This window comes from Leopardus geoffroyi, chromosome D3 (genome assembly GCF_018350155.1).
Source record: "Leopardus geoffroyi isolate Oge1 chromosome D3, O.geoffroyi_Oge1_pat1.0, whole genome shotgun sequence".
Taxonomy (NCBI): Eukaryota; Metazoa; Chordata; class Mammalia; order Carnivora; family Felidae; genus Leopardus; species Leopardus geoffroyi.
In genome coordinates, this window is record NC_059339.1 from 56,589,187 (window position 1) to 56,661,275 (window position 72,089).

At 44.3% G+C, this 72,089-nt stretch overlaps 1 protein-coding gene across 2 annotated transcripts; it reads right to left on the reverse strand.

Moving 5' to 3' along the window:
- Positions 1-24,000: 24,000 nt before the first annotated feature.
- On the reverse strand, positions 24,001-47,094 carry INO80C (INO80 complex subunit C). 2 transcript variants are annotated; one of them, XM_045457327.1, is made up of 5 exons: positions 45,420-47,094; positions 32,949-33,059; positions 31,913-32,024; positions 30,913-30,980; positions 24,001-24,535 (listed from the first exon to the last, which is right to left on the reverse strand). In XM_045457327.1, the coding sequence occupies exons 1-5, from the start codon at positions 45,573-45,575 to the stop codon at positions 24,404-24,406; spliced, it is 579 nt and encodes a 192-aa protein (XP_045313283.1). In that variant the 5' UTR covers positions 45,576-47,094; the 3' UTR covers positions 24,001-24,403. The 2 variants fall into 2 exon arrangements, with proteins under 2 accessions (XP_045313283.1, XP_045313284.1); XM_045457328.1 differs by lacking the exon at positions 45,420-47,094 and adding an exon at positions 36,740-36,932.
- Positions 47,095-72,089: the final 24,995 nt, after the last annotated feature.

Consider the following 72,089-nt stretch of genomic DNA (forward strand, 5'->3'; position numbering starts at 1 on the left):
CTCTTTGTAGAAGGACATTAATCCTATAGGATGAGGGCCCTGCCCTTATGACCTCATGTAACCTTACTTACCTCCTTATAGGCCGCATCTCCACATACAGTCACATGGGGGGTTAGAGAGAGCTGGACCAGAAGGAGGACTAGGCCATGGTACATTGTATATAGCCCACTAGCCTGCCTATGAGAAGGCCAGGTATCCACTCCCCACCTCAGCCATGCAGTGGGGAGAATACAGTGAATGGTGTGCACCTGCAGGGCTGTGTGGCACTTGCATGAGCTCACATATGTGGAGCCCTGAAAGGCGGAGGGACAAGCTCTCGGGAGGCACAGGCAGGAGGAGATTAGTGTCACTTTTTCCTGGTGCCACTGGAAGCTAGCCCCTGAGGTGGCAGGCAGCTAGGGCTGGCTCTCTGACACTATGCCTCTCTAGTATCTCTTTCTAAACCTAGACTCTGAAGGGACCTGCTGCCCTTGCAGCACAGTAAATTTCACTGTGTACCAGAGGTCACATGGATGCCACAGAAAAAGAAAAGCCAGAAAAATAAAGAGAGGTGGGCAGTGACAGGGCAGGCCGAACAGGTTACAACTGTGGTCAGAGAAAGGCCTCCGGGGAAGGGGACATTTGAGAAAAGAGGGAAGAGCAGAAGTGAGCCAAGTGGATATGTGCAGGAAGAGCCTTTCAACCAGAAGGAAGAGCCAGTGCAAAGGCCCTCAGGCAAATGAGTTAAGGGGAGTTCACAGCCAAGCTTTACATGGGGCCAATAAGGAAGGCTGGAAAGAGGATGGATGTCCACATAAATCAGGGGCGCCTCCATGTGAAGTTCAAGTAGTCCCCTCACCTCCTGATTCCCTGAGCCACAGGCCTTCCTAGGCTGTGAGGCTAGCACCTCCTGACGACAGACTGTATCTCACTGGGCACATGCCACTCAGTCACTAGACTTGATTCCAGATTTCTAATTTTAGTTGTTAGGACTCTTTCCCAGAGGCTCCTTGCCTCACCTTCTGTGGTGAGTGTGCTTTCCTCGTGTCTGCTTTACCTTTTGCTCCCTTGGTCACGGTTCACACTCTTCCAGGTACACCCTGCTTGGCTGCCTCCAGCCCCACCCTAGGAAGGGTCTCCTGACTCAGTCCAGCTCCTGAAATATTTTACTTCAGAATCTAGAAAACACATTCCCACTCCCAGGTTTTCCTGGACCCAGAGCGGGTCAGGACCAGTTAGCCCTCGCAGGGCGTTAGATGAAATGATTCATTAGATCTTCCTTTGATCCTAAGGGAAATCTTGAAAAATGTCATACTCTCCTGACTGCCTTAGAAGCCAGTGCATCGGACACATTTTACCCTTTCTGCGAAAGCAAAGACATAATTACGATACCATAAAATCTTAGCACAGTTGGATTGCTCTTTGAGAGCATCTACTGCCCTCTTCTACAGAGAAGTAAGGAGATAGAAAACCCAGGAAAAGCCCCTGAAACGTACCTGTCTGTAGAAGCATGTGCTTTCAGCTTGTTTTTCATTTTTGCTTTTGTCATTTGACGTGTTCTTACTAAAGTAGAATGAAGACCTCAGCTCCAACCCTTTGAGCAGCAACATCCGGCAAAATTCATTTCTGGTTGAGAGATGCTGTTTTCTCTCTGCGAGTTTCTCTCTCCCCCATAGTAACTCGTCTTCACCACCACCAAAGCCCTCTGAGGTACACTTAAATCTACACTTATGTGTCACCTGGGCTTCCTGCCTGTGCAGACTCTCCCTCTTATTAGACTGCACTCCCCCTGAGAGAAGGAACAGAACATCATAAACCTTGGTACCGAGGAGCTATAACATACCCGACCCTCAACAGACATGCTCAAGCAGCTCTAAACTGCCCTTCAGCTTCCTGTCAGACAGAATAGCCCAGATATTTCATCACTTCTAGAGGCCTGAACTCTCAGGCCCTGTGGAGAAGTGTCTTCATGTCCCACAGCCAAGTTGTACAGAGTATGGTACACCTGGGTGGCTCAGTCAGTTAAGCATCCGACTTCGGCTCAGGTCGTGATCTCTTGGTTTATGAGTTCAAGCCCTGCATCAGGCTCTGCACTGGTGGTGTGGAGCCTGCTTGAGATTCTCTCTCTCTCCTCTCTTTCTGCTCCTTCCCCACTTGCTCTCTCCCATTCTCTCTCTCTCTTTCTCAAAATAAATAAACTTAAAAATAGTTATACAGAGTAAAATTCTTTATGTGGGATTTGTACTGACATATAGCTATGTTATAAGCAAATACCTGCAAAATCTCCATGGCTTAAAAGGACACTGTTTTATTTCTTACTCCTACTCCAAGCATGTCATGGTCAGCTGGGGACTCTGCTTTGCTCTGTGTCACTCAAGAATGCAGGCTGACAGGGGCGCCTGGGTGGCGCAGTCAGTTAAGCGTCCAACTTCAGCCAGGTCACGATCTCGCGGTCCGTGAGTTCGAGCCCCACGTTGGGCTCTGGGCTGATGGCTCAGAGCCTGGAGCCTGTTTCCGATTCTGTGTCTCCCTCTCCCTCTGCCCCTCCCCCCGTTCATGCTCTGTCTCTCTCTGTCCCAAAAATAAATAAACGTTGAAAAAAAAATTAAAAAAAAAAAAAAAAGAATGCAGGCTGACAGTCTCCCCAATGGGGATCATTGCCGTTGTTGTGATGGAGTGTATTAGTTTCTTTTAAGATTTTTTTTAAGTTTATTTTTGGTGGGGGGGGAGGGAGAGAGAGCGAGAGAGAGCAAGGGAGGACAGAGAGCGAGGGAGACACAGGATCCCAAGCAGGCTCCACATTTTCAGCACAGAGCCCAATGTGGGGCTGGAACCCACAGAACTGTGAGATCATGACCTGATCATGACCTAATCTAGAGTTAGAGGCTGAACCAACTGAGCCATCCAGGCGCCCCAAGTTTCTTATTGCTCCTATAACAAATTACCACAAATTTAAGTGGCTTAAAACAACACAGATTTACTGTCTTAGTTATGGGTGCCAAAGTCTGAAATAGACTAAAAACAAGGTGTTGGTAGAGCTGCTTTTCTCTTGGAGGCTTTAGGTGAGAATCTATTTCCTTCCTTTTCTACCTTCTAGAGGCCACCTGCATACCTTTTTCCATCTTCCATCAGAGCAATCAGTGTAGCATTTTCAAATCTCTTTCTTACTCTCTGTTACCTCTGCTACCATTGGCACATCTTCTCTCACTCTAACTCTTCTGCCTACCTCTTATGAGGATCCTTGTGATTACACTGGACCCACCTGGAGAAACCAGGATAATCTCTTTACCTCAAGACCTTCAACTTAATCACATCTGCAGTATGTTGTCTCTCCTATGAAGTAATATATTCACAGGTTCCAAGGATTAAGAGGTGGACATCTTTGGGGGCTATTACTCAGTTTACCACACAGAGTGACAGTGTCCAACCATACACAAGGATATATGCCCAGAAGCATTCACACTTCACGCATTTCATTGGTCAATCAAGTCACATGGCCACATGTAACTTTTATGAAGCACGAAGTATGATTTCTCGTATATAGAGAATGAAGAGAATAAGAAGAAACGCCTTCAGTTCTTCTTCAGGATTAGGATGAAGAAGAATACAAAGGGCCTTCAGTACCAGGATAGCAACAAAATGAATCTAGATGAACTAAGAATCCAACACTTCTATTTAGTGAATGAGTTGTAGATACAGGGAAGCCCTGATTAACTGAATTTAGGTGGAGATTGTTAAGCCAGAGCCCCAGCTGAGGCAAGCACCTGGCCTGGTGCAGATAGGTGTAAGAGCAGGCCTGCTATAGAAGAAGGCATTGTGGGTGGGAGGCAGCCAAGCTTTAAATGACAGGGTATCATTAAACAAAAGAAAACAAACATAAACCCATAAACCCAAGAAGCTGAGCAAGCCCAAAACAGAATAGATATAAAGAAAATCACAGTCACTTTGTAGTCAAAATGCTGACAACAAAGTTAAAGAAAAATCTTAAAAGAAGCAAGAGGAAAAGGGCACATTATATACATACAAAATTAAAGCTGACGTCCCATCAGAAACCATGCAGGTCAGAAGAGAGTGGAACAAAACCTCTTAAGTGCCATAAGAAAAATGCTTGCAAGTTAGGATCAGTAACTTACTGATATCTTATCTTACAAAATTAAGGTAAAATAAGACTTTTTTAGATTTAAAAAAAAGCTGAGAATCATCTCTGTAAAGTTCACACTACAAGAAATGTGAAGGGGCAACTGGGTGGCTCAATCGGTTAAGCATCCAATTCTTGACTTCAGCTCAGGTCATGATCTCGTGGTTCATGGGTTCAAACCCCACACTGGGCTCCATACTAACAGTGTGGAACTTACTTGGGATTCTCTCCCTCTCTCTCTACCTGTCTCTTGCTCGCACTCTCTCTCTCTCAAAATAAATAAATAAACTTAAAAAAAAAAAAAAAGAAATGTAAAGAAGGTCCTTAAGGTTGATAGAAAGTAATACCAGATCGAGTAAATTAACAACAGAGAAAACAAAAATTTCATCAGGAATAAGAGGGGGTTTCACTAGCAATCCTGCAGGCAAAAAGGGTTAATAAAAATAATGAAGAGTTTTGAACAATTTTATGCTAAAAAATACTAACAAGTTAGATAAACAAATTTCTTGAAAAAAAACTTATCAAAACTGACATAGGAAGAAATAGAAAATCTGAAAATTTTCATGATTTTTAAAATTGAGTGTGCAACTAAAATCCTTTTATGATTGAAACCTTTTTTTCAGTCACAGATGGTTACACTGGTAAATTCTATCAAACTTGCAAGGAAAAAATTATACTGATCATACACAGACTGTTTTAGAGAATAGAAGAGGAAACCATGTCCCAATTTTTAAAATTTTTGGCTACCCTAACCCTAATACCAAAAGCATACAAAGACATTACCAGAAGAGAAAACCACAGACCAATATCCCTCATGAACACAGACACAAACATCCTTAACAAAATAATAGCAAATTCAGCCTAGCATTCTTTGTAAAAAGGATAATACAACATGACCAAAATCTGGGAATTTTTCCCAGGAATGTAAGGTTGTTTTAGTTTTTTAATATCAATCAATATAATTCATCACATTCTCAGAATAAAAGAAAAATCATGTGACCATCTCAATAGGTATAGAAAAAGCATTTTACAAAATTTAGTACTTCTTCATGATAAAAAGTCTCAGCATACTAGGAATAACAAAGGAACTTCCTCAACCTGATAGAGGGAACTTCAAAAAACCTACAGTTAACAGCATACATAATGATGAAATATTGGAAATTTCACCTTAAGATGAAGAGCAAGGCAAGGTTGTCTACTCTCACCACTTCTATTCAACGTTGTACTGGAGATCACTATTCACTGGAACAACAGGGCCAAAGAAAACAGGCATAAAGATTGGAAAGTAGAAATTAAAACTATTTAGAACTAATGAGTGAATTTAGCAAGGTCTAGAATACAAAATCAATACACAAATATAAAATATAAATTGTATTTCTATACACTTGCAGCAAACAAATAAAAAATTAAAAATACTATTTCATAAAAAGGGTCAGAGGGAACATGTTGGGGTATTGGAATCATGTTCATGATGGTGGTAATACACAGTCTGAAAATAAAGAAAGCAATTCCATTACAAAAGCATGAAAAGAATAACATACATAGGAATAAATTTAACCAAGTACTCCAAAGACTTGTATGCTGAAAACTACAAAACATTGCTGAAAGAAGTTAAAGTAGACCTCAGTAAGTAGAAAGACATCCCATTTTCATGGATTGTAAGACTTAATATTGTTACACTGACAGTACTATCTGAAAACAATACGTAGAGTCAATGCAATCCCTATACAAATCCCAATAACATTTTTTTTTACAGAAATAGAAAAAAAGCTTAAAATTTAGGTGGAATCTTTTTTTTTTTTTTTTTTTTTAATTTTTTTTTTCAACGTTTATTTATTTTTGGGACAGAGAGAGACAGAGCATGAACGGGGGAGGGGCAGAGAGAGAGGGAGACACAGAATCGGAAACAGGCTCCAGGCTCTGAGCCATCAGCCCAGAGCCTGACGCGGGGCTCGAACTCACGGACCGTGAGATCGTGACCTGGCTGAAGTCGGACGCTTAACCGACTGCGCCACCCAGGCGCCCCATGGAATCTTAAGAGATTCCAAATTGCCAAAATAAACTTGAAAAGAACAAAATTGAAGGACACACTTCTTGATTTCAAATGAAAAGACATTTCCCCCACAAAGATATGCAAATAGCCAACAAGCACATAAAAAGATGCTTAACATCATTAGTCATCAGAGAAATGAAAATCAAAATCACAGTATCACTTCTCACCCACTAAGATAGCTATGATAATTACAAAAAGCAGCAATAGAAAATAAACTCTGTCGGAGAGTATTGAAGAAAAATTGGAATTGTCATGCATGGCTGGTGGGAATTTAAATTATGCAGCCACTGTGGAAAACAGTTTGATGGTTCTTGAAAAAGTTAAACATAGAATTACCAAATGATTCAGCAATTCTCCTTCTAGATATATACCCAAAAGAATTGGGAAAAAAGTATTCAAACAAAAACTTGTACATGAGTGCTCATAGTTGCACTAGATGATGAACTATAGGTCCCTCAGCTGACGAACGGAACACAAAATGTGGTTGATCCGTACATACTATGGGATATTATTCAGCCATAAAAAGATTGAAGCACTGATACTGATACTGTAGATGGATGAACCTCAAAAACATTATGCTAAGTGAAAGGAGCCAGATGCAAAAGGTTACATATTACATGATTCCATTTATGGAAAACATCCAGAATAGGTAAATCCATAGATACAGAAAGTATAGTATAGTATAGTATACAGAAAGTATTGCTAGGGGCTGGGAAGAAGAAGAAATAGATACTGCTAATGGATACGGTTTTAGGTAGGGGATTATGGAAATGTTCTAAAATTACATAGAGGTGATGGTTGCACAACATTGTGAGTATACTAGAAATCACTGAATGGTACAATTTTAAAAGGTCTTTATTGTACATATATTCTATCTCAATTTTTTAAGTTCCATGCAAAATGGAATTTTTTTGCACACCAAAAAAGTGAATACTACCCCTATATTAGAATGGCCGAAATCCAGAATGCTGGCAAAGATGAGGAGTAGCAGGAATTATCATTCACTACTGGTGGGAATGCAAATTGGTACTGTTACTTTGGAAGACAGTTTAACAGTTTCTTACAAAACATGCTACATGATCCAGCAGTCATGCTCTCTGGTATTTACCTAAAGCAGTTAAAAACGTATGTCCACAAAAAACCTGCACATGGATGTTTATATCAGCTTTATTCATAATTGCCCAAACTTGAAAGCAACCAAGATGACCTTCAGTGGGTAAATAGATAAATAAACTGTGGTTCATTCAGACAATGCAATATTATTTATTACTAAAAAGAAATGAGTGGGTTAAAAATGAGCCATGGTAAGAAATGGAAGAAACTTAAATGCATATTACTAAGTGAAAGATGCCAATCTGAAAAGGCTGTGTGTAACTCCAACTATATGACATTCAGAACATGCAAAACTATGGAGACAGTAAAAAGATGAGAGGTTGCCAGGGGTTTGGGGGAGAGTAGAGATGAATGGGCAGAGCACAGAGGATTTTCAGGGCAGTGAAAATACTCTGTACCCACAGTGAAGGATACATGTCATTATATGCATTTATATGAGCCCTAACATCATACTCAAAATAATCAGTTCAAGATGAATAATAAATATAAATAGAGAAGGGAAACTGATGGTTCTAAAAGAGAGCATAGGAGAATATCTTCATGACCTTGAGGAAGGCAAAGGTTTCTTAGAATACAACAAACACTAATTGTACAAGAAAACTCGTGATCAAAAAAGGGCATCGAAATAAAAATTCAGCTCACCTAAAGATACCATTCAGAGAACACAAAGAATGAGCAGCCCTGATGATGACTACAGCCGCAGCAGCTTTTGCTTGCTTCCCAACGTCCCCTTCCAAAGGCTTAGACCACATAAAAGAACTTGTGACTCCTATCTATTTCTTCTCTTACTTAGATTGATAGGTTGACAGTTTGTAAAGGATGTGTCTGGCCCTGACCAGTTCAAGGGCTTTCCTGTCTAACACTGGTTTCAGGAGCACAGCGTAGTGATTCAACAAGTTTGTACATTATGCTGTGCTCACAAGTGTAGCTCCCATCTGTCATCTTGCAATGCTATCACAGTACCGTTGACTACATTCCCTATGCTGTACCTTCTACCCCAGTGACTTCTTCATTCCATAACTGAAAGCCTGTATCCCCCACACCCCTCCATCCATTTTGCCCACCCCCCCACCATCCTCCCCTCTGGCAACCATCAGTTCATTTTCTGTATTTATGGATCTATTTCTGCTACTTTTGTTTTTTAGATTCCACATATAAGTGAAATCATATGGCATTTGTCTTTCTCTCTCTGACTTATTTCACTTAACATAATACTTCTGGGTCCATCCATGTTGTCGCAAATGGCAAAATCTCATCCTTTTTCATGATCAAGTGATAGTCCATCATATATATGCCACATCTTCTTTATTCATTCATCTATGTATGGACACTTGGATAGCTTCTGTACATGGACTATTTAATGTAAATGATAGTGCAATAAACATAGAGGTGCATATATTTTTTCAAATTAATGTTTTTATTTTCTTTGGGTAAATACCCAGTAGTGGAATTACTCGATCATGTGATATTTCTATTGTTAATTTTTTGAGGACCCTCCACACTGTTTTCCACAGTGGCTGTACCAATATACATTCCCACCAGCAGTGTGTGAGGGTTCCTTTTTCTCCACTTCCTCATCCACCCTTGTTATTTCTTGTTTTTTTTTTAATTCTAGCTATTCTCAACCTTCTTTTTAATATTCAGTTGGTAGACAGTGTGCCTGGGTGGCTCAGTAGGTTAAGTGTCCAACTTTGGCTCCAGTCATGATCTCGCAGTCTGTGAGTTCGAGACCCACATCAGGCTCTGTGCTGATAGCTTGGAGCCTGGAGCCTGCTTGAGATTCTGTGTCTCCCTTCCTTTCTGCCCCTCCCCTGCTTGTGTTCTGTCTCTCTGTGTCTCAAAAATAAATAAACATTAAAAAAATTTTTTTTAAATATTCAATTGGTAGCCAAGTTACAGGCGCAAAAGTCCTTCTTAAGAATCACATTTTCAATATCATAATGAAACTGACAGTTCTGAAACTGCCCACATACCTCAGCTTGCTCAAGAAGCATCTTCTGTAAAGTTTTATACTGAGACTACTAAGGCACCTCATACATGTAGCACCTCACAAAATTGTTTTACATGGAATTTCACATAAGCTGCACAATATTCAGGGATTATTACCTTCATTTTCAGATGAGCACATTAAGATTTCTGAACATTCTTGGGACGCCTGGGTGGCTCAGTCGGTTAAGCATCCAACTTTGCCTCAGGTCATGATCTCACAGTCCGTGAGTTCGAGTCCCGCGTTGGGCTCTGGGTTGACAGCTCAGAGCCTGGAGCCTGCTTCGGATTCTGTGTCTCCCTCTCTCTCTGCCCCTCCCCTGCTCACACTCTGTCTTTCTTTCTCTCTCTCTGTCCCTCAAAAATGAATAAACGTTAAAAAAAATAAAAAATAAAAAAGATTTCTGACCATTCTTGAAACCTACCCTAGCAAGTAAAGGCCTGGAGCTTAAACCCAGATCTCAGCCTCCAAATCCAGCACTTCCCACTTCATTGTCAGGCCTGGCTATAAAATGATGTTGAAATTATTATCAGTCAGTAATTCTGCTTTGTCAGCATGGGGATGAGTCCATGTGCAGAGAATGTTTCGCAGAATTTACAGCAGAGTGGCAAAAACAATCGGACATCACAGCATGACCGTGTGCAGTGCGAGTTGCCAACATGGAGCTCACAGGGGCTCTAGGAAACCTCAGATGTTGCTTTATGGGGAAAAGCAGCACTAGACGTCCAAATAGGAGCAGACCAGCCAGGCTTGCTTAAACTGTGGATCACTAGTCACCAGGAGAGCGGAACTGAGCAAACTGTCTAAAGAGAGAATCTCCTCAGGCCACCGCTCTGGGTGGGGGGTTGCTCAGAAATGAGCTTTTAAGATATTGCAGTCACTCATTTGCGCTGCAGCTTTTTGACTGGCTGATTGTTCTGAGCCTTCTAATCCTTGTTTCATTTTGAAATGCCAAAACCATTGCTAACTAAATGAGACAGACTGTGAGGAGCGTTTGACAAAGGATGGGGCGTCCAGAGGACTCATTGAAAGTCATGCTGGCAGCCTTCCTGGTTTTCTGTCCTGACTCCTACACTGGGGAAGAGTACGTGCTGCACAGGGAAGAACAGGAAACCAGGAAGAAGCTGGCAAAGGGTAAAAAATAGGGGGACAGGACTGAGGTGTGAAGAAGCCCAGAAGCAAGAGAGCTGGAGAGATAGATGTTAGTATTTCCGAGGTGGGGCAGGTACACGTGACGGGGCTTGTGGTGTGTCTGTCAGTGTTTCAAAGGCATTTGCCAGCCTGTTTGTTTTCCATCCAACAGAAAGTGTTCCACAACTTAATTCCACGATGGTAGAATGATGTCTTATGTGCCACATAGGCAAATGAAGGCACTAGTATTTGAGATATTTCTACAAAGGACAACAAAAGCTTCTCCCCACTTCCCTTTGATAATCTCTCTCACCTTCTCAAATCCTACCGTTCCCCATAAAACAACAGCACAAGAAACACATGATGGATGAAATCAGAGTAACATGTATTTACAGCCTCTGTTATTTACAGTAACACAAATTACTCCAGGAAACAATGTGCCAGACTTTGCATGTACACAATAAGTTGAGGAATCTGCTTATTTGGTTTTGTTGCATCTAGCTATTCCTGGAAATTAGTGCTTCATTACCACAATTCCTACAAGGTAGAATATGGTGGAGTCGGTGAGCATTTTGGGTCCTTTCCAAAAATGCTTTGTAGGGAAGTTCTGCAAATAATATTATTACTTCAAGGAGAAACAATTTTGGCAAAAATTTCCTTTTTTCAAGTCATACCAAGTAACATATTACTCTTTGTGGTTTCTTTTTTTTAAGTTTATTTATTTTTGAGAGAGAGACAGACTGTGAGCTGGGAAGGGGCAGAGAGAGAGGGGGGGAACACAGAATCCGAAGCAGGCTCCAGGCTCTGAGCTGTTAGCACAGAGCCCGACATGGGGCTCAAGCCCACAAGCTGTGCGATCATGGCCTGAGCCGAAGTCAGACACTTAACCAACTGAGCCAGCCAGGCACCCCAATAACATATTACTCTTTGAATTAGAAACAAATAAAACCATAATTTGTTTTCATCTGCATCTTTTTTTCAAGTTAGTTAACATACATACAGTGTAGTCTTGGCTTCAGGAGTAGAACCCAGTGATTCATCTCTTACATATGACACCCAGTGCTCATCCCAACAAGTGCCCTCCTTAATGCCCATCACCCATTTAACCCACCCCCCCCACCCCCAGAAACCCTCAGTTTGTTCTCATGGTTTACCTCCCTCTATGTTTTTATATTATTTTTCCTTCCCTTCCCCTGTTCATCTGTCGATTTTGTCAAATTCCACATATGAGTGATATCATATGATATCTTTCTCTGGCTGACTTATTTCCTTAGCATCATACCCTCCAGTTCCATCCACATTGTTGCAAATGGCAAGATTTCATTCTTTTTCATCACCGAGTAGCATTCCATTGTATATATAAACCACATCTTCTTTATCCATTCATCACTCGATGGAAATTTGTGCTCTTTCCATAATTTGGCTGTTTCAAACCAGAATTTTTAAAGTAAATTGATCATGGATTATATAGTACACATTTGAAACAGCAGTAAAGAAGACTGAAGTGGATAGGTTTCACTTAGGAACTAGCTGATACTTTCTCATGCCTATAGTTTGAAAGGCAGCATTGAGGATCCATGCATAAAATTGTCTTCAGTGATGTGTGGTCCAGCAGCTGCTGTCCCATTGGGGGTTTTAGGATGACGTTTGTAAAAAGCTTTATTTTTAAAATAAACTTTTAATTCCAGGACAGTTTTACATGTACAGAAAATTGCAAAGATAAAGAGTAGCCACATAAACCTACATGCAGCTTCCTTGATTATTAACTTCTATGTTAACATGGTATATTTCCTAGAATTAATGAACCAATGTTGATACATTATTTTTAATTAAAGCCCATACCTTCTTCAGATTTCCTTAGTTTTTGCTTAATGCCCTTTTTCTGTTTCAGGATCCCACTTAGGATACCATGTTACATTTAGTCATCCTGTCTTCTTAGGCCCCTCTCCACTGTGATGCTTCCTCAGACTTTCCTGGTTTTTGATGACCTGGACCATTGTGAGGAGTGCTGGTAAGTTGTTTTGTAGAACATCACTCAATTGGGATTTGTCTGAGGTTTTTCTCATAAATGGACTGAGCTTGTTAGATTTTGGAAGAAAGACCACAGAGGTGAAGCACTATTCTCATCACGTCTTATCAAGAGCATGTGCCATCACTGTGATTTACCACGGTGGAAGTTAATAGGATGATGTTGCCTCACTGGGGAAGTGGAGAGCTCCCTAAAGGCTAGGCCAGAACCCCAGTCCCCATGTGTGTGTAGAAGAGGTAGTTGGGGAGGGGCCTGAATTCCAGACTCCACGACAGAATTAAGAATTGGAGAAACCTGATGAGGCAGGTACCTATTACCTCCCAGGAATCCCCGGTGATTTACTCTGCTGAGTGACAAAATTGCTTCTAAGGTGGGAGCAGGTGTCTGTGCCCAGCCCCACCTGGATGCCCAGGAAGGGTTTTGACTGTGCTGTAAGGAAGCCTGGTTATTGGGAGAGGGAGGTTCAGGGGATGGGGGTGGGGGTTGGTGGTTCAGGTGGGAGTCTTTTATGAATAAGGATATTTGCTTAGCAGGTAGAGGCTATGTTTAAAATGTGAGCCCACTTAAAGGAGCATCCTAAGTAAATCAAGGCACAAGCATCAAACAGATATGCCACAAATCAGTCTGGTAGGAGAAACGTGCCTGAGGTTTGAGTCCACGGGTGGGGAGCTACAGAGCATGGAGCACCCAGGCTACCCGGAAAAGGAGTCAGCAGAGCTACGGAAGGCAGGGCTCTGGAAGGCAGGAGCTATGTAGTGAAGCTGTCTGTACAAGGCACTGGATGTAGCCATACCTCCTTCCCAATCTCCCCTGTGCCGTTGTGGTGCAGGGTTAGCATTTCCACTCCTGTCTTTGCTGACACCCAAGGACTCTGCTTGGCATGCAGGCCAGAATTCTCTCAGGCTGTGGGTTTCCACATATGCTCCTGCATGGAAAGTCCCCAGTCTGCTCCAGGATGTCCTCTGCAGTGCCCCATCCTGTCTTCCTTATCGCAGCTGCAGGCAGCCCGCGCCACATCCCGCCTGCCTGAGTCACGCTCCAGGCCACAGGCTGCCTTTCCTCCAGCTTGGCCTAGGGACCAGCCACTGTCCATTCCATTTGTGGCTTGTCCCTTTATTCTTCAAAAATACTACAAATTTATTTTTACTGCCTACATGAAATGGCTATTTATTATCCAAAGAAAATTTTCCATACTAAAGTTGTCCCCTTTCCTTTTCTACCCTCCTGCTTAAGATCCAGCCTATCCCATCCCTACTGGGCCTCACTAATTACAACATTATTTTTCTTTTCTATTTAAAAAAAATTTTTTTTAACATTTATTTATTTTTGAGAGACAGAGTGAGACAGAGCACAAGCAGGGGAAGAGGGGCAGAGAGAGAAGGAGACACAGAATCTGAAGCAGGCTCCACGCTCTGAGCAAGTGTTCAGCACAGAGCCCGACACGGGGCTTGAACCCACGAACTGCGAGATCATGACCTGAGCCAAAGTTAGTCACCTAACCGACTGAACCACCCAGATGCCCCAATTACAACATTATTTGTATACTTCTTTTTCCCTAGTTTTCCTTGACAGTTACAACTGTCAAAAGTCTAGTGTGTCCTTTTAGGGTTGGTCCATGCACTTCCTAACCACCAATCAGTGCACTCCTAACCTACTCCTTATCAGTGTCTTACCTCCTTGGCCACCTTACTAACCCTCCTATGACAGCAGGCTTCCATTCATCACATGAATGTGTGAATGCATGAAAACGAACAAGGTTAATAATACCAAGTGTCTAAACCAGGTGATTTTTAACTTGTTGAATTGACCAGAAATTTTGAGACCAGATGGATCTTATTTATCTTAAATTATTGCCAGGCCCCTGGAATCATGTCACATTGTATTTCAAGTTTAAAATAGTTATAGGACATAATCTGGGGCTGAGTTTTGTGCCAATTACTGGATTCTAGAGAGGCAAAAAGAATGCCAATGGTTTTAGAAAGTTTATGGGAGGAAAACTTAAAATTAAAAACATTCTCAAAAATCAGAAAAATATCTCATGAACTATAAAAAAATTTCCTCATGGCCATTGACATTTTACCCAGGAATGACGGTAATACTGCCTCCTCTCCCCACAGCATAGCTTAAGTCAATGTGGATTTATTCCAAGCACTCTTAAGAACTATTCTATAAATATGGAATGCCCATTATGCATCAGACAAGAGTACTAGTAATTTCTAGTCATTCCCCCCCGTGAAAAGGAAATAATCCCTGGTTTATTCACTTTTACTGGCCCTACCGTGGGCCAGACACTGCTCAGCGTCAGACGTCCTGCCCTTGAAGACCTCAGCCTGGTGACTGTGCCAGGCAACAAACACAGAGCCTGTGCACTTTGGATTCTGGGGCAGGGAAGACATGGGGAAGCTTTCTGGCAGAGCTAACTACTAGGCTAAGTGCTGAGGGATAAGAGAGCTCTCCAAGCAATACGAGACAGGGAATGAACTTGCCACGTTGTGGGAAATGAACGTTGTGTTCAATGCAACTTATGTGAAAGGAGACATTAGGCCAGGAGTACTTCTGGGTATGAAAAAGCCCTCCTCCACATCCAGGACGTGGCCCTGTGAAGCTAGATGCAAAGTCTCAGTCCCTTCATCAGGATCTGCTCTCCAGCAAGCAGCAAGGCTTGCTGAATGGGGATTCCAGAGAAGCCAGGCACATTCTCCTAGACACCTTTCTTCTTCCCAGCCGCCTCATGGCCAGCTTGGACCATGACACCTATGCAGCCGTGGGCACACTGTCCAACATCCCTGTGCCTTAGTTTCCTTCCTGGTTAAAGCGGGAGCATGAAGCTGCCCTGTTGGAAGCTGTTTCTTTGGGTTCTTCTGCCAGCTCTTGTAAAATGCAAATACTGCTGGGCAGAGCACCTAACTGAGTTAATGCTGGCCTCAGCATCATGTCTCTCTGGTAGCAAGAGAGCATTTGCCTGTGCTGGTGGGGGGTGCGTGGACGGAATGGGATTGGGCCCCTCCTTATAGAAGGGACCTGCACAGCGAAAGGTGCAGGGCTTCTGGAGAGGGAGGGAGAGGCACTAGAGCCTTTCTTATGGCCCTGCCGGTCCCCATTTACTCTGATTTAAAAGACAAAACAAAAACTATAGTTTCTGGAATGATGATGGGTCACAGCCATAAATAGAAGACATCTTACCACTTATTGCTCCCACCCTCCCTCCCTTAATTTAAGCAATGACTGATAAGGCAACAAAATAAAAGTTTAAATAAAAATCACAGCTGGCAAAGCCAATTGAGCATTTTTTGTCTAGCTGTTGGTTTTCAGTCAAACGTTTATAAAGCATGTAAGATGAACAAGTCTCACTGCTAGGTGTGGTAATACCGACAAAAGCTAGTTTAAATTAAATGTGTCCACCCTTTAGGGAAAGTGCATTAGCCAGGATTCTCTAGAGACAGAGCCAGTAGGACGTGCGTATATATGGAGAGAAAGAGATTTATTTTAAGGAATTTGACTCACATGATTATGGGGCTGGCAAGTCTGAAATTTGAATGGCAGGCCAGCAGGCTAGAGATCTAGGGTAGAGTTGATACTGAGTCCAAAGGCAGCCTTGAGGTAGAATTCTCTCCTCTTGGGTGGTCCTCAGTCTTTTACGGCCTTCAACTGATTAGATGAGGCCCGCTCATGTTATGAGGAATAATATACTTTATCCCAAGTCTACTGGTTTAAATAATAATGTCATCTAAAAAATACCCTCACAGCAAATCTAGACTAGTGTTTGACTGGATGCCTGGGTATGGTGGCCTAGCCAGGTTGCACATAAAATTAACCATCTCGGAATATTAATTACATGAGAATGTACACTTATGTGGTGTTCTCATGTTACATCCAGGCAGGGTCCGTGTGCTCCTTCTTGCTGTCCTCAGGTGGCTCCACACCAACCTTCTCCTGCCAGAGGAAGCAGGGGCTGAAAGGAACCCTGTGTGTGGGTGGAGGGGGCCTATGGGAGCCTGGCTCACTGCCCTCCCTGCCTCCTAGGAGCTGTGCAGTTACGCTCCTTGAATTTCAGGTCCCTCAGGTATGAGGTGGATATGCTGCTGTACCTGCCTCATAGGACTGCCATGGGCATTGAATGAAAATAACAGGGAGTGGGGGGTGTGCTCTATATTCCATTAGGTGTGGTCATTGTGCAGTCAGAAGGAGTTAGCGCACCCCAACATAGAGCAGGATGGAGAGGGTCTCGTGTCCTCATGGGTGGGGGCTCCTGAGGGACTGAGGAAGTCTGGGAAGGAGGGTCCCGCCTCAGGGATGAGCCCGAGTTCCATGGGAAAGTACACACTCCCAACCCGGAGCTCCTAAATTGATTTGATAACTCTTTTAACATTGCTATGTGCTCTTCCCCAAAATTCCAGGATTTCAGAGTAGAAAGTATAAGGGTCCCCTTCTTCATAACTCCTACCCCAAATCCATTCCCTTCTCCAAAGGAGACTATTCACTCCTTGTCATGAATCTTTTCACATCCTTTCTTATTGATGTTTTTGGTTACTACAAAAGTGGGGTGCATCTACGATTTTGTGATTTTTGTATTCACTTAGCAAACTACCATTTTGGTTTTCATATCCAAATCTGACTTTTTGTATATTGTGGGTTTTTTTTCTATTAGAGAAAAAAGATAAAGAAGGAAAATACATAAAAGGCTTCTTGCAGTTAAAGATGAACCTTACCATAGGCCTAGGAAATCAGCTTTCTGACAGAGAACATCCACACTATTCAGCCACCTTCTCTGAGAAGGGCCCTGGCCCAGGTGGTGCTACTATGAGGGCTTGGCCTTGCTGTCCCAGGCCCATCCGTGCACGCATGAGTCCCCATGTGTACATTTCATTCCTAGAGTGTTGTCTTGCCTTTCTCTTATGCTCCTGTGACCACGTTTGCCTCTGAGGCTGAGCCAAAGCTGTTGGCCCCCTGCCACTCCAGAAGCAAAGAGACAGCGGCATCAAATTTGAGGAAAAATGGTAATGAGTGGCACAATACTTAGGTTATGTTTCTTTGCAGAACTTTCCAGACAAGCAAGCAAGGAGTTTGAGGGAATAGTGCTAATGTATACTTTTGGGACACCTCATTTTCAAGGTCTGATATTGTCTCTAAAGGGACTTTTTCTTTGAAAAGACCAGAAACTGTCATCTGGTCTCTAGTTAGCAGTTTCCTCCACAGTTGTTATTAGGGGAGATATCAGTCACCAAGTCCTTGGTAGGATCTCGGGGAAAAAAAGCCCTTGCAGTATTCCGTATCACAAAGCCCCAGGCCATGCCCTTCTGCATCCACACTGGAAAGATCCAAGGCTCTGAGGCCCCCGGGCTGGTGGAGGTGACTCATCTTTCTGACCCTGAGTGGAAGACAGTGGCGTGTTTGGTGCACACGGTGTGCCTGTCAGCAGTCAGCATCCTGTTGGCCAGGAAAACACTACCTCTTCCTGGGAAAGGCTTTGTGTGCAGCTGAGACAGAAGCACCAGTGGACAGAGGCCACTGAGTCATAGAAGAAAACCTGGCTGAATCCAGGGGTTCTGTGTTTGCCGTGGGAAGAAAGCTGCCCCATTTTCACACCCCACCCTGCCACCAAAACAAGTAGACAACTTACCCCTTTTCTGTGTTTAAGGATTTTATGGTCCATTAGTATAGGGAGACTATGGTAGCACACATGTGAATACCAAGGGAGGTGTAAAGCAGTAATTATTCTGAAGAGCCCCAGTGGGTACTTTCTGTCGGCCCCTCTTTTCCCTGTTACTCTGACGGAGCTCGTTCATCAGAGTCCTCTACTATCCACCCCCATGACTCTTCTCTTCCCCTGGCCTCAGTCACAGATGGCTTATTGACTTAGCTAGCTATTTACTCAGTCCCTTGCACCATAAAAAAAATTGAGCCAGCTTATAAAAATACACAGAATAGAAGATGGAATAAATGACCAAGATAAGCAATGAAGAAGACAAGGAAACAGTTGATAGAGCCAGCAGGAATATGAGGACACAGAAGTGTCTATCATATGATGTTCAGTTACTAGAAGTGGGCTGCAAATATGGATCTAAGAGTCTGAGGAGCCAAAGAAAAGAGAAAAAGTAATCAGGCAGAAGGAGTACATCGGTGAGTTAGGAAAAGATCCCCCTTTCTAAAGCAGAGCCGGGAGGGAGGTGAGTGATCACAGTTCACACATGCCAGGCACATGGGCCAGAAACTGAGTTAAATGCTCTTCTGCCATTTTCTCCTTCGATCCTGGCAACTGTGGGGTAGATACTATTGTGATGCTCATTTTACAGATTAGAACATGAAGAATTTGGGAGTAAGTTAGTAATTTGCCCAAAACCAGAGAGTTAGTCAGTTATAGAAAAGAGATTCAAACCCAGGCTGTCAGGCTCTGTGTGTAGGGGCCAAACCAGGAAGTTCACCCTTCAGGGCAGTGGGGGAGCCCCAGGGAGAGATTTCTGTATCAGATGCAGTAGCGATTTTTTTTTTTTTTTAATTTTTTCTTCAACGTTTTTATTTATTTTTGGGACAGAGAGAGTCAGAGCATGAACGGGGGAGGGGCAGAGAGAGAGGGAGACACAGAATCGGAAACAGGCTCCAGGCTCTGAGCCATCAGCCCAGAGCCCGACGCGGGGCTCGAACTCACGGACCGCGAGATCGTGACCTGGCTGAAGTCGGACGCTTAACCGACTGCGCCACCCAGGCGCCCCGGCAGTAGCGATTTTTGTAGGGCTGTGTCTCTTTACCACTTTCATTGCAGTTCCTTAATACAGGCACAAAAACATAAGTGCAATTGAAATTCTGTGAAAGGAATTCCTTGAACCATAGCTGTCCATGTGCTTAGTTCTTTGATGATCTAATTTCTTTATCTGTGTACATGTATAAATATTATAGATTCTATTGGGAAGTAGATCAGTTGCTCTAATGCATCCCAAACCCACTCTAGTACAAATTATTTATACACCAGGAGAAACTTGAAGCTGATGTCTTTGGCCCCACTACTCCCGAGCCTACCTCAGGAGCTGCTCTTCCAGCATGCTGGGACGCCGGAGTGCACTGAAGGGCAACTTCACCTGCCTTGTGGCTCTTTCCTTCCAGCGTGTTCTTCATGGAATGCTTTAGGAATTGGGTATTCACTCTGTTCAGGACCTCATACCACTCAGGCAGCAGTTCTCAAACTTCCAACGGCCACAAGTCACGTCAAGCCAATGCAGACCACCAGTGTTAGGTAAACATTTATTTTAACTTTTAGTTTTAAAAATATCATATTCTTTTAAAAAAGCATTTTATTATAGAGAAATCCAAACACATATGAAAGCAGAATAGTATAATGAACTTCTGTGTACCCATCACTCAGCTTCAACAGTTGTTGACTCCCGGCCAGTCTTGGTTTCAGCACCACCCCCATCCACTTCCTCTCTCCCATACTGTCCTGCAGCCAATCCCAGAGATCATATCACTCCATCCATAAATATTTCAGTATGTGTCTCTAAAAGATACAAATTCTTTCCTTTAACATTATAAGACCATTATTCATAAGAGTTCCCAAATATCATCAAATATCAAATTTCCAATGATCTCAAAAATGTTTTAAGTCTTTCTGTTTGAATCAGTATCTAAATAAGGCCTACACATTCCTATCCGATAGAAGAGGATTAAAAAAAAACTTTTTTTTTACCCAAATGTAGTTATTAGGTCTATAGATTGCCATCGGCCATGTTAGTAAGTTTCAAATGATGTAAACGTAGAAACATATATTTTTAGACTTTTCTCAAAACACAATGGTATAATCTTATATACCAATGACTGACATGTAAAGTAAAACAATCTCTTCCAGCTTCATTTAATTACAAACTATGGACCTGCTTCTTTTTAATAAAGTTAGCTTTCCAGATTTGTACTTAATGCTTTTATGTATTTAATCAATTTGATGTCAAATACCCAAATATTTGGTTTGTACCTATATGGTCTTCGTTTACTGTGTTCTCTATTTATTTGTTTGTTTGTTTGTTTATTTACATGTAGTAAATTTTTTTTTAATATGAAATTATTGTCAAATTGGTTTCCATACAACACCCAGTGCTCATCCCAACAGGTGCCCTCCTCAATGCCCATCACCCACCCTCCCCTCCCCTCCACTCCCCGCCCCCCATCAACCCTCAGTTTGTTCTCAGTTTTTAAGAGTCTCTTATGCTTTGGCTCCCTCCCTCTCTAACCTTTTTCCTTCCCCTCCCCCATGGTCTTCTGTTAAGTTTCTCAGGATCCACATAAGAGTGAAAACATATGGTATCTGTCTTTCTCTGTATGACTTATTTCACTTAGTATAACACTCTCCAGTTCCATCCACGTTGCTACAAAAGGCCAGATTTCATTCTTTCTCATTACCACATAGTATTCCATTGTGTATATAAACCACAATTTCTTTATCCATTCATCAGTTGATGGACATTTAGGCTGTTTCCATAATTTGGCTATTGTTGAATGTTTATTTATTTTTGAGAGACAGAGAGAGAGAAAGAGAGAGTGTAAGTAGGGGAGGGACAGAGAGAAAGGGAGACACAGAATCTGAAGCAGGTTCCAGGCGCTGAGCTGTCAGCACAGAGCCCAACGGGAGGCTCAAACTCACAAACCATGAGATCATGACCTGAGCCGAAGTCGGACACCCAACTGACTGAGCCACCCAGGTGCCCCCCAGTAGAAGAGTATTTTAAATAACACTCATCATCTCATGCATTTGGAAGAGGACATCATTCCCAGTCTCTTTGCAAGGTTCCTGCCCTGTTTGTTCTGTCCTATTTGGTTAGGTTCTTTACTCCCTACTCCACCCATTTCTTTCCTTACCCTTTATTTTTACTAAGTTAGGCACTCCCAACTCAGTTATAGGTCACTGGAAGCAGGATCAAGAGTCTGATGTCTCTTTCCAATGGCCATGGATTCAGAAATGAGATTTCCCACCAAAAACACTTTTGGCCCAATTATAAAACAAAATTCAAAATCCAGACGGATGTATCCTTTAACTTCAGAGATGGGGGCAAAATAGGTCCCTCTCATCCACATGGGCCTTGGAGATTACTTGTCCAACATTACAAGAGGTTCTAATCTATGTGTGATAATAGATTGTTCTCCTCCTCTTAAAGTGAAGACAAGTTATCAGACAGATATTGGGAAAGAGTCAAACTCTACTCTGAGCAGACTGGACCTCAGTTTTGCCTTATGAAAACAATCTGATTTCTCAGCTAATGTTTTTCTTTTTTCTTTTCTTTTTTTTTCTTTTTTTTTTTTTAAGGGGCTGAGTGTATCCTTTCGACATTAGAGGCCAATGACAGAATTGACAAGGTACCTGAGACAAATTGGACAAAGTCAAGTTCTCATCCGAAGTTGAGAAACGGCCCTCTGCTCACAGAGGGGAAAGCAGAGGGGTGGAGATTAGACCATTGGAAAGAGAGTTGGGAGGACAGTGAAAATGCCCAGGCAGGAGGTGATGTATTCCTGAAGTTGGGTAGGAAAAGGACTAGACAGAAGAGGAAGGATCACTGTGAGCAAAGAGGGGACATGGGGACATGGGGACTGATTAAACATGAGAAGAGGGAAGAAGGAGGAATCTCCAATGTGCTGGGATGCTGCATGAAAAGGAATCCTAACCACCCCCCGCCCCCTGCCACACACACATTTCCAAACTGCCCATGGCCCTGTAATGCAAGAAGCAGCTGATCTGTGGATTTGAAAAAATACCCCGTGTGCAATATTCACTTTGTAGTTAGAGCAAAGGTTCTTGACATGGCTGCACATTAGTATCATCTGGGGAGTTTGAAATTCTTGTGCCTAGGCCCCAGCTCAGGCCAGCTGAATCAGAATCCCTGGGTATTTTCATACCTCTCCCCACCTTCCCCTGCAACAGAGGTAAGGCTAACGTGCAGCCAGGGCTGGGAGCCTCTGGGCCGGGGGACACAGCACGCAACTAGCTGCCTGGACTCCTTATTGGAAGTGTCCACAGCTTGAAGCTTAGTTTGGCTCAGCTTGGACCCCTGTTGCTTGGAGTGAGAGAAATGACCTGACCTGTGGGACTCAGCCCTCTGTGCAGAGGCTGGCAGGGAAAGCCTGGAAGGGAAACAGGAAAGGAAGCCAGATGTATGGCACACGTGCTTCCCTCTGCCTGTGGAAAGAGGCAGCTGTCACACTTCTACATGTCACGTTCACCCAGGGACATTTGTCAGATGCAGATGCCTGGGTCTCACTCTCTCCTTGGGTCAGGAGTCTAGGGTTCGGCCCAGGAATCTGCATCTTAATGGGTCCCAGGTGACAGTGACAGAGGGTTCACCGCACACGTGTGCACGTGCACACCCCCCAAAAACCCTGCGAGGCCTGCAGGAGCAATGGTCTATGGGCCCCTGTGATGGACGCGTACAGGCAGAGATTCTCCTTCACCCTGGACCCCGGTCCAGGAGATTCTGAACAGTTGGGACTGAGGTAGTGCCCAGCAATGTAAGTGTTAGAAACGATTAGAACTTCCATTTCTAAAAATGGTTAAAATGTCCACTTGGGGGCCTTCGTGGAAAAGAGGTGGACCTGCCCGAAGTTTTGTTTGTTTACTAGAAGGTGGAAGTGAAACCGGAAGGACCCTTGGCTCACTTACTCCTTATTCCCACCCAAAGGGAAACTGGGGGGCTTTCCGAGGCTGACGCTAGCAGCAAGCGCCAGAGGTAAAGTGGGAGCCCAAGAAGCAGCCTCCGGTCTCAGAGAACTTCAGTTTCAGCAGTGGGTCTCAGGCCGGAGGACCCCTGCCCCAGAGGCTCGGATGTTCAGTGCTTGTGGGCTTAGGAAAGGTTCCCACCTGTCCTGGCCCTCCCTTAGGCCCTCTCCGTGGGAGAGGAGAGCCACACAGCCACCTTGCCACCCTCACCACTGGTCACTGGGAAGGTGCTGAATGACGTAGGGGTTGCTGTACCCGGAGAAAAGGAAGCCAGGTTCTGGGCAGGTGCCACCTGCCCAGCAGGCTGCTCTCCCAGCTTTGTTTTTCCTTTCTCTAAGCCAGGAGAGGGTTGTGGGAGGGGTGTTCCCTCAGGAAGAAAAGGCACCTGGCCTCCTAATCCCCCAAAGCAGAGGCAGCTCAGGCCCAGAGGCCCCAGGGTCTGGTTCCACTGTCCTCCCTAGAGAAATATGGGAGTGGGCTCGGAGAGGCCCAGGAGTGCTTCCGTGTCTCATAGGAAGGGGAAACAAACCCTGCTGTTCCAGAGCAGGCTTCGGTCAGAGGGGCAGCAGCCAGTACCAGGACAAAGGCCCTTTTGGAGGAGGTGTCAGTGTTCACACCCCACACCCCAGAAATGGGGCCTGGGCTGGTGTTTTCGCCAGCTAAGGCAGCTATAACAAAATGCCACAGACTGGGCGGCTTAAGCAACAGACATGTATCTCAGTTCTGGAGGCTGGGAAGAGGCTGGCCCAGTGCAACAGGGCGATTACTCAGCTCTGTCTTCTCCAGTCCCAATTCTGGACCTCCTCCATGCATTCTGATCAAAAAGAAGGACTAATCTGCTCTAAAGTGGGAGTCACCAGGAATAACCCAGCCCTGTTGACAGGATTCATTGTAGAGCTTTAAATGTGTTATAAGACAGTTTACAACGTTGAAGCAAAATCCAGGGATGTACATGGGTTAAGTTAAAAGCACAATTTTATATTTTCTCGTCAAACAAGTTGACTTGAGGCAACAACTGAAGTATAATTTAATTCAACAGGAAACATCCCACTTGGAGGGAAAACAGAAAACAAAAAAAAAAAAACAAAAAAAAAAACAAAAAAACAAAACAAAACAAAAAAAAAACCCAAAAAACCTTAAATTAAAGCCAAACATTCTTTCCAAGGCACAGCACTGACATTTCCAGATTGACAAGCACAATGAGTTTGTTTTCATGAAACAAAATCATGAGTCCAGAGTTTGCCTTTGAAACAGCTTTCCACATCATCTCCATTTCTCAAGGCTCAGGGAACGATGCTCGTAGCCTTCCTCAGGGCCAGGTAGCCAGTGACGACATCAGATGGCAGCCTCCGGATATAGGAAAACTCTTCAATGGTGCTGAACCGCAGCTTGCTCTGGGGGTCAGTGTAGTTGGCCTGGGTGGGAAATAGGCACAGGGAAAGGCGGAAAATTGTTGTTAGTGCTGAACATTTTAAGTTCAAGCTTAAAGTTTTTTTCTATTGTACTTAAAGTAAAATATCTTCATTTTGCCTTCCTCTGTCACCATGAACGCTAAACTGCTCACTTTGGCAAAGACTGGTTAATCTTCCCAGACTTGAGAAATAATTCAGGGTATGGACGAAGGGAAGAGGAGTGACCACATCAGACACTACGATTCTTCTGGTTGGTGTCACAAAGGCTAGAAGAAACAGGTCCAAAGTGGAATTCATGAGGATCATCCCTCCCTGGTCCCTGCCTTCAACCCCCCCCCCCTACTTTGGGGCTCCTGGGTAGGTCAGTCGGTTAAGTGTCTGACTCTTGATTTTGGCTCATGTCATGATCTCACGGTTCGTGAGACTGAGTCCTGCATCAGCCTCTGTACTGACGGTGTGGAGCCTGCTTGGGATTCTCTTTCTCTCTTTCTCTCTCCCCCCACCCCCTGCTTCAAACAGATGTTCTAGCTCCATCCCCCAAGGCAGGGAACAGGGGCTTGCCGTGCACACTCGCCCCTCCCTGTCACACCACGCCTGCCCCATGTGCACTCCACTCCTGCTCCTCCACACCGTCCCCGTGCCACTCTCGTGGCTCCCTGGGCTACACCGCAGAGCTGGAGGGGCCGCCCACACCCACCCTCCCACTGGAAGGGACCACTGCCCTACAACTGCAACCAGAGCCATCTTCACAACTTGTGCTTCTGATCATGTCATTCATTCCTCAGCAGATCTCTCAGTAGCTGCTCTCTTTCCTCAGGACAAAGGGCCACATCCTCAAGCACTGCTCCTCAGAGCCGGCAAGCCCTCCTGGGCCCTCCTCCTTTCCAAGCCTCTTCCGCAGCCACACGTCCCCACTCTGGTTCCAACTGCTCTGGCTCTCAGGCCCTCCCTGCATTCATGCCCCATTCGCCCTTTCCTGAGGAGGGGCCCCCAACTGGGCCACTTTACTCCCTAATTGCCTGCTTGTCCGGCCCCCAGTCATCTCATCAGGGAAGCTTTATCTGCTCCCCCACTCTCCCCACATCTGTCTCTCACTCTTACACTTATTATCTGCATAACTCTTTGACTAAGGTCTAGGCTGAGAGGCTCCATGAGGCAGGAACCCTGTGCTTTGCTTATCACCGCATCTCTGCCCCTAGTGCAATACGGAGTGCACGGTGGGCCTTCAGGTGTGATGACTGAATGAATGGACGAACAAATGGACTATCAGGATGATCACAGAAAACAGAACTCACTTCCCACTGACATATCAAAATTATCTTTTAGTGTGTTTTCCCCACATGCAAAGTGGAGAAAATAAATTCACTCACTGTATTACCTCAAGTCATGTGGCTTCTACAGATTTTGAAACAAAACATGAGGATGAGTCATTTGGAACTCCTTGAAAAAATTATAAAAGATGCCATTAAAGTCTAGACAGATAACGTCCAGTTACTCGAGTGTGGACTGTCTGCTCAGCGCAGATCAGCTCTGTGTGGCCCCCAGACATGCAGCAGTGCTGTTATTTCAGGGGAGAGGGAAGGCTGAAGAAGCAGGAAGCTGAAGGGAGTCAGTGGTAGGTTTCTCACACTCTATAAAAAGTCCTCAATTCAGCCACAGGGGATCTCCCGCAGCTATTTAACATCCAATGTGTCAGGAAAATGAGATTATTCCTAAAGATTCATTAAAGCTCTCCATAAAATAAAACTTCAATCCTTTGGCTTAATCTAGATCTTGCTTTCTGTACCACATTTCCTGTAATGACAGTAATATCAAGGAAGGCTTAAGTAGAGAGAGAACAACAAGTCCCCTTTGAGGGCTCCTGGCCACGCAGAGGCCGGACGAACTGGCTGGCAGGGGAGGCTCTACCGCAGTTGCAAGCAGGGGTGCAGGCCTGTGCGTCTGGCTTTGATCATCTGGCCTCCGTATATGAACCAGCTCTGGCCTGGCTCCACTTCTGTGGCTGCCTCACTCCTACCACCACACTGTGCTGAGCCGGCCCGCCCAAGTTCAGACCTCGGTGCCAAGAAGGCTGAGGAATAAATAACGCAGAATACAGAGATACTCTGGCACCGACAGAAAGGTTACCAACAAAAGCTTGCACAGACCGGACCTGACCTAGTATTCTGAGCAGAAGGGAGGAGGCCAAGTGACACCCCAGAGGTGAACAAGGGAAAAGCTGCACTCCTCCAGTCTGCCCTCCTCGGATTCCATGCCTTGAGCCTGAATACAACAATGACCGCCTTCCCTTGGGGCGCCAGTAAAGACCTGTAAGGCTCCCCTGGCTGCAAGGTGACCGGCAGTGTTCACTGCTCACCCAGAACCACTGTACTTCCCATCGCTTTGTAACGAGGGCTAAACACAGGTGTAACCCTGCACACCTCCCTGCCTGCCCACGCCCAACGGACAGGTGTGGCAGTGTTAACATGAGCTGGGCTTCATTTTTAATTGTGTAACTTTAAAAAAAAAAAATTTTTTTTTTTAATGTTTATTTTTGAGAGACAGAGAGAGGCAGAATGTGAGTAGGGAAGGGGCAGAGAAAGAGAGAGAGAGAGAGAGAGAGAGAGACAGAAAGAATTCAAAGCAGGCTCCAGGCTTTGAGCTGTCAGCACAGAGCCCGACATGGGGCTTGAACCCATGAACCGTGAGATCATGACCTGGGCCGAAGTCAGACGCCCAACCGACTGAGCCACCCAGGCGCCCCTATGTAACTTTAATTTACATAAGCAACAAATGGACATATTCAGAGGAAAGGGAAGAGAAGGGAAAAGGAAAAGAAAGGGAAGGAAGAAAACATTATGAATAAGACTAAAGTCCTCTTTTCCAACCCTCTACCATCCAAAAACCCTTGCCTTTCCCCAAGGAAACCACTGTAAGTGGGCACGCTTCCAGACCTTGTTTGTATATACCCTTACACATATATACAAACACACCAGAGAAATTACCCAGTATATTTTTGTGAGTGGGTGTTAGTTTCTGCATAAGTGGTACAATGCTGCTTCTACTACTTTGCACCCTCAGTAAACGATACAACTTGGAAGTTTATCCATGTTATTGCATACACGTCGGCCTCACAGGACAGTATGAAAACACCCCCAACCCCACACCCCGGTTGACTGACCTTGATTTTGTTTCCAATATTTTGCTCACCATCACATTTTCTCATAATCACTTCTGCATGAAGCTCCTTGTGCACACTGCTTCCCTAGAAGGCAGACTGCTGGGTCCCAGGCTTTAGCTTTTCTGCCTCAATAGGTATTGCCAAATGTCTTCCAAATAACCCAGACCAAAGTATTCCCACCTCAAAAGGGCCATGTGTGAGGATATCCACTTCTCTATGTTGACGTTTATAACCAAACGTTTTCATTTTTTTCTTTTTTTAATTTACATCCAAGTTAGTTAGCATATAGTGCAACAATGATTTCAGCAGTAGATTCCTCAATGCCCCTCACCCATTTAGCCCACCCCCCCCACACAACCCCTTCATTAACCCTGTTTGTTCTCCATATTTAAGAGTCTCTTATGTCTTGTCCCTCTCCCTGTTTTTATTTTTGCTTCCCTTCCCTTATGTTCATCTGTTTTGTCTCTCAAAGTCCTCATGAGTGAAGTCATATGATTTTTGTCTTTCTCTAATTTCGCTTAGCAGAATACCCTCTAGTTCCATCCACGTAGTTGCAAATGGCAAGATTTCATTCTTTTTGATTGCCAAGTAATACTCCACTGTAGATATATATACCACATCTTCTTTATCCATTCATCCATCGATGGATATTTGGGCTCTTTCCATACTTTGGCTATTGTTGATAGCACTGCTATAAACATTGGGGTGCATATGTCCCTTCGAAACAGCACACCTGTATCCCTTGGATAAATACCAGTAGTGCAATTGCTGGGTCGTAGGGTAGTTCTATTTTTTATTTTTTGAGGAACCTCCATACTGTTTTCCAGAGTGGCTGCACCAGTTTGCATTCCCACCAGCAGGGCAAAGGAGATCCCCTTCCTCCGCATCCTCACCAACATCTGTTGTTGCCTGAGTTGTTAATGTTAGCCATTCTGACAGGTGTGAGGTGGTATCTCATTGTGGTTTTGATTTGTATTTCCCTGATGATGAGCATTTTTTCATGTGTCGGTTGGCCATCTGGATGTCTTCTTTGGAGAAGTGTCTATTCATGTCTTTTGCCCATTTCTTCAAAGGATTATTTGCTTTTTGGGTGTTGAGTTTGATAAGTTCTTTATAGATTTTGGATACTAACCCTTCACCTGATATGTTGTTTGCAAATATCTTCTCCCACTCCATCAGCTGCCTTTTAGTTTTGCTGATTGTTTCCTTCGCTGTGCAGAAGCTTTTTATTTTGATGAGGTCCCAATAGTTCATTTTTGCTTTTGTTTCCCTTGCCTCTGGAGAAAACATTTTCATTTCTTCCCTACTGATGATTTTTTTTTTAAGTTTATTTATTTTGAGAGAGACAGAGACAGTGCGAGTAGGGAGGAGCAGAGAGACAGAGGGGGAGAGAGAGAATCCCAAGCAGACCCTTGCTGTCAGCACAGAGCCCAACGTGGGGCTTGAACTCACAAAACCATGAGATCAAGACCTCAGCTAAAACTAAGAGTAGGACTCTTACCTGCCTGAGCTACCCAGGCACCCCTCTTTTCTAGTGAGGAGGCTTTTCCCTTATTATCAGTGAGACTGAATATCTACTTACTGGTCATCTGCATTTCTTCCTTGTAACTGTATTCATATCCTTTTAGCCAGCCCTTCTATGGGATTGTCTTTGAATGATTTGGTAGAATTCTTTGTATATTCAAATTTTCTTAATTCTTACATACAGTGCGGCAAGAAGTTTTAGGTTAGGTATGACATGACAAGTCCTTGTCCATTACACAAAGGGACCTGGAACAGTGCTTCTCAAAACGATTCTCATGCCTCCTGATGTGTGCAAACCAGTGCAGTAGCCCATGAGCTGCCTAGTGGTGAGGATAAAGCTACCTGCCCATAAACCCCTAGCTTCTCCAAGGAGAAATGTCCATTTGGAACCGTAAGAGAATAACTGCTGCCAGACTAGCTCTCCTGCTCTGAACAACTATTAAAAAAAAGGGTCAAATACATAAGGTGACTATTTTCAGGCAGGAGACAAATCAGCGTAGGACTACAACATTGCTCACAAGTTGAACTCCCCTCCAAGGTTAGAAGGGGATATGTACTCTGAATGGAGGGCAAAAGAATGCACCACACACACACACATACACACACACACACACACACACACACACACACATAGGCATGTGCACACACACACACACGCTGTGTTACAGCACTTCTACTCTCCCTGTTGTTTTTTGTGATCACTGTTTAAGGGTCTATGTTAGAAAGTTTGTAGTGCACCGAGGAGTGTGTGCTTTCCGGAGGAAAAGCTATAATACACAACTGATTCAGAAAGTATAACTAATATTATTTTCAAAAATATAAAAAAACCTCAAATCTTCCCCAGTGTAAAATGTAGCCCATTAGTTCAGTCAGTTTGTTACAGATGTTTGGAGTCCTACATTTTTATAAAAATGTAAAGCATTTAAATGATGTCTATGAGTTTTGAAAAGTGAAGTGTGCCTCATTATTTCTACAGTTATGAGAAAAGGCCCATCTTCCAAACATAAGAGTGGTGAAAAGGACGGGGAAGCGGGGCTGAAGGAGATGAGGTTCTCTGAGGTTCCCAAATTCAGCAAGTTGCCCAAGTCAATTACTTGTCCAACAACGTTGCTGGTGTTGGAACTGTGTTCCCCAGAAGCACTTTAGGGGTCACAGAAGTGGGGAGGACAGAGGACCAGATCCACATGGGACCACACTGGGTCAGTGGGCTCCCAGGGATTCTGTCAGAGATTTCACTTGGAAAAGCGATGCATAAAATGTTTCCAATGCTTACAAATAAGTTTGAAAATCACTGCCTTTACCATAGTGTGTCTTTAGTCTTTGGAGAAGTTTAAATTTGTTTTTTAGAGTACGATCATTTCTAAGATGCGAGAAATTTTTTAAACCTCAGCAGTTAAAAAAGAAATTATTGTTTCATTCATGTTATCTCATATATTAATGAGAAAAGGAAGGGGAAGTGAAACTCGTGTCTCCCACCTTCTGGAGCAATCTTCCCTCCAGCCTGCCCACACGGATGCCCCAGGCTGCAGCCACTCTAAGATAAGCCTGCGAGTGCTTCAGCACAAACCCATTACCTATTCAAAGTATGCAGGCTCCAGGAAGGGTCAGGGCTGGTTGATATCAACACTGTCTAAATAGTATTGTGAAATCTCCTCTTCAACTCAGTGCTAGGAGACAGAGATGTAATTATACTCACAAGAAGACCTGAAACATCAGAATACTTCTTAGCTGGTTTGAAGGATGGAGGAGCATCAATACTGAAGTCTATGGGAGGAAAAAAAGAAAAAAGAAAAGGAAAGAAGATAACTAGGCTGGCTTTAAAATATTCAGATCCCTTTCCTTTTCTCTCCTAAAATGCTGTTGGATAATATTTCTGAAATTAATATTCTGCGATCAAGTGCTCCCAAAACTCCCCAGGGGGCTAATGCATTACGTCACAGACCAAGTGCAGGCTCTGGATGCAGCCCTGCCCTGTCCCCAGGGAGCCTGTGCTCCAGCAGAACCACCGGAAAAGCTCATCTGCCCACAAGCCACTCTCACTGTCAGAGGCTACATGGGCTGAGGGCGATGCCAAACAACCCCCTAATTGGGTCTGTGCACCCGGACACCGGAATGTCCACACCCGGACTGCTGACTAATTCACTTGTCACCCATCTGAGTCACCCCCGTGAAAGATGTGCCATGGGACAGGACGCAGACAGAGATTTGACCTCTACTTTCCGATGAAGTTGAACAGAACTTACAACAGTGCTTTATACAGATTGGAAAATACTGCAGCATAAAGCATTTACTCTGAAAAACAACAGCCCAGAAAGCAAAACAGAGTTAGCCTCTAAGCTAGTTGTTAGAAACCCTCCTAAATCTTGGGCAGCCTTGGAAAATACATTTTAAGGGGAGACTCTTGAGTAAGAAGTTTGCCTGACAGAAACGCCAGTACGACCATATCAGGACCTATTCCTCCAGATGGAAATGTTAACGGTGACACCAAAAACCACACACGCATGACGACACAAACAGGTTCAACACAGATACAGTTATGAGGAAATACGTACAGTATCTCCCTATAGTGAGGCAACTATAGAATTCTTAGGCTAAAAGTCGTTTCCTGCATTAATGAGGACACAGCCAAATCATGTAGGTTTGCTAGAAGTTGCTAGTCTGAACATTATAAACATGAAAGGCTCCAGACAGCTCACAGTTAGGGTCGTTCAGTTGCCACGGCAATGCCCTTTCCGAAGCGAGGATCTGTTTCAGGTTCTTCCAGGTTCTGTTCTTCTTGCCAGCTACCGCGCCACCGTGGCCAGAGTGCTTGAGTTAAAGACGTGGATCAGAAGAAACAAAACTCAGTGGAGGCTACCATTTCAGAATCTGAATCATGCTCATTCATAACTGTAACACAGCCCTCATTCTGTCAGCTCTCTTGTGCCCCAAGGGCTGTTTTTTTAATTTTTAAGTATGACACTGTACACTTTAATCTTACTTATAAAAACACAACTTTTGGATTATCAAAACCCATGAGTTAGTTGGTGATAGAATAGAAATAAAAGGTGGTTTGTTTGTTTTAACATGCTTATAGAAAATTACATCCTTTGTTAGGACTAACTTTATAGAATTCACTCATGAATTTCCCATTACTTTAAAAGAAATGCATTACAAAATTAGATTTAAACTCATGATACATCTCTAAACTCCCTTCTGAGGGCAGGTCACTGCCTCATAAATTACTGGAGATCCTGGAAAACCCAAGTAAGCCTCCCATCATGGCATGGCAAACCTTCTGGAAATTTCTTTTTTGTTGTCATTCTATAAAAATGACAAAGTAAAATGGAAAAGAATAAAGTCTGTTGCAGGCACTGGTAATATTGTATTTTCAAAACTAATTAATGAAAAACTTCTAATGATGTAATATGAGTCTCTATAATAATATAATTATTATATCCTTTAAGAATGAAAAGAAGAGTAGCCTATTTCTACTTTAGAGCAACATAAGTTAGATTTACTTATGCTAAGGAGGAGCGCTCCTCCTTCAGTTAATTATTTTAAGCCTCACCTAAAACTTCTGTAAAACCAATGAAAAGGGATGGTGAAGAATCATGGAAATGACCCACCCTCAAAACAGTATCTTTAACCAGTTCCACAAAAGACACCCAAATCCTTGGGAACCAGCACACTGGGAGATCAGTGGGAAGGGCCCTCCTTCTGCCCCCACCCATCTCCTAGCAGCCTCCTTACCACAAAGTTTGGATCCTTAAATGGCAATGGCTTGGCAGCTTTTTCCATAGGTCCTGTACTATAATCAGAGGGCACCATTTTATTCTCACTCATGGCTTCCATGCTGATACCCTTAAAATATAATAAGGATAGTCTGAGGTCAGGTTCTTCTAGTTGAGTTCCCTAACTCGGCTCCCAGCAAGACACAAGATGATACCACAGGACATGTGAAGAAAGACAGTGTCCCAGAGCCCTAGCAGGTGGCCTGCACCAGAGAAGGCCATTCCAGACTGGGAGCAGCCCCTGTTGTGCAGAAGCCACAGCAGAGACAGCCAGGACCCCAGTTCCCGGTTCCCTCAATGTGCCAAGCATTAGAGATGGGTGTCCTACCTGAGCCAGCTCATTTAACTCGGACAACTGCTCTTATCCCCAGTTTCCGGAAGAGAAAATAGAGGCTCAGGGGTATGGCTTCAAGGCCACACAGTGATTGCCTCTGGATTCAAACCTGCTGATCTTTCTTGTCAAACTGTGTCTCAAAACATTGAGACAAAAAACGCTCCAGCCCTTGTAAGGGTGTCGTCAGCCAGAAAACCCAGGCTACAGCTCTTATGCTTAAGGGGAGCAGCAGGATAGAGGCATTCGGAGGAAGGAACAGAGAGAGGGAGAGGAGGCTGAATGTCCACAGGTCAGCTGGCTAGAGCCAGAGCATCCTGACAAGCAGGCTAAATACTTTAAAACAAAAAACATTTTAATTTTTTAATGTTTGTTTATTTTTGAGAGGGAGAAAGACAGCTGTCAGCTATGTGCTGACAGCAGACAGCAGCGATGCAGGACTCGAACCCACAAACTGTGAGATCATGACCTGAGCCGAAACCCAGAGTCTGACGCCTAACCAACTGGGTTACCCAGGCATCCCAAACAAAAAACCTTTTAAGTCAACCATCACCTAGAAAAAAAACAAGCCAAACTAAGAACCACTTCTGATTTTTAATGTGATTTCCAGACTACCATATTGGTTTTTTTTTTTTTAATGATACATAATTTACATACAATGAAATGCACAGATCTTAAGTGTAGGTTTCAGGAAATTTGCCAAATATTTACACTTGTTTCATCTATGTCCCTATCGAGATACAGAACATTTGTATCATCCCAGAAAGTTCCCTCAGGCCTCTTCCTAGTCAATACCTTCCACCCTCAGGTGGTATCTCCCAGAGATGGGATCTGACAGCGGGTACTCTTGTGTTGGCTTCCTTAGTTCTGCACAGAGCATCTGAGACCTGCAGTGTTGCTGCAGAGGTCAGTAATCTGTTTCCCTGTATTTGTGGCCACTCAGCAGAGGAACGCCACTACAGTTTGTTTATCTACTCTCTGCTGATGAACATTTGGGGCAGTTTTAGTCTTTGGCTATTATAAATAACGCTGCTGTGAACATTCTGCACCAACCTTTGTGCGGACCTGTGTTTTCACTTCTCTTGGGTAAATACCTAGGAGCGGAATGGTTGGGTAATAGGGAAACTGCCAACTCATTTTCCTAAGTGGCTGCCCTCTTTTACACTCCCAGCAGCAGTGTAGGAGAGTGCTGGTTGTGTGTGTGTGTGTGTAAATTCCATCACCACTGCCCTCACCCCCTCAGGGACATCCATGTGGGGGCCACGGGGCCACTCGCTCTGCTGCAGTGGTTCTCTGAACAGTCTCCTCTCAAAGACCATCCCAGACTCTCTGCCAAGGTCTCTGCATGTGGGCCTGTGCTCCTCCTCTGTCCATACCACCTCTTTTGTCAGGCATGCCCCTCAACTCATTCCCCCTTCACGATCTTTCCTAACTCTTCTCTATTCCAAAGCCCAGCTCGGTGTCAACTCTGTAGGAGCTAAGAGGCTTCCAACTTCTCAACCTTTTCCCACCATCTGTAGCCACGAATGTTCTATCTCTTCTCTCTCCCTCCCTGTCCCATGAGTCCTTCCCTCGGCCCTCCGCCTGTATCTGCACCGTCCTCAGCTCTTGGCCTGAGGACAGGCCATGTGGTGCACACCTTGCCCACTCCCTTCTCTCCAGCACAGTCAGTGACACACTCTTAAATGCAAGCCCGATGTGACTCCGCAATTTACAGCGGGCCAGTGGGCCCCACTGACCTTCAGATTAGAAACACACCCTGGCCTCTTCTCCTGCCTCAGCGTTCACTCCCCTATCTTCCTGTATTTTTGTATTTTCTGGTACAAAATCCATTGAGTCATTTTCTATATGGCACAAACAGTTTCCAATTTTCCCGTGCTCATTTGTGCTTTACTAAGATTATTTTCATTGGGATTACTCCATGTCAGTTTTAATTTTGTAACAAAGATTAGATTTAGCATTTTGTACATAACTTTTATTGCCCTTCTACTTTTTCCTTCATGGTCATGACATTTCTGCCAGGTATGTGTATCCTAGGAGACCCAATGTGATGAGGAAAATTTGATTTTCCCATCACATTTAATCAATAATCAATGTTACCTTGTATAGGTTTAGCCAGTTGTCAATGTTATTTATTTTGTGTTGACTATTTGTAAGACTAATATCTATTATAAATTAGATAAATGATGGATAGTTCGTGTTTATGTCTTAGTCGATGAAAAAAAAGCAGCTTTATGAAACAGGGAACAACAGACCAGAAGAAGGAGAGACCAAGAGACAGGTGAGCAGGCGAGAGACGAGACTCAGAGAGTAAGAAGGCAGAGCAGGGACACACCCTGCCTGCTTCACTGTGTGGCTCAGTGTTCCGTCCCCTGCATCTAACCCAGTGCCTGGCACAGAGTAGGTTCCAAATAACAGCTAACTGATTACCTAGTTGGCTAGAGTTAAGGAACAAGACAGCACAGAGTAACTCAGTGCCAGCATCCGTATCTTAAGATGCACATGCTCAGGAGTTTATTGTAAGGAATCCTCTCTGGGGGGAATGCAGTGGCCGAACACAAGGAAACACAGGAAGGATGACTCAGAAATGACAGGGCCAGGTTACCTATGGGGCATGGGGAACCGGGTGGAAAGGACAAGGAGATGGGAAGGGCAGACAGGAGTAAAACTTCTCTGAGTACAGCTTTGTGTAGAGTTTTGACCTTCTGAACCATGTTAAAGTTTCACATACTAAAAACAAAAAGTAATAATAATAATAAAACCAACAAGGATGGGCAGCAGGTAGGGAAAATGGACTACAAACGAAAACAAATCAACCTAACTGTATTTTGAATGACAAACATAACCACACTGAAGGGGAGGAAGGGAGAGAGAATTCCAGTGACCTCTGAACACAGTATTTTAGCAATATAACCTAAGGCTAAAGGCAAAAATGACCATAAACAATTGGTAGGTTTTTTTCTCACAAGGGTACAGGTTAAGAATTCCGAAACTACGATATACGTATTCTAAGAAGGAGGAGATGAGGAATGACGGAAGGCTAGAATGAAGCCTGTGCTACGGGGCTGAAATCAGAGGTTAGCAATGTGGACTCATGGTTTTAACACAGCATAGATTGAGAAAGAGATACAGAGAGTAAGGGGGAGGAACACACAAACACACCAATACTTGCTAGCTCTCTCCACTGAGAGGGCTGGAAAACAACAGGCACACCTGTGTTCAGATCCTGGTTTTTGAAAGTTATTCTCCAAGAACTACTGATCCTTAAAAAAATAGCTGGTTCTAGGGCTGGGGCAGAAAAGTACAAGATGAGCCTGTGGTTCGAGAAAGTAAGAAAAGAGCTGTATCAGTTTGCTAGGGCTGCCATAACAAAATGCCACAGATTGGGTGGGTTAAACAACAGAAATTTATTTCCTCACAGTCTGGAAACTACAAGTCCAGGGCAAGATGTCTGCAGGGTTCTCCTGAGGCTGCGCTCCTTGGCTTGTAGATGGCTGTCTTCTTGCTGTGTCCTCACATGGCCTTTCCTCTGTACACTCCCCTCCTTGGTGTCTCTTCCTCCCATAGGGACAATGGTCGTAAGGGATTAGGGCTCCACCTTTATGACTTCATTTAACCTTAGTTACCTCTGTGATGTCCCTATCTCCAAATACAGTTACATTCTGAGGTGTACTAGGGTTAGAACTCCCTATAAATCTTGAAGGGAGGGGCACCTGAGTGGGTCAGTCAGTTAAGCATCTGACTTTTGATTTCAAAGAAGGTCATGATCCCACAGTTTTGTGAGTTCAAACCCCATATCGGGCTCTGCACTGACAGTACAGAGCCTGCTTGAGACTATCCTCCTCTCTCTACCCCTCTCCTGCTTGTGCTGTCTCTGTCGCTCTCTCTTGAAAAAAAAAAAAAAAATCTTAAAGGGACATAAATTCAGTCCATAACAGCACTCAAAAACTGATGGGGGTATATTAAAGGACACAGAAGCCAATTTGAAGAGGTCCCTACTAGCTAAGGACACTTTGAGCAAAAAAACAAATAACACTGATCTAGAATATATAAAGAATTGTTATCACTCAACAACAAAAAGACAATTCCATTTTAAAATGGGTCAAGGATTTCAATAAACATTTCTTTGAAGAAGACCTACAAATGGTCAACATCATTGGTGATTAGGGAAATGTAAATCAAAACCACAATGAGATACCGCTTCACACTCACATGGCAACATACAGGATGGCCACAATCAAAGACATAACGTGCTGGCGAGGATGTGGAGACACCGTAACCCTCATATGCTGCTTATGAGAATGTAAAAGGGTATGGCCACTTTGAAACATAGTTTGGTATTTCCTCAAAATGGTGAAGAGGATTATCCTATGACCCAGTAATTCAACTATTAAGTGTATACCCAAGAGAATTAAAAAAAAAAAAAAAAAAAGTCTGTGCAAAAACGTGCATGTTCATAGAAGCATTTTTCATAATAGCCAAGAAGTGCAAACAACCTATCTGTCCATCAATGGAGTGTTATTCGACCATAGAAAGGAATGAAGTACTGATATATCCTACACCACAGATAAGCCTTGAAAATATTATGGTGACTGAAAGAAACACACACAAAAGGCTGCATATCGTATGATTCCATTTACATGAAGGGACTAAGATCAGAGATGGTCAGGGGCTGGGAGGATGGGGGAATGGGGAGAGACAGCTAAGAGGAAGAAGGTTTCTTTTCAGGGTCATGGAAATATTCTAAAATTAGATGGTGGCAAAACTCAGTGAATATCCTATAAACCACTGATGAGTACACTTAAGAGGGTGACTTTTATGGTATGTGGATTATAACTCAATAAAGCAATTAACAAACATGGATGAATGAGTAAAGCTAGTCTCAAAAAAAAAAAAAAAAAGCTAGTCTCGAAGTATCTCCCCACGGGATACCTTAATACAAACAGTGGAGAAACCCCGCAGACACCATCTGACTAAGTGCTCCAAGCTAACACTGTCAGTAACAGAACATGTGGCCATCGTGTGCCAGGATGTGATGCACTGAGAAGAGGACAGTGTCACTTCTGTACTCCTGCCAAAAATGTATTACGCATATCTAATCACGAGGAAATATCAGACAAGCCCAAACTGAGGAATATGCTATAAAATAAGTGACCAGTACGCATCAACAGTGTCAGGTCGTGAAAGATAAAGACCGAAGAACTGCTCTACATAAAAGGAGGCTAACAACATATGACAACTAAACACAATGTGTGATCCTAGACTGGACCCTGGACCAGATCAAAGACAAGCGTACGTTCTATGTATCGGTGTCAGTGTTGCTTCATTGTGAATGCCCTAAATTGGATGGCTGTACTATTGTTATGTGTCGGAGAATGCCTTTGGTTTTAGGACATCCACACTGAAATATTTAGAGCAGTAAAACAAAACAAAACAAAACAAAACAAAACAAGGGTACCTGGGTGGCTCAGTCAGTTACACATCTGACTCTTGATTTCAGCTCAGGTCATATCTCACAGCTCGTGAGTTCAAGCCCTGCATGGGGCTCTGCACTGACAGCTCAGAGTCTGCTTGGAATTTTCTCTTTCCCTCTCTCTCCGCACTTCCCCCACTTGCACTCCTCAAGCGCACACACTCTCTCTCTCAAAATAAATGAATAAATATTAAAAATAATAATAATAAATAAAATTTTTAAAAAGTACAGTGGCCAAGAGAGATCTCTCCCCTGGGGTACAGCCAGCTGCTAACCTGAAGGCGAATGAGCCAGGGGCTCCACGGACCTCGAGAGGAAGCTATAGCTGGCATGCAGGTCAGGAAAAGTGACAGTCACCTGCTCTTTAAAAAGGCAAAGGAGGAAGCCTAGCCCACTGGCTGGAAGACACATGAGATGAACAGGTCTAAGAAAACCCACTGCTGTCAGAAGAAGCAAAGGGGTCCTTTTCTCAAGAAGCTTAGAACCAGGGTGGCTACGGGACTACTCCATGAGGAGCAGGCTGATGGGCATGGACTTTCAGGAGGCTGGGCCTACAGGATGGCCTAAAGTACGAGAGAGACAGGAAAACAGCCCCAAGAACCATGCAGGGAGCATCACATCAAAACAGAAAAGCATACTGTTGGGGTTTTTCATTAAGAAAATGACTACTTATGTAATGTCTCCACCTGGGAGAGAATAAACAAACGGAGCTGCTAAAGCAGCAAGGAGAGATCCCAGAGGGACATGGAAAAGCAGGCCCCAAGCCCCGCCCCCCCCCCCCCCCCCAATGATTACAGAACCATCCACAGAACACGCTCAGCTGGCAGCCACCAGCCTCAAGCTATAGCCTTAAGGCTTTCCTCCCCTGCAGGAACTGCAGAAAGACTGCATCTCCCCCTTTCTCTGCATGCCTCTTTCCTGATTCCTAGTGGAATCAGGTGCTGTGTGCACAGTGAAATCCTGGGAAGGAATACGGAGCGCTCTTTGATGCAGGCTGTTCCCAGGCCCCAGGGAGAGACGGGAATGCTGGCGGGCAGAGAGGCCTCGCTGAGATTGGGGAGGCCACCGAGAAAAGCAGGTACCTCAGCAAGTGTGTGCGGGTGGGAAGGTCTGGGAGCTCTGCCAGGGGAGCGGAGGCACCGTCAGACAGGTGCATCTGCTTGGGGGGGGAAGGGTGGGCGAGATGGCCAGAAGTCTGCATCGCCGCCGTTCCAGGCGGCACCACAGAGAAGGGGCAACAAGGGACCGGAGGTGCTGTGCTCAGGCCCTGATTTTCAAAGCGGACCCCACCTGCTCATTTGGTCCCTCCATCCTCTGTCCTTCCCTTGTCAGCAGGGCCAGTGAGGAGCCAGGCTGAGGAAGGCGCAGAGAAAGGAAGCCATCCCAGCGAGACCCGAGCCACATGGCTCCAGAGCTGCCTCCTGCCTGGCAAACTCATGGCTCTCCTCCCTCTCACACCAGGCTCCAAGAGAACACCCCCACTCCGGGCCCACAACTGGGTGTTCTGCCCTTCTCTCCTCCCTCACCCCAACCTCCCCGGGACTGCGCCCTCATTCTTCCCTCCCCAGGGCTTCATCCATGCCCAGAGCCTGATGCCTATTAGTGACGCGATCAGAGGGAGCGGCCTGCAGTCAAAGGGAGGATCAAGTCTGTGAGGCTGGAACACAATCAAATAACATTTTGAGTGATGTGCAGTTTCCACATTACTAAACCACGTTAACACCAAGAGACTTCATGAGATGAACCGTCCCATCCCTGAGACATGAACACCCTACGAAGAAGAAAGAAGTAATGCTTAGCACTCAGGGCTGCCCCTCTGTGCAGCTCGAGAAGAGGTGACCTAAGGCCCAGGGAGGAGATACCTGGCCGTACCAAGGCAGCACAGGCCTGCAGTCCGTAAGGCCTCCGCTTGCCCAATAACAGCTACATCTCTCTGGAGGGCAGCCTGCAAAACTGACCCAGACTTCAGGATAACGTGGTCACAAAGAAGAGACACAAATGCCCTTTGTCTTATCACTGAAAACCCAAATCCTCAGTTACATCCATCTAACAGTATTCTAGAATCAGATCGCTGAGCCTAAACCAAAACTATAGCGTTGTGGTAGGGTTACTGAAAATAGCTCAAGTGTGAAAAGCAAGCTAACTATTCAATCAAGTCGATTAAATAAGAGCACTCAATCCCTTGAGAAGTCTGTCAACACAGAGAGATTCATGAAATAACGCTAAGTGAAAGCAGGGTCCACAATGTCATACATCAAGGACAATAATGAAAAACTGTATCTCCACGTAGAAAACACAAGCTGTTGGGGAAGAAGTGGGTGACTTTTTATGTCCACTTTAAAAATAGAAAAAAGGAACTTCTAAATCTAACATTATCATGATTTTCTTTTAAAGTCGGGGTAGAATGATTACTTTTTGGACGAACAAATCAGTCTAGCATTCTCTGGTGCCTCCAATTACAGAAGAGTCTATGATCAACTGCACTCTGCATAATAATAACCTTCTCAAGGAGCAACTGCTGCTGCTTAACATATTTAGTTAGATGTTGTGTTCACTGCTTAACCATCACATATCAGTCTATTGTGTAACACTCAGGCGACAGGACAATTAGGTTTCTCTGCAGATTCTACCAACTTCAATATGCGTCTGGAAAGTCTACAATGCTGTATACTGATCTAATCAACCCCCCCCCCCCAAAAGCATTTCTCTGTACCATGGATTTGGTTCTATCAAATATTTAATTCTATCTTCCAAGGTAGAAGAGTGATAAGAGTGATATCAAGAGAGGCAGTCAAGAAAAGAGAATGTGGACTCTGGACAATCCACCTGGGTTCCAATCCTGACTACTGTGTGTAGTTTGTGTGATCTCAGGAAAGTTACTCAATCTCTCTCTCTCTCTCTCTCTCTCTCTCTCTGATCCTGTCTTTTTATCTGGAGAATAACAATTCACAGAGGTTTATTTTAAGAATTAAATGAGGTAGGGGACCTGGCTGGCTCAGGCAGTGGAGCATGCGACTCTTGACCTTGGGGTAGGAAGTTCAAGCCCCAAGTTAGGTGTAGAGATAATATAAAAAATAAAATCTTAAAAATAATAATAATAATTAGGGGCGCTGGGTGGCTCATTCGGTTAAGCGTCCGACTCCTGATTTCAGCTTAGGTCATGATCTCGAGGTTTGTGGGTTGGAGCACTGCATCGAGCTCTACACTAACAGTGTAGAGCCTGCTTGGAATTCTCTCTCCCTCTCTCTCCCTCTCTCTCCCTCTCTCCCTCTCTCTCTCTCTCTCTCTCTCCCTCTCTCTCTCTCTCCCCCTCCCCAACTCGTGCTTGCTCTCTCTCAAAATAAATAAACTTAAATAATAATAATAATAATTAAATAAGATAGTACTTAGAAAGTGCTTAGCACACATTGCCTGGGATACAGTAAATCTCAATAGATACTGATTATTATTATTTATAATGATTTCTTTCACTTTAGCAAGTGTACCTGTTCGCCAACCTAAGTTAACACTAATCATTTCAATGTATCATAACCAGAGTGAAAGGGAAATAGCACTTTCCAGATTATGTCATTATTGATCAACACCCATATTTTACACAGAAAATACAAATTCAGTTGTACAATTTGTACAATTTAGCAAGCACAAACAGTAATTTCTGCTGAATTAAAGATTCACTTTGATGAAATAATGAAATTATTTTAGTACTATTAAACTATTTAATACTATTTCCTAGGACTGACATAAAGGAATTTATATAAATGCTTTGCTCAGAATATCAAAAATATCCTTGGGACACTTGGGTAGGTTAAGTGTCCAACTTTGGCTCAGGTCATGATCTCACAGTTCACAAGTTCAAGCCCCACACGGGGCTCTGTGCTGACAGCTCAGAGCCTAGAGCCTGCTTTGGATTCTCTCTCCCTCTCTGCCCTTCCCCCACCCACACTCTGTCTCTGTCTCTGTCTCTTTCAAAAATTAAAAATAAACAAAAACATTAAAACATATTCTGTTCAACTCCTGAAGACTTCCAAACATAAAGCCCTTTAAATTTCATCTACGTACACAATTTTACTTGAGAAACAGCATGCACATTCTAGAAAGTAAAACCCACCTTAAGAATCCACAATATCAAGTTATTTTAACCAACTTCAAAAAGCATTCTAATGTCGTATATAAATGTCCCTTGTAAATTTTTAAATCCCATGAAAGTTTTACAAACACTGCTTTTTTGTAAGAAACAAAATAGCTGAAACTATTGAATTTAGGAAATTTAGATACTGAAAGATCTGTAAAGTCCCTTTTAACTCAAGAAATACAATTGTTTATATAAAAAGCACTCATTTCCCACTGATAAAACCTTAAGCAATCTGATATGTGTGCACAGCTCCAGCCCTTGAAGGCCCTCCCCATTCAGACCCACCACCCCTCAGAATCCACCTCAAATCCCTCTGCCTCCCCACCTTTCCTTCTGTGACTACCGTCTCTGAATGAGTCCTCATCTTCCTGTCTCTCACCACCTTAGGGCACCAATACCATAGAATACCTATAACCAACTTTGGTACATGGTTAGAAATTACTGTATTTTCCTAATTGTTTCATAAATGTGACAGGTAGAATTGTTAAGAAGGCCCTTCAGATTCCTGGCTTCTAGTGTTCATACCCCTTCTACCAGTTATTCAAGCAAACGCTAATACAGGTACCACTATGAAGGGGTTTTGCAGATATAATTTAGGTCTCAAGTCAGCCAACCTCACACAAAGGAGACTATCCAGGTGGGCCTGCCCTAATCACATATATCCTTCAATCTGGGTTCAGAGCTCAGTGTCAAGAGAAGTCAGAAACATCTGTGTGTGACAGGGATTGGATGCAAGAGATTCTCCACAGCTGGCTTTGAAGATGGACGAGGCTGTGTGGCAAGGAATGAGACCAGCCCGGTCAACCCTTTGATTTCAGCTTTGTGATACCCTGAGCAGAGAACAAAACGTCAGTCACATCGTACCAGGACTTCTGACCTACAACAAGATATCTGTACACAGCCACCAGAATGGCTAAAATTAAAGATGGATGATGCCAAGTATTGTTGAGAGCATAGAACAACTGGAACTCTCATTCTTTACTGGCAAGAATACACAATAGTGCAACTACTTTGGGAAATGCCGTTTAACAGTTTCTGAGGTAAATGTGTATCTAAATAGTGGATCCAGCAATTAATTCCACTATTATCCATTTACCTAAGAGAAATGAAAACCTATATCTGCACAGACTTCTATAGGAATGTTTAGAGCAGCTTATCCATAAAAGCCAATCAAATGTAAACTCAAATGTCCATCAGTTGTGGTATGTTTACACAATGTACCAGATACCTTGATACAGATAATATGAATGAATGAATGACTCTCGAAAACAGTTTCACAGATAAACTTAAACACAAAATAGTATGTTCTATTTATTCCATTTATATTCTGTTCAAAAAGCAAAGTCAATCTATGGTAAGAGATATCAGAACACTGACCATGATGTCATTGAATCCTTTGAACAACTCCACTGGGAAAGACCAAACCCACTTTGGGACGAAGAAACAGAATCAATCTGTGGTTACCTGTGGCAGGGAGGGTATTGACTGGAGAGGGTCACTGGGGAATTTTCAGGGGCTCTTGGAAATTCTCTTGATCTGGCCACATAGATATATACATATATAAAAAGTCATTGATCTGTACTCTCAAGATTTGTGCATTTTACTGCATGTCAGTCCTATCTCAATAAAGTATTTAAAAAGGGTAGGGGGGAGGACTACCCATTACAGCTACAAAATGCAACGGGCACTTAACATCTCTAGAAGGTCGCTCTTGGTTCTTGGTGAATGATGCCACGCTATGTGCTATAGAGGACAAAGGAAAACACTATCTTTTCCCTCTTATTGCTTTAAATAAAAAAGCAGAAGCTAAGAAAAATACTAATCTAACCAAAATACTAATCTAACCAAAACACTTCTCTGCAGAAAATCCTTTGCTGGAATTGTGGAACCTAGATTGCCCAGATACCGTGAAACCTGTGCCAGGCACTGTGCTCAGGGCTTTCCGACCATGACCTCATTGAATCCTTTCAACAACTCCACTGGGAAAGACCAAACCCACTTTGGGACGAAGAAACAGAGTCAACAAAGTACTTTTCTGAGGATGAAGGAAGCCATTCTTGGTATTCCTACATGTAGGACATTAGGGCGCTTTGCACCTCACAGACACTCGGTAAACGTCCACAGAAAGGACGAAGGTGAGACACGTTGACTGAAAGAGCAAAGTCCTGAATCTCCATCTAAATGCGACCTCGACGATGGGATGATCAGGCTACTAAATCGGTATTAACAACCCCACCCTCCTGCTCTCAAGGACAACGCAATGCAGTTGGTGCTTGAACCAAATCCCACTTGTCCACACTAGGGAAAAAAATGTTTCATTTGCACCGCAAATGAGATCCGCATCCACCGGAGGCAAGACAGCAAGGTCCCGCACCTTCGCCGGGCCATCAGCGCCTGGCCGCCTATGCCCTCGCTCGGCCCCGCCCTGCGCACGCGCCTTCGCTCCGCCCCGCACGGCCCCGCGCACGCGCAAGCTAGGCGAGCCACAGCATACCTGCGTAAAGCTGGCGCCAGCCACTTTTTTCTTCTTACTGGCGCTGTAACCCCCAGCGCTGCTGCCGTTGTGGGAAGGACTAGCTGGCCTCTTCTTGCTGTTCCGGGCTATCCCCGGAGTGGAAGTGGTGGCCACAATTGGAATTTGAGCCGCCATCCCTACCGAGTCTTCCTCCACCCCCACCCCCCACCTTCTCTGTGTGGGCTTTGGAACTTCCGGCTCGCTGTTACTTCCGCCTTCATGTGTGAAAATCTGGCCTGGATTCCCAGCGCGTTCGCGGACTTCTTTCGGCCAAATCTAAAAGGCGGAGGTCGGAGCAGTCCCTTCCGTGGGGGCTGGATGATGTCAGCCAGGCGGTGTGCTGCTACTCGGGCGCTCTGAACCGGGGCACGTGCTTGGAAATCCGCAGTGACTGAGGAACAGAAGATCTCCATCTTTTTTCAAACACTGGGTTGTTCTATTAATAACCGTGTTGCCTTTTCTCACGTCAGAAGAATAATTAATAATTGATAATAATAATAACATTAATACCTGAGTAGAGGTAGGGTTGTTCTGAGTGGACTGAACAGACTGAACAGTGGTGCTGGCATTCCCCTTGGTCTCTGCCTTCTCGTGTGGAAGAAATTTGTGTATATTCACTGGTGTCCAAATGGAGTGGAAGGGTAGAGTGGTTTTTAACCTTTTAGGACCCCCAGATCCCTTTGAGAATGTAAGTCCCTTCCCTACCCCCACCAAATGTATACAGGTGTAGACAGAATTTTACGGGTGGATTTCAGGGAATTCACAGATCTGCTAAAACCTAATTATGAATTTCAACCCCCTCTCCCCGTTATTTGCCATATACTATATGGGTTGTAAGGAGTTGGTTAAACCATGTCTTTTTTTGGCTCCTACTAGAATGTAAGTTCTATGAGGTTAAGGCTAGTTATCTTTTATTCACTTACCTTTCCTGGGTCATACTGCCTTGCAAGTCGTTGGTACAAATTTTGTTTTTAATGAAGTGTAATTCATAAATGAACAAATGCCCTGCAGTAACTAGTTGAAGCTACCGTGTTCTAAAACAGGAAATGTACATGTATGAATCTGGGTATTTGAAGGAAATAGGCTGCAGAACAAGGTAGATTTAAGAGAGAACAGTTAGGGAAACTAGCTATAAAGTTACTGACATCTTTTCTCCTTTGGAGAAAGGAATGCCCTACTGGTGTTAAAATGTTCTCTCCCGTGCCCCAGTTGTTACTCTACTGTCCTCTAAATCTAGTCTTCCTTATTCTTTATCTCAGTGACTGACCCCTCCAACCAGTCACCAAAGCCAGAAACTAGGTGTTGACCCAAGGCCCCTCTCTCTACTGTCCCACCCCCTCAGCTCACTTCTTTCCTTTACTCCTACCCTGATGACTCCATCCTCCTTCATCTGGGTCCCTGCAACAGCCTCCTGATGGAAGTTTGGGCTTCCATCTTTTCCTAATCCTCCCTGACTCCAAGCCTTCCTTCACACCGGCTGCCAGAATGGGCTATCTGAATCATAACTCTAATCATGCCATTGATTTCTTGTATTCTTCAAGGCCCTTTTACCTACAGGAGGAAATCCAAAGAATTTTTACCTTGGTATATAACTGGGCTCTGCCCCCCTTCTCTTGCTTAGTTCCAAACACTTAATTCCCTGTGCTCCATCCAGGGACTAACTCTATTTCCTAAACCGGAGGTTGTTCTAACTCATCATACTTTCGCTTTCATTTCTTCCTCTCCTAGGAATGCTTAGCTCCTTGCCTCCGTTCAGATGCTACTTCCAGCAAAAAGCTTTCTGCCATCTAGTGCACCCTCCTTCCCCTCCTCCTCCCCTTTTCTCACCCCTGCGCACCCTTCTCTGAGGGCTTTGACCACTGCAGGCTCTGTTGGGCTCCTTTGTATAATCCCTTGGTAAATGTTTATTGAATTCAAATACCAATCTGTACTTTTAAGGAGTCAGGCAAGTGGATGCATCGCCATCTGTCTTCCCGTGGTGAATTTGGTCCTGATCTTGGCTGAGCCCTTCTTCCTGAAACCCTTCCCTGGGGATCTGGAACACACCATCCTTTTATTTTCCTCTTAACTAGTTGTTCTCTCTCTTACAGTTATCATCCTCTACCAAATGGTTTCTAGTCCTACCACCAGTTTTTCCCAGTGCAGGTCATATAGTGCTATTCCCCCAACAGATACATATATTTAAAGTTTTCCAGGTGATTCTAATAATGAGCCACGATCTCCCTGCTCGATCCTGAGACACTCAGTGTTCTTGATGCTTGGTCAAAGTCTCTCTGTCCTCCTCAGTCTGGACTTACCCCAGCCCTTTCTCCAACTCATCAAGCCTCAGGTACCATCCATATATAGACCACTTTCAGATTTGCTTCTGCTACGTAAATCTTTCTCCAAAGATGCATAGCCAGATATAAAATTCCCCACCCAGATATAAACTCAAGATGCTTACAGGATCTCACACTCAGTATAGCAAAAACAGAATTTATCATCCTCCTTGATCCTCTAAAATATGTTCTTCTTCAGTCTTTCCTATCAGTAAATGCCACATTATCTACCAGTTGTTCAAACCAAGAACCAGGTAGCCACCTTTGACTCCTCTCCTTCATCCACCTTCACACCATAACCCTACACCAACCACCATCTCTCTCTCAGACTCCCACATCACCTTATTTGTCTCCCTGCTTCCACCTTTGGTCCCTCCAAACCAGTCACCATTTGGGGTTCCAGGTGGTCCCTTTGACAATACAGATGTGCATCTTTAGATCACACCCTCTACTTGAATCCCTTCAGTGGCTTCTTATGTTTCATACAATGAAGTCCAGTGTCCATAACATGGTTTCAGAGTCCTTCAGAGACCCACCCATCCGTGTCTCCAGCCTTGCCTCTTGCCCAGGTCTCCACATTTCCATTCAGTTTTCCCTTCTGTCCATTAACACTGACCAGCTGGCTCCCTCCTCCCTTGGGCCATGACATATACAGCACCCGCTTATGCTTGGAAGTAGCTCTTCTCCTAGCCATCCTCCTCTGGTCACATTTACTCCCACCCACCCTTCATATTTTTTTTTTTCAGCCTCCTGTATCCCTGTGGTCTGGTTAAAACGTCTTGTTCCATGTTTCTACCAGTCTTGGTCATGTAGGACCTGTTGATTGTGTGTTTTATGCCAAGCCCTGAGGATGGATACAAGGATAGAGATAGGAGAGAGACCTTATATTTGTCTTCTCAGCTGCATATAAACTCATTTGTCAGAGTCATCAAGGACTGAGCGGCAGAGCACCAACAGATAACAGCAAGGAGAGTGAGTGGAAGGTGGGAGGATGTCCACTCCAGGGAGCAGGAGCTTTGGGCTGGGGAGAAACTTCTCCTATGTTCACCTGGGCAGCACCCAGCACTGCAGTGTTGGCACATGTAGAGACTGTATGCATCTGCTGCGTGTATAACTCGCGCTCCCATGCCTACTGCTAAAGATAAATTTACACCAATGACCCATGACCTGCTAGCTTGCGTGTTGAGGCGGGGCCTTTCCCAAGTCCCCTCCCTAGTTATTCCTGAGAAGTTGCGGGGCACGTCTCATCTCTGCTGCAATATGAGCCCTCGTGTATTTCCTCTCCAGCATCCTTGCTGGGACCTGCCGTTCCTGGGTCCTTCACCTGTGCCACACTTCCTTCGGCAAAAGCTGCTGGAGCCCCCACCGGAGCGGTCATGCCTTCATTGGGGCCTGACAGGGAAGCAGCCTCAGCCAGAGTCTTGATCCCAGTTAACACTTAATGATTAAAAATACATAATATACTTGTTAAGCTATCCCATATCGTTTGATGCACCCATGTTACCATCTCGAAAAATCTCAGGAAACACGGTGGATATCTGGAATCACACTACTGGACAGAAGACTCACTGCACATCTTCTCTTGGGAACTTGTGTGAAATGTGATGGTCACTGTTCACTGCTCCAGTTGATGCGGGGACTCCTTGGTGATGTGACGAAACCTTGAAGCTACAGTCAAGACCCTCAACTTCCCCAAGGTACAGCCACCACAACAGGCAGAAGAGTGTGCAGTGCGTTTCTGAACTGTGGGGATGTGTGGCCCCAGAGAAACCCACTGCCATGAGAAGGTGCTGGAGCCCCTCGGAGGTCACTGTCGTCCTCTCCGGAGTGTGAGAGCAGGGTTCACGTGGACTGGGTGGGAGGTGAACTTCTCCCTGTTGTTCCATCTATCGGGAGCCTTCTCTAATCTCTGTTTCCACTCTTTAAGCCAAGTGAGATGTCAGATAAGGAGGCATTCACAGCAACTGTTTTCCTCCATCACAGATCTTACTACACAGTGTGGTAAATGCCTGTGGGTTGTACCACATTTAGGCAGAGACAGTTTCTTCTTCGTCACTGTTTTGCAAACACTGCATACCCGCAGGGATGATCTGCTGAGTGCCTCATTATTTAAACAATCATTGTGTAGAAGGAGAGAGCCAGGCAATGGGGGCTGAGAGGGAGGGAGCTTTGTTCACACAGTTGTTTGCTGGTTTTTCCCCTGACAGATGCATGGAAAGCAGGAAAAAATGTGATTGAAAATAAGCCTGACCCTAACCTTTGCAGGGTCCAGGGCAAGAATACACATGAAAGCCTCCATACCATATGTCTTGAGATTTAAATGTACAAATCAAGTACTATACTGTAAAACAGAATACATTCAACCCTCTATCTTGGCAAACATGCCTTCATAACTCAGAAGGCCAGAGTTGGATTTAGTATTCTCAGATCCCTTAGAGTTCTGCCCCAGACATGGTAGCCTGAGGAGAGCCTTTAACCTGCTCCTTTTCACCCCTTGCTGCACTGGGCATTGTGAGGCAATATGTGCACACATGTGGAAACCCAAATACTCAACTTCATCTGTCTTCTGCCCTACCTCATGAACAGCTTCCTCCTTACCATGCCTCCGGCTGGAGGTCTATACTTGGACCTGGGGGAAAGGCCCACAGGGCCATCTGGACAGGAGATTCTGGGGTCCCCAGTACCCAGGGTATGTGCTACAAGAGAGGTGGCGTGGACCCAGGTGGACACATATCCCTGTCTCCATAGACTCCTTGTTCAGTGCAGAAGACCTTGACCACAAGTGTGGTCCGAGGGACTCCCCTATTACTGAGGTCCTACTCCTAAGAAGGCATCAGATAATGAGCATGAGTGAGGTGAAGAGCTTCACCCTGAAGCTGAAGGGGGGAGGAACAGGGAAAGGCAGGTGAGGTAGAGATACAGTTTTGGATTAAGTAGCAGGAAGTTATTGTGATTTCCATCTCTTAGGCTGGGTTTTCTCAGTGAAGGGAAGGTAGTGTCACCTTCTAGGTGAAGTGACGAGTCTTAGGAAACTTTGGAAAAGCCAGTGTTTAACAGTACCATGAGAAAGGGCTGAGAAGGAACCTGCGAGAAACTTCCAGGCAGTGCCGAAGGCCTGCCACAGCTGCCCACATACACTTGGGCAGGTAGGGTACAGCCCAACTCCACAATGCACTTTTTATGTCACCCCCGTGTGAATGGCAAGCCCTCGAGTCAGGTTTGGTGCCTCTTGCACAGCCACACCTGGTGGACGGAGGCTCAAGCCATCTCCCTTGAAGTTTGACCTCAGCAGTTAATATCACTGTGCAAAGTCTGAATGAGGGAAAATAGTTTGAACAGTGCTTATAGTGGATGGAATTACTTCTTAAATCTATGCCTGTTATGTAAACACTAATTTAACATTACAAATATGGCCCCAAAAGGCTGACAAAGGTTTTCTTAAACAGTGGGGTGCTTACCTTTAATTCTGAGTCCCAGGATCATGCTCCCAGGATAGTATTTTCCTCATCCCTGTAACCAACCCTGGTGAACATTCCCCTCTCAGAGCTCTGGTCCCTCCCTCCTCTCTTACCAGAGGACCCACCCATTACTTAAAATGAATTATTATTTTACTCTGTGCATACCAGAGAGAAAGAAAATAATTATAATTACTATAATTCTCCCATCTCTGAGATTCCCTCCCTATTTTGCTCTCCCTAAACCTCAAATTTGCTAATCCCCATGCTGTGACAACACCTGCCTTCTTAAATTGTCTGCCTGCTTCTATCCGTACCCCCCCCCCCAAAGCCCTGTAGCACATGGTTCCTAACTCTGGGCTATGTTGTTGATTTTTGTTTTTATTCACATGTGACATTTTGTTTCCACTAGCTGTACTTGCACTTTGAGAAAGTACTGGAAAAAGTCAGTCCAAAACCTCTGGGGACAGTTGCTTGTGGAATAAAACAGAGATAGTATGGAAGCTCAGAGATGTTCATTTTCTAAGCTCAGAAAGAAATCCTCATAAGACTCTGAGAAGCTGGGTCTTCCTCCAAGGCACCCTTCACTCTGCGTCCTCTGTGTCCTCACAAGACAGGGCAAGTGAATCAACCAGTCCAGCTCCTAGAGACTGCCTCAGCCCTGGGGACAGGGGGCAGGGCCAGAAGAGCCCATGGCCAGCCCAGTGAGGGAGACCTAATCTGAACAAAAGGATAGTGTCAGCCACCTTCTTCCCTGGGATATGGTTTAGTAGATACTGCAAATAATTTTTGTACATAAGCCCCTACTCCCTGCCTTGTCCAGGGAAACCAGGCTTGCTGATGAGGCTTCCACCTGCCATTGTTCCAAAGAGCAAGAAATGGAACACATGACTCTGCTCTCAGTGTTTTAGAAAACCGTTCATTCTATAAAGTCTCAAACTACTTAGGATGCACTACGACTGATCTCTGTCCTTCCTTTAACTCTCACTGGGACTTGGTCGGGTTGTGACCACGCCCAGCTGCCCTGCCCTCCATCCTGCTCTTGGAGGGCAGCCCCCCACCCCAGCCTGGCTTCGTTCCTACCTCAGCTCCTTTGAGCCCAATCCCTGGACCTGTGTACAGAGTGACTTCTGGCCTCTTGCCTTAGCAACCCCCTGAGACTCTTGTGGAGCTCTTTTCTGAAATGTTCTATTTGGTTCCACCTACTTGCAGGAAGAATCTGAACTTTTCACAAGGATTGGGAATTGTCAGAGAATTAAACGTCTGAACATTTGTACTTTGCTCTAACACAAGCAAGTTCTCGTGAGTTATAACTGGTGGATAAGGCATTTTCCCTGTACTAAGTGGCCCCGCACCAATATGCAGTTTGAGTTCTGGCCTTCTGATTTTCATTTCTGCCATTACAGAGTTGGTTTTGACATCTCTTCCAGCACATCCATATATTTGGAAGATTTTTTTTTTGTTTCTAATATGTTGTGGACTAAAGTGATGGATCCCCAAAGGTATGAGAAGTATGTCTAAAATTGGGGTGCCTGGATGGCTTAGTCAGTTAAGTATTCAACTTTGGCTCAGATTGTGAAGTCATGGTTGGTGAGTTCTAGCCCCTCCATCGGGCTCTCTGCTGAGAATCCCAAGAGTCTGCTTGGGATTCTCTTTCTCCCTCTCTCTCTGCCCCTCCCCCACTCACACTTTTTTTCCCTCTCTCTCAAAAATCAGTAAACATTTTTAAAAATCTATAAAAAAAGAAGTATGTCTAAAATCATTACAGATTTCTGGGAATAAGGCCCTGGTGGGGCCAGAGTGGGCATCCATGGACCAAAGGCACATGCTTCAGTGTGTGGACTTTGGGAACTTCAGTTTGACTGATTAAGGACTTCATCTTTAAGTCTTATAACTTTTTGGCCTCAGTTTCCTTATCTGTAAAATAAATTAACTGTCCTTGTTTACCTAAGTTTTCAGAGATTTTTAAAATATTTTATTAAAGCTTAACACACATACAAGAAAGTATAAGAATCATAAGTGTACAGTCACATGAATTTTTACAAAGTAAACATATTAATAATCCAGGTCAAAAGACAGACCATGATTGGCACTTAAAAGCCCCTGTTTTATGCCCATGGCCAACCCCTTCTACTCCCCAAAAGTTACCACTGTTGTGGCTTCTAACACCAGAGATTCATCCTGAAGTTTTTGCAAATGCAATCATGCACATTGTATTTCTGTTGTGTCTCTCTTCTTTGGTGACATTCATTTTTGTGTCCTATAGCAGTGGTCCATTTTCAATGCTGTATAGTTTCCCATTGTGAGAATGTACCACATGTATTCACTCTGCTGCTGAACATCTAGGTTGTTCCCAGGGCCTTTTGGCTCTATTGAATTAAGTTTCCATGAACATTGTACATATTGGTGCACACATGTACACATCTCTGTTGGATTATACCAGGAATGGAATTTCTGGGTCATAGGATATGATATGGTTTAGTAGATACTGCAAATAATCTTTGTAACAATTTCCTTTCCCATGAGCAGCAAATGAGAATTCTAATTATTTCAAATGATCAAGGAATTTTTTTTATTGAAAACTTTTCATAGTATAACTATGTTTGTCAAATAAATGCCCTTAGCAAAGGGAGAGGCAGTGGAGCATGGTAGCAATCATACTAAGTGAAATTCAGGTGAAGCATGCAGTCATTCTGGACCTTGAAAGTCCTCATTTCTGAAGCAGTGCTGATTTTAACAGCACTTTCATCTGTAAAAGTCTTGGCTCATTTTATGAAATTCCATGAATTGAGATGGGACCTATACCATTTAAAAATGAATATATAGGGGCGCCTGGGTGGCACAGTCGGTTAAGCGTCCGACTTCAGCCAGGTCACGGTCTCGCGGTCTGTGAGTTCGAGCCCCGCGTCAGGCTCTGGGCTGATGGCTCAGAGCCTGGAGCCTGTTTCCGATTCTGTGTCTCCCTCTCTCTCTGCCCCGCCCCCGTCCATGCTCTGTCTCTCTCTGTCCCAAAAATAAATAAACGTTGAAAAAAAAATTTTTTTTAATGAATATATAATCTTTCATGGTGTTCATACACACATACCCACATTGCTGTTTTTATGAGAAATGCTTTGTTCATATACTTTCTGGCATCTTCCTGTGCCAGGTCCAGTACCAGCTCTGGATGGATGCTAAAAAACAAACTTACACATGTGTGCCGTAGACACACTGCTTCAAATGAAGGGATTGAATTGGAGCAAGGACACTGTGTGATGGAGAGAAATTTGCAAGAAGAGTTCTTGCCACAGAGTGGAGTTATTCCACTCAGGTAGCAAGGCTGAGCTGGCAGACAGTCAAAATCCAGAAGGAACCAAGGACAAGGCAGTGCCTAGATCACTGCAGGCAAGCCAGCTCACTGCTCAGTAGCACACACACCTATCTCTTCTATGGCTGGGCAAGGTAGGTAGCTACTGCCTCCTCTGCCAGCCACCTGTCTGCAATGCCCTCCTGTGTCAAAATATGGGCTGGGGCCATTGGGGGGGATGAAGCCCGTAGTCTGTACTCAGGCCCTAGCAGCAAAGAAGACTTGGAGAATGAGGATCTGGCATTTTCAGCTAGAGAGAAGGGGGTCCCACACCCTGGAAGGGGTTCAGGTGTGGGACCACTAGGCCTATGGTTACTGATGATAACAAGAGCTAAGGCAATTACCATCTGTTCATTCTTCCTGGATTAAAAAAAAAAAAATTTTATTTAAAATAAAAATATAGGGGCGCCTGGGTGGCGCAGTCGGTTGAGCGTCTGACTTCAGCCAGGTCATGATCTCGCGGTCCGTGAGTTCGAGCCCCGCGTCAGGCTCTGGGCTGATGGCTCAGAGCCTGGAGCCTGTTTCCGATTCTGTGTCTCCCTCTCTCTCTGCCCCTCTCCCATTCATGCTCTGTCTCTCTCTGTCCCCCAAAAAATAAATAAACGTTGAAAAAATAATATAAAATAAAATAAAATAAAATAAAATAAAAATATAAATTTAAATTTATATAAAATTAAAAAAAAATAAATTTGTTTATTTTTGAGACAACGCAAGAGACAGAGTGCAAATGGCCAAGGGGCAGGCAGAGGGAGACACAGAATCTGCAGCAGGCTCCAGGCTCTGAGCTGTCAGCACAGAGCCCAACATGAGGCTCGAACTCATGAACTGAGAGATCATGACCTGAGCCGAAGTCAGACACTTAACCGACTGAGCCACTCAGGTGTCCCTCTTCCTGGATTTTTAAAACCACAATTAAAGAGTATCAAAACACTCTTTAATTCTTTGTTGTTTTTGTAGTTAAAGCTCCCAAGATCCACACCTTAGTCCAACTCCACCCCCCCAAAGGGCACAAACTGCCAGATGTTTAGAAGTGACACAGCTTCTCAAAACCATGCAAGGGATTCAGGAGAACTGGGCAAACCAAGTGGTGGTTGGAACAAACCACTGCAGTTCCCCATTGTCTCCAGCGCAAAGTTGAATAGAGGAATGAGAGCAGACTTCCTTGTCTATTCCTGACCATAGGGGGAGAGCATTGATCATCAACCATTCAAGTGTGATGTCAGCTGTGGGTTTTTCATAGATGCCATTTATCACATTGAGGAAGTTTCCTTCTGTTCTTACTTTGCTGAGAGTTTTTAGTCAGGAATAGAGAGGTTAGGTTTTTATCAAATGCTTGTTCTATGTCTATTAAGGCTATCATACAGTTTTTCTTTTTAGTCTGTTGATATGGATAACGATTGAGTGGGTTTTTTAAAATGTTTTTTTATTTTGAGAGAGAGAAAGAGAGAGAGCGTGAGCATGTGGGAGAGGGGCAGAGAGAGAGGGAGAGAGAAACCCAAGCAGATTCCGTGCTGTCAGGCTCCAACTCACAAACCGTGAAATTGTGGCCTGAGCCAAAATCAAGAGTGGACAATTAACTGACCGAGCCACACTGGTTGAGTGGTTTTTGAATGTTAAATCAACCCTGAATTCTTGGGTTAAATTCCACTTGGTCGTGATGTAATATCCTTTCAGTATATTGTTCGATTCAATTTGCTAAATGTTGTTAAGAATTTTTACATCTATGCTCATGAGAGATATTAGTCTGTAGTTTCTTTTTTTGTGTGCTTTCCTGGTTTTGGTATTAGGGTAATGCTGACCTCATAGATTGGGTTTAGAATATTCCCTTCACTTCAATTTTCTGGAAGACCTTGTGTATTATTTCTTCCACAAATATTTTGATGAATTCACCAGGGAAGAAACTATCTGTGGCTATTTGAAAGCTCCTTGGTTGTGATTTTTTTTTAAATTATAATCCAAGATATGTCAACAATTGCCAATCCCAATTGCTATTATTAGCATCAACATTCTCATCAGTGGGAGATAGTGTCATTATTGTTAAGCATCCCCACTAGCTTCCAGGAAGAATGGAGCTGGCATCTGAATGATTCTCAGGTGGTACCTCATGGGGCTGAATTCACAAAGAGCTTCTTTCTCATGTGACCCAAATATTTCAGAAACCAATGGTTTTTGAGAATTAGTACTAACTATTCCAGACGGCTAAATGATGTTTTCAGATCCCAGACACTGACCCCTCAGCCCCCTCACTCAGAACCCTCAGTCAGCCCTGTGCTCAGTATATTTGGTTTGTACTCCTTCCTCTGTGCCCATGGTCCCACTGCCCCCACCCCCCAAATGGCATATTCTCTCTCTTGCGGTGCTCCCATTCTCTCCATCCTTCCAGGCCTAGCTGGCATCTTTCCCAAATTCCTTGAGAACCTGTCAACACCACACGGGCCTTTCTCTGAATTCTTGTCACGCCAACAGCCAGAACTACACAATTAAGTCTTTTGTTAAATCCTGCCTTGTGTTATTTTCTCATCGATTCCTCCATATTGCTCTCTAACTAGATTATAAACTACTTGTCTTATATTGCCTCAGAACACCTGATAGAGGTTGACTGATTTGAGGCTAGACATTGTAGCATATGGCATAAGAATTTCTAATTTCACAATGCCTGCTCATTCAACAACCACTCCCCTAGAAAACAAATACCAGGAAGAACATCTTCTCATATACAGTTTTCTCTCATAAATCATTGCCTGTGTTACAGTTCAGATCTGCTTACCTGCTAAATGTTCCTTGGTTTTCCTGTTGGCAAGATAACTGATTTTTTAATAAAAACTCTAAATGCAATATGACAAAAGATAGTACCTCCTACACCTGAAGCATCTTTGCCTACATTTCATTACACTCTTCCATGAAGTGAAGAGAGAAAGTCTTCTGTTTACACGGTACAAGGCCCATCTTTCCAGCCCTGACACTGTCGTTCTTCATCTGTGCTTGGTCTCACTACTCACTCCTTGGGCCCCCATGATCTTGGCCTGGAAATCCACCAGGGTCCAATTCAGACACATTTTCAAGTGAATACTATTCACTTCCACTCTCAAGCAGAATTAAAGGTTTGAGGGTTATTTCTAAAACCATACTTTTATTTGCTTCATCACATTTTTAAATATTTTTTAAATGTTTATTTATTTTTGAGAGAGAGAGAGCATGAGGGGCAGAGAGAGAGAAGGAGACACAGAATCCAAAGCAGGCTTCAGGCTCTGAACTGTCAGCACAGAGCCCGATGTGGGGCTAGAACTCACGAACCAGGAGACCATGACCTGAGCCGAAGTCGGATGCTTAACCAACTGAGCCACCCAGGCACCCCTTATTTTAAAAAATCTTTAGAGGGGCGCCTGGGTGGCTCAGTCGGTTAGGCGGCTGACTTCGGCTCAGGTCACGATCTTGCGGTCCGTGAGTTCGAGCCCCGAGTCAGGCTCTGTGCTGACAGCTCATAGCCTGGAACCTGTTTCAGATTCTGTGTCTCCCTCTCTCTGACCCTCCCCCATTCATGCTCTGTCTCTCTGTCTCAAAACTAAATAAACGTTAAAAAAAATTAAAAAAAAAATCTTTAGAATTCATTAGTAAAATATATTTTCATTTCAAAAATAGTGAGTTGAGGGGTGCCTGGGTGGCTCAGTCGGTTAAGTGTCTGACACCTTGATTTTGAACTGTGAAATCAAACTCTCACCAACCGAGATCGAGTCCCACATTGGGCTCTGTGCTGATTGCACAGAGCCTGCTTGGGTCCCTCTCTCCTTCTCTCTCTGTCCTTCTTCTGCTCGCTCTCCCTCTCTGTCAAATAAATAAATAAGCTTAAAAAAAGTGAGTTGAAAGTCATTTCTATCATTGGAGAGTTGATCAGTATTTCAAAGGGCAGCGAGCATTTGTTCTAATGGCAAAACCCAACTTATCAGCAGTTGTTAAAATAAACACGCTTACCATCCAAACCCACAGTCTAATATATCATCTCCCTGTTTTCCACTTCCCCATTTTTCTGGCCCCTGTTTCTCCGTGTAGATAATCTTGTTGTCTCTTTGCATCTGCTCATGGTTCTGCTTTGGCCCGGGTCTCCTGGCTATTTGGTTTCTCTTCCCTTTCCTGTTTTTTCCCTGTTACCTTCTTTACCCTTTGGTTGTAGCCATAACTTGGGCTGGCTCAGCATTAGGTCACGGGAAGTCTTGGCCAGCAGGTGTCAAAAGGGCAAGCAAGTCTCAGAAACTTTCCTAGTCACAGAGCCCCACCCTAGTGAGGCACTGAGGAAGACTCCATGTTTTCACTTCTTGCCCCCGAGAAAGCTGGCTCAACCATGTGCCTTCAAAGTTTCTCCTTCTTATCTAATATCTGCAGAACAACCATGAGCCTAAGTACTAGTACTAGTACTGAGTACTAGTCAGCAGTTGTCTTGACCTCCCCTCATCCTGAGTGTCAGAGGCACTTAGCTCACACACAGCCCCCTGCAGTGTGTACCCAGATCATAGGGCAGCTTAACTGACATGATGATGTGGATTTTATGTGATTATATTTTTGTTTCTATTACATTAAAAACTATTTGGGGATAAAATAACACTTTAGCCTTAGAAGTCCAATGTTACATTTTTACAACTCTTCCATTTACCATACATTCAGGTTTTAATTCTTCTTTAGATGTCATTTCCTTTATATTTTACACACCTGAAGAGAGGTCATTGACTTCTCTATTCCAAAGATACCTGTCTAAAATTGGAAAATCTTCCTTTCACAAATGACCTTCCAGAGGTATCTTCTGTGCTTCCTCCTGCTTTCTACCCGAGGGCTGACCCAGATGGACACACCAAATTCTCTTTCCTCCTCTGGGCTCAGGTGGGTTCAGCTGATGGGGCGCCTCAGCAGGAGGTGGGTCAGGGGATTTATTCCACTAGCTTCCTCTGGGCAAGGTCACTTTGAGTAAGCTGTATCTCTCAACCAGAGGATCCAGTTCTTCTCGAGGAAGCCATCTCTATACCTCTTCTCTTCTCCTTCCAGGTTTCCATAACAGCCCTGGGAGCCACACTCCTCCTGGTGATTTCCACACCTCTCTAAACTGTCCCTGTCTATTTCCTGCTGATAGACTTTGAAAAGTACGTGAGATCCCCATTTAGAACCGATGACAGACTGAAAAACTGCCACACCACTTTTGGGTGTAGGCTCCTTGAACCAATCTCGTAACAAAGGACAGCAAGTGGGGCATCTGGGTGGGTCATTCAGTTAACTGTCCGACTCTTGGTTTCTGCTCTGATCATGATTTCATGGTTAGTGAGTTCAAGCTCTGCGCGGGGCTCTGAGCTGACAGTATGGGGACTGCTTGGGATTCTCTCTCCCTCTCTCTCTGTCCCTCCCCCACTCATGCCCTCTGTCTCTCACAAAATAAACTTAAAAAAGCTAACCCCCCCCCAAAAAAAAAGAAAAGAAAAAGGAGACCAACTAGCTCAAAGGAGGCACAGTCGAAAACTCCTTTGATTTCCACTCAAGGCAGTTGTATCTCAAATATATCATTTAAATTCAATGATTCCATAATTATCATAAATCAGTATCCTATAACTGCAAATCCTGTATTGGAGTTGATTAAAGTATTTTTTCTGTTTCCTATTTTATTTTTTTTTATTGAGGTATAATTGCATATAACATTAGCTTTAAGCGTACAAAAAAATGACTCGATATTTGGATGTAATACGAAATGGTTACTCCAATGAGTCTAGTTAACATCTGTCACCGTGTATAGTTATAAAACTTTTTTCTTGTGATAAGAACTTTTTTTTTAATGTTTTTATTTATTTTTGAGACAGAGAGAGACAGAGCATGAGTAGGGGAGGGGCAGAGAGGGAGGGAGACACAGAATCCAAAGCAGGCTCCAGGCCCTGAGCCGTCAGCACAGAGCCTGACACGTAGCTGTAACTCATGGACTGTGAGATCATGACCTGAGCTGAAGTGGGACGCTTAACCAACTGAGCCACCCAGGCGCCCCAATTGTGATAAGAACTTCTACTATCCACTCTCTTAGCAACTTGCAAACATGCAATACAGTATTATTAACTATAGTCATCATGTTGTACATTACATCCCCATGGCTTATTTTATAACTGGAACTTTGTATCTTTTGACCCCCTTTACCCATTTTGCCTATCTCCCACCCTCTGCTTCTGGCAACACTCATCTGTTCTCTGAATCCATAAGCTCAATTTTTTGGGTTTTGTTTTGTCTTGTTTTGTTTTTATCTTTTTTTCTTTTTTTTTTTAATTTTTTTTTTCAACGTTTATTTATTTTTTGGACAGAGAGAGACAGAGCATGAACGGGGGAGGGGCAGAGAGAGAGGGAGACACAGAATCAGAAACAGGCTCCAGGCTCTGAGCCATCAGCCCAGAGCCTGACACGGGGCTCGAACTCACGGACCGCGAGATCGTGACCTGGCTGAAGTCGGACGCTTAACCGACTGCGCCACCCAGGCGCCCCTTGTTTTGTTTTTAGATTCAACAAGTGATATCATATGTTATTTGCTTTTCTCTGTCTGACTTATTTCACTTGGCATGATGTCTTCAAGGTCCATCCATGTTGATGAAAATGGCAGAATTTCCTTCTTTTATATGACTGAATAATATTCCTGTATGTGTGAGTGTATGTATGTGTGTGCATACACCACATTTACTTTTCCCATTAATCCATTGATAGGTGGATTGTTTCCATATGTAGACTATTGTAAATAATGCTACAATAAATATGGGGATTCATATATCTTTTCATGACAGTGTTTTTGTTTTCTTCAGATAAATATCCAGAAGTGGAGTTGCTGGATCATATGATAGTTCTATTTTTAATTTTTAATTATTTTTTTTATTTAAAGAAAAAATTTTTTACATTTATTTATTTTTTGAGAGACATAGAGAGACAGAGCACAAGTTGGGAAGGGGCAGAGAGAGAAGGAGACACAGAATCCAAAGCAGGCTCCAGGCTCCGAGCTGTCAGCACAGTGCCTGACGCAGGGCTCGAACTCACAAATTGTGAGATCATGACCTGAGCCGAAGTGGGACGCTTAACCGACTGAGCCACCCAGGCGCCGCATCTGTTTTCCATAGTGGCTGCACCAATTTATATTCCCACTAATAGTGCACAAAGGTTCCCTTTTCTCCATATGCTCCACAACATTTATTTTTCTTGTTTTTTGATAAGAGCCATTCTGACAGGTGTAAGCTGATGTCTCATTGTGGTTTTGATTTGAATTTCCCTGATGATTAGTGACGCTGAACACCTTTTCATATACCTATTTTCCATCTGTATGTCTTCTTTGGAAAAATGTCTATTGAGATCCTCTACCCATTTTTAATTAGATTGTATGTTACATGAGTTCTATACATTTTTTGGATATTAACCCTTTATCAGATATATGAGTTACAAATATTTCCTCCCATTCTGTAGGTTACCTTTTTGTTTTGTTGATATGGGTGTGAGGGCAATCTGGCTGTGACATCTGTCGCCCCAGTGACATTGGTCACCAGGGTTAATTTGACTGATCTGGTCAGCTGGGCGGATGTTCCCTTCCTCCCTCACTACTCCATGTGTATCCCTCCTGAAGTGGACAGACTTCCTTGATAGAGGAGGGCCATTCTTGGGTCAAGGGTATATGAGTAGCTGTGCATCCCTGCTTCCCTAGAACCTCCAAATAAGCTCTCAATGTCCATTTTGTTGATAGTTTCCTTTACTGTTCAGAAACTTTTTAGTTTGATGTGGTCCCACTTGTTTATTTTTTTGCTTCTATTACCTTTGCTTTTGCTGTCAAATCCAGAAAATCATTGCCAAGACCAATGTCAAGGAGCATATCACCTATATTTTCTTCTAGGAGTTTGATTACTTCAGGTCTTATGCTCAAATCTTTCATTCATTTTGAGTTTATTTTGGGGTATGGTGTAAGACAGAGGTCAAATGTTATTCTTTTGCATGTGGCTACCCAGTTTTTGCAACCCCATTTGTTGAAGAGACTGTCCTTTCCCCACTGTGTATTCTTGCCTCCTATGTCATAAATTTACTCACCATATATGCATGGGTTTTTATTTCTGGGCTGTCTATTCTGTTCCATTGATCTATGGACCTGGGGATTTTTTTTGGCAATATCATGCAGTTTTGATTACTGTAACTTTATCATAGAGTTTGAAATCAAGAAGTGTGATGCCTCCAACTTTGTTTTTTCTTTATCAAGATTGCTTTGGCTGTTCAGGGTCTTTTAATTAAAGTCTTAAGGTTGTAAAATTATTACAAAAGGAGTAAATACTGTCAAAGTTGTTTTGAAATGTCTTTTAAATTGAATCAAATTTGGAATGGGAATTTTAAAAATCAAACTCTTTTAGTTTGAGAGTTTAAGAATCTAACTCTTTCCCTCTTTCTCCAGGAAGGGTAAGAGGAAGTTGAGTTGTGATTTTTTTTAAAACAAAGTGGTTTTTTTTTAATGTTTATTTATTTTGAGAGAGAGAGAGCAAGTGGGAGAGGGGGAGAGAGAGAAGGAAAGGGAGAATCCCAAGCAGGCTCCAAGCTGTCAGCACAGAGCCCAACTGAGGGCTCAAATTCATGAACCGCGAGATCATGACCTGAACTGAAATCAGGAGTCAGATGCTTAATTCACTGAGCCATGCAGGTGCCCAGAGTTGTGATTATATGGCACCAGTATAAACAACTTCATTTCACTTTGCTCAGCCAGTTGATGTTTGGGGAAGGCCAAAGTTCAGCCTGAAAACCAAACCTACAAAAGTCCTCAGGCATTTGGGGTGCCTGGGTGGCTCAGTCAGTTGAGTGCCCAGCTCTTGATTTCGTCTCAGGTCGTGATTTCACTGTTTGTGGGTTAGAGCCCCGTGTCAGGCTCCACTCTGACAGTGTAGGACAGAGCCTGAATGGCATTCTCTCTCTCTCTCTCTCTCTCTCTCTCTCTCTCTCTCTCTCTCTCCCCCTCCCCCATAATAAATAAACGTAAAAGAAAAAGTCCTCAGGCATTCAATGTCCTTAGCATATCCTACATGCCAGGACCTGTGCCCAACATGTCACGTCCATTTTCATCCATCCTCTCTCCATCTTTTGGTGTCTCTCCCCCTCTCACACACCCCCCTCACGGGCCTGCTATGCTTTGGGCTCCTTAATTTCATGATGTCCCTGCAGGCTACAAAGGCAAGCAGACAGCCTCTTGCTTGGAAGAGGACACCACTAATGACTCACACAGGCCTGCCCACAGGTCACTTCACCTGACCGAAGTCACCAAATTATGAAGCAGGACTGCCCCATGATAGCAGGCTGACTCATTGCTCTCACGGCCCATACTGTGATATGCCTTTCAGAAATCAGATGCCGTATCTGTTTCGTCTCATGGAGGGAAAACGGTCTCTGTTTTTGATGTAAGCTCCTTTCTTACTCCTCACGAGTGATGTGTTGAAGGAGCAAACACAAAGTAGAATCTTACTGTTTCTCAGAGACAGAGATTCTGGGGCAGCTCCGGGGCTCCTACAGGAAATTGTGGTGATCCCACAGAAGTCCCTGTGAGGAACTGAGCTCTCTGCCCCTCCCAGGCCACCACCGGGCCAGGGTGTCAGAAATATTAGCCCTTCCTTCAACCCAGGAATGCACCCTGGGTGCATAAATCCGGGTGGTGTATAAATCCGGGCGAGTTCACCTGTTAGTTGGCTGCACAGGCTACTCAGACCACTTGATTATTCCTTGTAACCCGACCCTGTGTTTTACACTGAATTTGGGAGGGCCCCTCCCCCACAGCATTATGGCAGGTGTTATTGTGTCCAAGTGACTTATGAGTCAGGCGGTTTCAGACAGTGAACGGGGAGCAAAGTTGACGGTTCCGGCAGCCCCAGTGTTCCTTTGCCCCATCGGGTGGCAGCCTTTCCTACAAATGCTTTCTGACCCCTCTCTCCCTGCCCTAGGTTCATGGCCCCTTGCACAGCAGATCCTCCACCAAACCTCTTGGGCAGGCAGCCCCTCTCAGCCAGGGTTTCCCACCCAGGTTCCCTGCTGTGCTTTATGGACTACAGAGTGCTCGGGCTTGGGGGCCCTCCAGGAGCACTGGGAGCTGATGTTGGCCCCTCAAGGACACCCGCTGCGTAGAAAGAAGTAATCATGTTCTCAGAAGTCACCAGGTCTAATGCCACAGAAAAAGAGAAAACGTTGCTGCTATTGGCGTGGTTCCAGACTTCACTATTGGTGTGATTCCTGTCTTCCCTCTTGGTGTGGTTCCACTGTTCACTATTGGCGTGGTCCAGTCTTCTCTATTGGCCAGAATGCCTCCACAGCTTTGCTCCAGGCTGCATTTTTGTGACACAGGACTGAGAAGCATTTAGCTCTCCACCACACACCTCTTCCCGAGGCGGGTCATCATATCTTTCACACACACACACACACACACACACACACACACACACATAATGCATGCACACATACACATCCATGCACAAAATACGTGCATACCTATATCCATGTATCACACATATATTCATACACGTATGCACACACATTACACATAACATGCACATACTTACTCATACACCTTTGCATACATAACACAGACACATACATCCACACTCACATACCCACACGCATATACAAATACACATACAATCAGCCTTTAGCAGTGTCTCTGTCTGTTGTCCAGGCAGGGTGGCTGTAGTTCTGATTCAATGCTCTCCATCCCCAATCTCCCTTTGATGGCAAGTTGGGGGTGCAGGGTTAGTGGCCACTGGACCAGTTCATCCCTATCACGGTGAGGTGCTAGTCAATAAATAACCTCTAATTCAAGAAGTGGAGTAGCCAGGATTTAGGACATGTATGCTTGTGGCCAAGGTGAGTGTGCTTCTGAGAGTCATATGTTTTCTTCCCTCCAGCTTTGGAGGCATCCAGGACAGAGAGGCTTTTTAACTTTTCATTTTTATTTTTTGATGCTTTGTTTGGTTTTGCCCTAAGTCCCTATCACAGGCAGGTGGCGGATGCCTGGTTTTAAGGAATCGATAAACAAATCCATTAGCTAAAAACAGTGACTGTCAATAATGGTGATGACGACCACAAAAATAGATGTTTGAAAGGATGGATGAGAGATGATATGAGAAAAAAGATAACTTGATAAACTCTTACTTTGACCTTTTAATTTTTTTTCTCTCAGCAACTCAACTACTCAAAGAAAAGCCACTTGATTTTTTTTTAAGCGATAAATTAATTGCTGGCTCCTAGCCCCAAATCTTCCTGGCTGGTGAAGAACATGAGCTCTCCCTGCTGGAATGTCCTCCTCCTTCCCAGCCTACAAAGCACCAGGGTATGTAAGTGGTGGGGAACCAGCTCTTGTCCTCTGCCCTCAAATGGCCTCTTCGGGACTGGACTTCTTTGCAGCATCTATTCCAAGGGCGCCTCAGGGAGTGGACAAGTGGGTCAAGACAGCCCGTGGTCCGGGTTTCCAAGCTGGGTCATTGGCTCCAGGCATCCGGAATCCAGTGAGTGGACATGAGTGGGTCCCTCTAGGGCCAGACTCTAAAGAGCACTGGGTTGACCACGAACCAGAATGAGGTTCAAATTGTTTACAGCACCACGCTCAACAAGGCATCGGTTCTACAACCAGGTCTGGTTTGTGGCCTCCCGGTGCCAGTTCTGCCTCTCAGAGAAAGGGCTCAAACCCGGAGGAGATTGGGTACTTCTGTAATTCTCCTAAGGACATATTTAGAGCACAGCCTCATCTCCAGAGGGCGCAGGATGCCAAGCAGCTTGAAGCAAGTTTCTCTGCTTTCAGGCCCCCACAGGGAGCCCTGTGTGCGTGCATCTCCCTCCATGTCTCCCGCCTTCCCTTCCACATACTCATCCTCAGGACATCAAACTAAGAGAAGGCTAAAGCAGCCCTACACATTCTGTCCACACCTAGATGAAAGAGGGAGAGCTCACTGAGAACTACTGCAGTGACTCCAGGGAGGTGGCCTTTCCTTGCCTCTGGGGCAGACTGGTGGGGAGGACAAGGGGGCAGAGCAAAGAAGAAAGTAGCCACACCCTTTCCTCCCTCCCTCCTTAACATGCTTCCTTTGGAGGAGGGGAGAGATTTACGATTAAATCTGGAGAGGAGTTGACATTTTTTTTAAGTTTTATTTATTTATTTGTTTATTTCTTTCAAATTTTGTTTTAATATTTATTTATTGTTGAGAAAGAGAGACAGAACATGAACAGGGGAGGACCAGAGAGAGAGGGAGACACAGAATCTGAAGCAGGCTCCAGGCTCTGAGCTGTCAGCACAGAGCAGGACATGGGGATCAACCTCATGAACCAGAAGATCATGAGCCAAAGTCAGATGCTTAACTGACTGAGCCACCCAGGCACCCCTTATTTTTTAAGTTTTTTAAAGTTTATTTATTTAGAGAGAGAGAGAGAGAGAGAACAAGTGGGATAGAGGCAGAGAGAGAGGGGAGAGAGAGAATCCCAAGCAGGCCCTGCACTGTCAGTGCAGAGCCCAATGTGGGGCTCGAACTCACAAACTGTTGAGATCACAACCCAAGTTGAAATCAGGAGTCAGACCTTAACCAACTAAGCCACCCAGGTGCCCCTGGGAAGGGTTTGGCATTTTAAATTAAATGGCACTGGATTCTCCCAACCCTCAAAGTAAAAGTAAGTCTGAGATGGCAAGGAGTCAGGAATGGAAATTCAACTGAGTGTGTTTAAAGACAGAAGGCAAAAGAAAGCCATTTCCTGTTTGTGCCCCAGCAGGTTCAGCCTACTAAATAGGTCAACTTTCTCCAGGCCCAGGAGACCCTGTCTACCCTGGGGAAATCCTTCTTGCTTTGAGTTTGTTCCAGACTATCTGGATCTGACTTAGGAGCATAGGCTTAGGAGCATAGGAAGATAGAGTCAATCAGACTTAGAGAGACTAACTCTACTCAGCTGCCTGCTGCATCCTTCCCAAGGGAAAATGAGGACAGGGCTGACCCCAGCTCAGACAAGAAGCTGGGCAAAGGGAAGATATAAGAAAGAAAAACTATATACAGATTACTTTCGAAAAACCTTAGTCTGGACACACCAGTAAAAACAAAAACAAATAAAAACAGAGATCAGAATGGTAAAGAAGAGGGCTGTCCAAGCAAGGAGGTATCCTTGGCTTCCCAAAGACAGGGGCATGATGACTCCTTCCACTCGCTCATACTCTCCGCCTTTAAAGCAGCCAAGGAATCTCCATCTGAGGTCTTGGTTTTCCCTGCTGTCAAAATAGACACCAGAGCTGGTGCCAGCACGAAAACTGCATAAAGCCACTGTGTACCTAAAATTTCCCCCGTCGTCAGTGTTGCCAATTACTGTGGCCCTTATGGAGACTGGTTACCTCTGTAATTCTCCTAAAGATATATTTAGGGCATTCTTGCTCTGTAACTATCTTTGGGACTTCGCAATAATACAGTATTCTGCTAATTTTAAACACGCACGGTCCCAGCTTACAAACAAGTTGTGTTCCAAAAGTAGGCACGCAGGTTGGTTAGTTGGCTCCCAGAATTCAGTTTCACATAAAAACCGTGCAAAACCAAATCCATGATAACATGTGCAAACTAGTAAAAAACAATCCTGTTGCAATATGGTAATGAGGCCAAGCAGAAAAATATATATATATTAAAATTGACCAAGTAGATAATACACTGACTAGCTTAAATCCAGGTACTTAAAAAATTCTCCACTAATGCTTGAATGTTGCTGTTTCCTGCCTCTTGAAGCCTTGCGCCGGGTATAAAGCAGATGTAACAACGGGAGATGTGGAAAATTGTGATGGAATTTTTGGCAAGTCAGAGCAACCCACACAGTTCCCCTCTTGGACTTCCCGGAGCCAGCCTCCCCAACCGTCTCTATCCACTGACCACTTCCTGGCTCCACCCCACCCTTAACACATTTCTCCGTCTTCCTCCTCCACCTTTAGCATGAAGGCCACACACAAAGTGTTAAGGTTTAGGGGAAGTGGGGCTGTCATTTCTATTTTCACATTTACTGAGATAATTGAACTGCAAAAAAAGAAAGTCACAGGTCCTCAATTGCCAGGTGCTAACGCAGCCTGATCTGACGTGGCCGATGTGCTTTGGTGGCACCATGTCCAGACTGAGGAGGCTCAGGGATCCATCCTAAGTCAGTCTCTCCCTGCATCTAGCATGGTTTTCCCATTTAGAGCTGCAGACCGTGTGCTCAGGGCAGGCAACATCATTTGTGGGGCCCAGTACTAAATAAAAATGTGGGGCCAAAACTATTGGCTTTTTGTTCAAAAACTATTAAGAATTTAGGGGCGCCTGGGTGGCGCAGTCGGTTAAGCGTCCGACTTCAGCCAGGTCACGATCTCGCGGTCCGTGAGCCGTGAGTTCGAGCCCCACATCGGGCTCTGTGCTGACCGCTCAGAGCCTGGAGCCTTGTTTCCGATTCTGTGTCTCCCTCTCTCTCTGCCCCTCCCCTGTTCATGCTCTGTCTCTCTCTGTCCCAAAAATAAATAAACGTTGAAAAAAAAAAAATTTTTAAAGACAGTGACCAGCAGAACACTATATTCAACCACAGGGCACCTATACCTTGTCACCATACGGGCTGCGTACACCCTGAACGTGGCACCAACGTGTTGGACAATCTCTACTCTCCTGGGTCATAACCATTTCCCTTCCAGATTCGCCAGTTGACTTTCTTTAGCCTCCTTCCATTGTGGGAACTGTGCAAGGAACCCCTAAGAAAGGCACCTCTGGGGGAGCCTGGGTCGCTCAGCCGGTTAAGCGTCCAACTTCGGCTCACATGATCTCACGGTGCGTGAGTTCGAGCCCTGCGTCCGGCTCTGTGCTGACAGCTCAGAGCCTGGAGCCTGCTTCGGATTCTGTGTCTCCCTCTCTCTCTGCACCACCCCCATTCGCACTCTGTCTCTCTCTCTCTCAAAAATAAATAAACATTAAAAAAAACAAAAACAAAAACAAAAACAAAGAGAAACAAAAAAAATTTCCCCTAATACAAGCTTTCAAAAATAGGAACTCAGGGCTCTCCCACAAAGACAACAGACATATGGCTGCAGTGGTCTCACTGGGTCCTTCCTGTTTCAGTATCTGTTTGTTCATTGGTCCACACCTTCAGCATGCTGGCTATATCCAGGCCTTTCTTTAGTGCTGTAGCCAATACTAAACCCCAGTGTGATTGTTAATTTTATGTGTCAGCTTGACAAAGCCATGGAGATGCCCAGATATTTGGTCAAACATTATTCTGTGAGGATGTTTTTGGGCGAGATTAATGTTTGACTCAGCAGACTGAGGAAAACAGATGGCTCTACCCCCATGGGGGTGGGCATCATCCAATCAGTTGAAGGCCTGAATAGAACAAAAAGGCTGACCCTCTCGTGACTAAGGGGAAAAAATATCTCCAGCCTGATTGCCTTGAGCTGGGACATCAGCCTTCTGCCTTCAGACTCAAACTGAAACATTGGCTCTTCTTGGTATCCAGCCTGCTGGCTTTCAGACCTGGGACCTCCACCATCAGGTCCTCTGGGTCTCCAGCTTGCTGACTACAGATCTTGGGACTTGTCAGCTTCTATAATCGTGTCATCCAGTTCTTTATAGTATTTGTCTGTCTGTCTATCTATCTATCTATCTATCTGTCATATTTGTAAATAAATGTTTGTTTTTATATGTCAAGGGATATGCATATATGTGTATATCCTATTGGGTCTGTTTCTCTGGAGAGTCCTGACTTATATACCCAGTCTGTCCAAAAAGTGCAGTTAGGGTTGAAAGTGCTCATTACAACAAGCAAGTGACCAAAGGCCACCAGAAACACACCTGTAGTTGACTTAGTGGGTTTGTTACTCATCACACTGGAGAGCATGCTCACCATGAGGAACTGGGGGCTTCTGCATAAGAGGGTATTAGAAAGAATTATGGTAGATTTGGGCTTTGGGGGTATTTGAGGAGGAGCCTGGACTGCACAAAAAAGTGAGGACAGAAAGTGAGACAATTCTGTCACTGAGTATCTCAACAAAACTTAGCTACAGAGAGGGCTCACTAGAGTAGGTATAAAGCCATCGTTCATATTAGCCAAGAGAGGGATTTATTTATTTTTTTAAATTTTGTGGGTAGCACAGTAACTTTGTGCTTGTCTGCGCTTGGACAAAATTATGAAGTGCCCTTGTTTTTTGTTTGTTTTTTGTTTTTTTTTAATATAAATTAAAAAAGTTTTTTAATGTTTATTTATTTTTGAGAGAGAGACAGAGCACAAGCAGGGGAGGGGCAGAGAGAGAGGGACACACAGAATTGGAAGCAGGTTCTAGGCTCTGAGCTGTCAGCACAGAGTCCGATGTGGGGCTTGAACTCGTGAACTGTGAGGTCATGACCTGAGCTGAAGTCAAACATTTAATCAACTGAGCCACCCAGGTGCCCCTTTTTATAATTTTTTAAAGTTTATTTATTCATCCTGAGAGAGAGAGCAAGTTTGGGAGGGACAGAGAGAGAGGGAGTGAGAGACAATTCCAAGCAGCGCAGAGCCCGATGCGGGGCTTGAAACTACAAACTGTGAGATCATGACCTGAGCTGAAACCGAGAATTGATGCTTAACCGACTGAGCCACCCAGGCACCCCTGAAGTGCCCTTGTTTTGTCTCACTTTATCATGGTTTCACACTGGCCTCTTCTGATGCTGGTGCTCTGTGAGATTATTTATGCCCCTGCCCATGTTCTCAGGCATTTCTGCTCCCCTGGTTCTCCAAACGTCTGGCCTGCCCCTCCACCCAGAGGAGAGCCAAAAGCTTAACCTGGGAGGCAGATGGGCTGGATGTCCCCTGTGCCACATGGAGGGACCCAGGAACTTCTGAGGGAAGTAGCCACAACACGCAAAATCTTCTCTCTTGCTTATTGTGGCTCCTTTTCTAAAATCTCCAAAAACCAAGTGCTGTGCTGAGTCCTTTACATATATTCATGAATCCAATCCTTAACACAACCTCAAAAGGTAAGTATAGGATTGTTCTCATGTTATTGATGAGGTATCCAAGGTACACACAGAGTAAATAATGAACAGCCAAGAACTCCCCTCCACCCACCACTAAAAAGCCCCTCGTGGGCTTGATCACGTGGCACGATGCTGCATTTCTGCACCATGGCAAAGTCACAGTAAAGTGTCATTTGGCCATCGATCAAAACAACCTGCACTGCTCCCTACTGCCTAGAGAATTAAGCCCAAATGTCCTAACAGCCAGACCCCGCCCAATCTGGCTCTCAACTACTCTGTTGTCCTTTGTTCCTTCTTTGCTCCTAAGTGAACTCTCTGCTATAGCCACAGCCATACATCGCAGCCCCCTAAACACAACAAATGCGCTTCCATATCTGTGGCACTCCACTCAGCGAGAATATTCCCGTATCCCCATCCGATCACCGTTCCGTCCCTCCTTCCCAGCTCGGGTCTAGCTTCCTCTGTATGGCTTTCCTGGCAAGTATGCTGTGCCACTCCATATTGTTACTTATGTTGTTATGCATCACCCCTGCTGTTCCAGTGAGACCTGT

Excerpts from the sequence above, each read along its gene's own strand:
- INO80C (XM_045457327.1), bottom strand. The coding sequence starts at position 45,575 with ATGGCGGCTCAAATTCCAATTGTGGCCACCACTTCCACTCCGGGGATA. Across the intron at positions 30,981-31,912 it reads GCAACTGAACGACCCTAACT|ACTTCAGTATTGATGCTCCT; the intron begins GTGAGCTGTCTG and ends TTCCTCCCATAG. Across the intron at positions 24,536-30,912 it reads CTGATGTTTCAGGTCTTCTT|GCCAACTACACTGACCCCCA; the intron begins GTGAGTATAATT and ends TTTCCCACCCAG.